Raw genomic sequence first — 70,556 nt, 5'->3', positions numbered from 1 at the left:
TGCTCATGAAGCTCTCACATGCTGATCAGTCTCAGAATATTTCCAAGACAAGGATTTTGATTAAAATGAGGCAATTTCCTAAGACTTTCTCTTCAGATTCCTACTATTGGAGATTGCCAGGGAGGGGGGATAATTATTAAAGGACGATTATGAATTATTAGTTATGAATTTTGGCAAGTGGTGCCTGAGATCACCAAACTGTTCCTTCTAGTGACCAGCAGGCTCACAGGAGATCCCTAATGTGTCTTCAGCCACTCTGCCCATGGACAGCAGCAGCAGCAGCTTTGCTGGAGCCATCAGGCTCAGTCTGAGCTGTCCTTTCTGCAAGCTGCAAAGAGAAGCTGCCCCCAGGCAGTGCCCTGCAAACAGGCAGGGTTCTGTCAGGCCAAGGAGAGTGCACAGAGCTTTGGGCTCTGTGAGTGCTGGCACAGAGAGATCAGGCACAGGGAAACCCCTGCAGGAGGAAAATCTCCAGGAAGCAGAGAGAAGATCAGGGAAGGAGAGAAAACAGAACCCAGCAATGCTGTGGCAGGGAGAGTTGAGAGATGTGCACAGGATCCCCTGCAGTGCAGCCCCTGCCTCTGAAGAAGCCCCCTCCCTCCTGTGCCCCAGCCAAGCCTCTGCCCTCAGGCCCGGGGCTCCAAGGTGTGCAGCCCCTCCTGTGCAGGCAGAGCTGCAGCAGAGCCGTGGGGCAGCTCTGCAGCCCCGGGCCCAGTTCCCTCTGCAGAGCACAGGGCTGGGAGCAGCTGCCCGGCCCTGGGGGCTCTGGAGGGGCACAGCTGGCTCAGGGTGACGCTGTCCCCAGGGCCCGGCTCTGGGCAATGCTGTCAGGGCAGCCAGGGAAGGAGCTGCATCTCCCTTCAGCCAATGCCAGCAGAAGGACACTTGCAAGTCCCTCTGACATTTCAGTCCAGGCTGGGAGCTTCACCCCAGCATGCAAACCTGTCCTGGAGCATCTCTGAGTGATAAGATCCATGGGCAAAGGCAGAGGTGTTGTGACACTGAAAATGCTGCTGGGTTGGTGGGATGAGCAACGTGTGTCCTTGGCTACAGAAGTGGAGCTGGGCTCTGCTGGATCCATCTGCTCTCACAGTACCTGGGCGTTTGTAAGACAAACATGGGAGTGTGAACATCCTCCAGCTGAGAAAAGTGAAAGCCCAGAGGAACTGCAAACAGAATGAAGTGACAGATCATCTGCCCCCAGTCTGCACTCATTATCTTGCCTCAGGAAAATCACTCTGTTCTACCAGAGGGCAGCAGAAATGCTCAGGGTTTCTGATATCCAGGAATACCAGGAAGTCCATGGAAGGAGCTTAAAAAGAAAACATCAGAACTCTGAAACACAAGAGCATGTCTGTGTGTGTTACAAAGGAGGGTGTGTGGGAAATGGCTTTGATTTTGGTTACAGGTATCTCCTCTAACCCTTCACTGTCCTTTTCTCCATTAACAGGTGCCCATGTGCAGCCACAGCAAATGTCCAACAGCAGCTGCATCAGCCACTTCCGCCTGCTGGCATTGGCAGAGCCGGGGCAGCTGCAGCTCCTGCACTTCTGCCTCTTGCTGGGCATCTCCCTGGCTGCCCTCCTGGGCAACGGCCTCATCATCAGCGCCGTAGCCTGCGGCCACCACCTGCACACGCCCATGTTCTTCTTCCTGCTCAGCCTGGCCCTCCCTGACCTGGGCTCCATCTGCACCACTGTGCCCAGAGCCATGCACAATTCCCTCTGGGACACCAGCACCATCTCCTACACTGGATGTGCTGCACAGGTCTTTTTCTTTTTGTTCTTTATCACAGCAGAGCTTTCATTCCTGACCCTCACGTGCTCCGACTGCTACGTGTCCATCTGCAAAGCCCTGCACCACGGGACCCTGCTGGGCAGCAGAGCTTGTGCCCACATGGCAGCAGCTGCCTGGGCCAGGGGCTTTCTCACTGCTCTGCTGTACATGGCCAATACATTTTCCCTGCCCCTGTGCCATGGCAATGCCCTGGGCCAGTTCTTCTGTGAAATCCCCCAGATCCTCAAACTTCCAACCCCAGGGACCTTGGGCTTCTTGCTGTTTGTGCCTGTTTATTATTTGGCTGTTCTGTGTTCCTTGTTTTCTCCTATGTGCAGACCTTCAGGCCATGCTGAGGATCCCCTCAGAGCAGGGACAGCACAAAGCCTTTTCCACCTGCCTCCCTCCCCTGGCTGTACCTCTGTTTATCAGTACTGCAGTGTTTGCCTGTTGTTGCAGGCTCCCAGCCAGGTCATAATTAGCATTGTCTCCATGATTGCAGAAGGCTGATCCATGGCTTTATTCTACTATATTATATCATATCCTACTGTACTTATTAAGGAACTCCTCCCCTTACAGACAGTGCGATACAGCTTTGCCCTAATTGCTCAATCCCTGCAAACACCATGCAGTGGCCAGGCAGAGCTGTCAGCAAAGGAAGGGCCCAGCCAGGGGGGGCAGCCGGGGGATGCCGACAGCCTGCAGGGACAGAGGCCAGGGCAGGGACACCGTGGGACAGCCTGGGCTGCACAGGGCACAGGGATGGGCAGCAGCTGCAAGACAGCCCTGCCAGAGCCAGCTTGGGCAGCACTTTGGCCATGGCTGCTGGGCCTGGGGCCAGGAGGGGACAAGTGACCCTTGCAGGCCTGGGGCCTCATGGCCTCCTTGTCCCTGCTCAGCAGCCTGGCAGGGGCCGCCCCACGCTCCTGCCCCTGGCATTGCACATCCCCACATTCCAGTGCCCATCCTGGGAAGAGCCCTGAGCAAGGAGGGAGGGACAGGATCTGCCTGGCCAGGCCCTGGGGCTCAGGCCTTGGCCCTTTGCATTCCTGAAACACATCCAGGTGTGCTCAGCATCAGAGACTCCTTTGCCTTGTTTGTGCCCACCTGGCATCACCGCCTGCAGTGTTCTGCTCTAGCTGGAACCTGGGGACACTTTCTCAGTTGTGTCCCTGACAGGGATCTCTTCAAAGTACAAGAAACTTCAGTGTTTATATAGAACTGAGTTCTTGAGTGTTTTGTGACATCACTGAGGGGATGGTGATATCACAGAACGGGCTGTGACATCACAGAGCTGGCTATGACATCACAGAGCAGGATATGAGGCCATAGAGCAGAGTCTGCCATCACAGAGGATGGCTCAATGGCATCAGAGAGTGGGTTGTGACATCACCTGGTGGCTAGTTGACATCATAGAGCAGGCTGTGACATCACAGAACAGACTGTGACATCACAGGGTGACTTTGTGACATCAGTCTTCTGTGACATCACAGCATAGCTGTATGACATCACAAGGTGACAGAGTTGGCTGTGTGACATCACGGGGGCAGTGTGACATCAGAGGGTTTGTATGACATCACAGGTGCTGTGTGAGGTCTCTGGGGAGGTCACTCTGCCCCGGCCCCCTCACAGTTCTCCCCAGAGCAGTCCAACCCTGCTCCTGCACAGCGGGGTCCCCTGTCCCCCGGGTCCCCCCGCCCCCGGCCCCACAGCCTCCCCCAGAGGATGTTCCACGAGATCGACCCCAGAGCCTGACACGGGGACGGGGGGCCAGGGCCCTGGGGGTGGCACAGGGGGACAGGGACCCCCCGGCAGCCTCCCCGTGTCCTCCAGGGCCAGAGCCTGGGCCAGGGCTCCTTCACCCTGCTACCAGCGAGGCCTTGAGAGCACTGAAAAAATCCCCAGCAAGGGAGCAGCAAAAACCAGATTTAATCTTAAGGGACAGCACCACAGAGTTCCTTGGCAAGAGTCACTCTGCTCCTTACTGGACACTTCAGGCACACCAGGGAAACAAAGCAACCAGAAAACCAAACAGAATCCAGGCAATCAAACCAGAAATTAACCGAGAACTGTCCCTGTGTGTGTGTGTGTGACACAAGGACAGTGAGGACAAGGATAAAAGGAATACGGCGTAAAAGCTTAACAGAGCTCAAACTTAACAGGACTTAACTTTAACTGATACTTTCAACCTCACAATTTAGCAAAAGAGCAGAGCGTAACAGCATTTAACCTAATTTAAATCTATGACTTTGCAATTTAACAGAGGAATAACGCTTTACAATATTTAACTTAGCTTATAATTATATTAAAGGTAACAACTTAGCAACTAAGAACAACTCTTAGCAGCAGGTAACTTCACTTAGACCTTGTGATTTAAGCTTCCCTACAGGCCTGACTGACTCAGCTATCCAAGGCACTCCAAGCCCTCAGAGAGCAGCATTTCTGCCACATTTCCCCAGCACAGGCACTCCTGTGTGCACACAGCCACAAAGAGTCAGTGCAAGGCACCTGGGAGCAATTCCCCAGAGGGCAGGGAATGCTCACTGCTGATGCTTTGGCATCTCCCCAGCAGGCAAAGGGTTGAGCCTGGAGGAGTGGGGGGATCGGCCCAGGCTCTGTGCTTGTTCAGGATCCCCGAGTGCAGCAAACGGGAGAGTTCCCGGCTGGGAGAGGCCCCGCTCAGAGGGAGTCGCTGGCCCAGGAGAGCTCCAAGGGCTCCTTTTGGAGCGCTGTTTGCAGGGCCCCAAGAGAGGGGCTTCAGTCCCAGCAATGGCTCATCCTGGCCGCACTGGGCACCAACAGCTTTCTTTGGCAGGGTGAGAACAGGGATCTTGTGCCACTGAGGGAACAAAACCAGTTCCCAGGGCTGCTGCTAAAGGAACCAGGAGCTGGTTGGGCAGCAGCAGTGCCTGGAGCAGACAGTGTTTGTGATGAGCTGCAGAGGAGCTGAGCCCAGGGGCTGTTGGCCAAGGCCGAGGCCCAAGGAGCATTTCTCAGCTGGCAGGGCGGCCTGAGAAGGGCAGGGGGGAATGCACCAGCACAGGGCCATGGAACCAAGGGACCATTGTGACACTGTGGGGCCCTGTGACACCAAGGCACCATTGTGACACTGTGGAGCCCTGTGACACCAATGGACCATTGTGACACTGTGGGGCCTCAAGGAACCAAGGGACCATTGTGACACGGGTGGGCCTAATGGAACCAAGGGGACGGTACTGACATTGTGTGGCTCCATGGAATGTAGGGATCATTGTGACACTGAGAGGCCTCATCGAACCAAGGGTCCATTGTGACATTGCAAGGCCTCATGGCACCATGGAGACCATTATGACACTTTGGGGTGTCATGGAACCAAGGGGCCATTGTGACACTGCAAGACTCCATGGAAGCAAAGGTTCATTGGGACATTGCAAGGCCTCATGGAACCATGAAAAGACAATTAAGACACTTTACAGCCTCATGGAACCAAGGGGCCATAGTGACACTGAGAGGCACCATGGAATCATGGAGACCATTGTGCCCCTGGGGGTCCCCACAGAACCAAGAGGACCATTGTGATATTGTGGGGCCTCGTGAAACCAAGAGGCCTTTGTGACACTGCAGGGCTGCATGGAACCAAAGGTCCATTGTGACACTGCAGGGCCTCATTTCATCAGTGGTCCATTGTGACACTGGGCAACCAAAGGAGACCATTGTGACACTGCAGGGCTGCATGGAACCAAAGCTCCAGGATGACACAGAGTGGCCTCCTGTCATCAATGGTCCATTGTGACACTGTGGAGCCAGAGGAGACCATTGTGACACAGCAAAGCCCCTGGGTCCAAAGGTCCATTGTGACATTGCAGGGCTCATGGAACAGAGGAGTCACGCGACATTGTGGGGCCTGGGGAACCACGGAGACCATTGTGACACTGCAAGGCCTCATGGAATCCTTGGGACCATTGTGACACTGCAGGGCCTTATGACACCTGGGGGCCACTGTGACATTGTGGGACCCCATCGAACCTGGGGGCCAGTGTGACACTGCAGGTCTTCTTGTAATCAAGGGGCCACTGTGACACTGCTGGAACCCATGGAATCAAGTCACCATTATGACACTGCGGGGCCCCATGGGTCCAAGGCACCATTGTGACACTCTGGAGCCCCATAAAACCAAGGGAACACAGAACAGCTCTGGCTGGTTTGGCCTCCCATGGGCTGCCTGACTGCTCCAAGGGACCTTTGCATGTTGAGGGTCACTTCTCATCTGCTGCTGAAACACTGGGGGTCTGTCCTTTCCTTCCCAATAGATATGAACTGTCCTTCTGCTCCAGGCAGCCATGGCCAGAATTGGGATTTCACCTCCAAATTTCCTTCAGCCCAGGGATTGTTCCCATAGGAATATTGCCAGGACAAGTCTGTCTAGCAGTGGTTTCACAATGGTCACCTCTCATCTGTCTCCAAAACACTGGGGGAGGCTCCATGCTGTTCTTCCCATGGGAAAGAACTGTCCTGTTTCTCCAGGTGCCCATGGCCGAGATTGGGTTTCCACCTCCAAAATTCCCTAAATCCAAAATCTGCTATTACTGACAAGTCTGGCTGGCCTTGGCCTACTGAGGCTCTCACCTGCCTTCCAAACCGTGGAGCTCTGTGCTTTCCTTCCTATGGAAAAGAACTGTCCTTCTCAGCCAGGTGCCCATGGCCCCAATTGGGATTTCACCTCCAACACTGCCTGTTGTGACAGACTGGAGGAGATTGTTGGCTCCAAACATTTTGTGTGGGGGGGAGGAAGGGGCAGGTCCGGCCTTGCTCTGCCCTGTAAGCCCAGCCCTGCCCTGCCCTGTGACCCCAATGCCCCCAGGGGCCTCCAGTGGGTTTACGGTTTCTACCTGAACCGCGGCACACTGAACCCCCAGCACCGCCGTCCGAGCCTGGGCACTGGGGCCCTCTTGGCTCTACTCAGTGCTGCTGCTGTACTCGGGGCATCCCAAACCCTGGTAGGGACCCGTGTCCCCCCACTCCAGGGATTGTGTGCGACTCACACTGCCCCGATCCTCCCCGCAGCCGGAGCTCCGTTTGGGGTTTGCGTGCCAACTCACCAATTCGTCTGGCACCCTCAGCACGCCCTGAGGGCGCCTACCAAGCCTGAAGGGGGAAGGCCGACCCCTTGCGTGCCACTCACATTTCTATTCCTCCCACGCCCGGAGGGGGGCCCACCTTATCCCCCTGGGAGGCGTCTCACTCACTCAGGCTTCTCCTGCTTCCCTCCGTTTCTGGCCGGTCCCCTCGCAGGAGTCCGGAACCGCGGTACTCGGAGGCCCACAGCTGCTTCGGGGCTCCGAGCTGCCGGGCCCCGTCTCACACACACTTCTTTCGCTTGCCTCATACTCCTGACACCGCCTTTACTTACCCATGCTCCTCCACACTCTTTGCTCCTAGGCTGCTGCCGACCGCCCCAGATAGGGCCAGATATCCCGCAGGCCCTCAGTCCTCTTCGGGTGTGGCCTGTCCCGGACCAGTCCCCAAGACTGTTATGAATGGCCCGTGAGCAGCTCTTTAGTGATTTCAGCTTTACTGGAAACAGTCTAGGCAGGGGACCCATGGGGTGTGCGCACACCACCGCTCCTCCCCAGACGGCGTGGAGGAGGAGGAGGTCAGCTCCGTCCTCCAGCAGAGTTGGGTCTGCTTTCCTCACAAGAGTCTCTGAGTAGACACCTGTTGGTTTCAGGTTCATAATCTTTACACTGCTCGTGTCTCGCTCTGGTTAGGTTGATGAAAGCAAAAAGTTGTGACCAGGGTCTTTGATATTGTCTTATGTTCTCTTTGTTTAGAGGTGGTATTTTGATTCTGTATTTGCATGGTGGTTGGTTGTTCTAGGGGTTTTTGTTATGTAATCCTTTTCTTCTAAGTCTTATTTTCATATTTGAGAGTTTCATATTTGCTTATTAGCTGACATAATCATCTTCTTTATGGTCTCGGGTGGTTTGCTATTTTAGATGAGAGTGGGAGCACTGGGGGTAACACCCAACAGTAAGGGGATTTACATGATTATAAAAACCTTAAAAAAAAAATTAAATCTAACACCGGCACTTTACATAACTAGAAATCATTAAACAAACAATCTATACCTATCATTGGAACTTTCTATTAACTCCTTTAACAATGTATTCTCTACAACACTCTGGGAGGTTGTGGAACCAAGGGGATCATTGTGGCACTGTTGGGGCCCATGGAACCAAGGGGCCAGTGTGCAAACAAGAGGCCATTGTGAGCCTGTGGGGTGTAACAGCCCAGAACACTGAAATGCTGCAGGTAACCAACTCCTTTACTCGAGTTTGGTGCACAGGAGGAACACCAGCCAGATATTCTCAAGAGGTCAAAATGACACAAAATTCTACTGGCAAAGTGCAAAAACACAAGAAACTTTGGAAGAAGATTTAATGCAACATCCAATTACACAGAAAACACTTATCATAGCAGTGACTTCATTAACTTAGCTCATTTAACCGAGAAATTATTGAACACGTAAGCTGCTGAGGTACCCAAAAAATGTTGCATATAAAGAGCATTAGAAGGAGAAGAGAGAGAGACAGAAAGACAGAAGCTCTATAGAAAGACACACATATGACTATCAGTTCCTAGGGTTCCAGTGTGGGTGAGACACAAACCCCAGGAGAAGGCAGAGTCCATACCAGGGGCTGACCTTGTGCTCCATGTTTTTAAGCCCCCGGGCCTTTGTGGGCCTCCCCCCAGGTGGGATTTCTGATGGCTCAGGCAATCAGGGCTGGGTTAGCACTGTCCCCACTGTGTGACTGATTGACAGCTCATCCCACGGTGTCTCAGGACATTGATCTCATCCAGCCTCTGACAGTGACCATGGTGACACCGCGGAACCTCATGGAACCATGGGTCGGTTGTGACCAGGTGGGTCCAAGGACACCACGGTGACACTGGGGAACCTCATGGGAACAAGTGGCCATTGTGACGCTGTGGGTCCCCATGGAACCAAGGGAACATGGAACAGGCTGATGCCTTCAGTTTTAGCTGTCATATCTCCAGATTCTGTACTGCATTAGTCTGTAACTCTGGACTTCATACAAAGTGTTAGCAAGTTCTCTTCACAGTGTAGTCAGACAAAACAATCCTTTTCCAGCCCCAGAACCAGATGCTGTTGCAGCTTCAGGCCCAAAAAGGGCACACAATAGCAAATTGAGGAGAGCAAACTGGGAGGATGGGACTGCATCACCTGAGGCTGGAATTGGACATTTAACCCCAATATTTAAATGGACCAAACCTTATAAAAGTGGGAAAACTCCTGACCAGTCATCCATTTTGAGTGCAGCCTTGGCTGGGCTCTTGTCCTGCTCAAGGGGAATCCTTAGAAGGCCTTTTAATAAATCCCTACTTTATTCCTTTAACTCTGCTCAGCCTCTGTTCCAGGGAGCCTCTCCAGGCATCAAGCTGATCAGTGCCCAGAGAGCAAAGGATTGCTCAGGAAGTCTCCCTCACCCTCGCACAGTCCCATCTGACCAGGGCAAAAATCCAGTGGGGAGGAGAACATTATCCTGGGCCCTGGAAGGTGTGTTCTGCCTTTGCTTTGCACTTCCTTTCCTTGGACATTTGTGACATCTCCTTTGAGGAACTGAGGCTCATGGAGTTGCCACCAAATCTCCCATGGGGCTCCTCAGAGTGCACAAAGCCCAAAGGAGCTGCACCTCGACCAGAATTAGCTTCAAGAATTAGTTTTGTCAGGAGTGGAATTAATGAAAAAGATTTCAATGAGCAATTACCTCAAATTATTTTTTTCCCCCATTTTCAAGATTTTCTCTCCTTAATTTTCTTTTCATAAGAAGCAATATAACATTATTTTCTAATTGATATTGAAGCAGGGTGTTCCCTAAGGAAGTCTTGATTGGAAGGAAAGGTCTTCCTTGAGGTCAGGCACTGCCTCTATGGATAAAACTTTGCTTCTCACATTTTCAATATTGCCATTTCTCTCCTGGGCCTCCGGGCACCTGCATCCCTTTTCACTTTCTAGAAGGCAATGAGCTGCGTCTCAGCTGCTTTTATTTTTTGGGACAGGAATGATGTTTTCTGTGGTGGTGAAACAGCAGCCAAAGCCTGACAAACTGAATCCTGACCTGAGCCGACAGAAGCCATGAGAAAGCTGACAACTCTTTGTGAGAACAGAGTTGTGCAGCAGTGAAAAACAACTTGTTTTTCCTGAGAAAGAGCTCTAGGACTGTGCAAAACAACCGACTTTCCCTGAAAAAGAGCTCTAGGACTGTGATAAACGCTAGCCACCCGCATAAACTGTTTTTTCACTCTTAGATAGAAAAATGCAAACTATCTCTCACAAACAACTTTTCCTGCACTTACACACCAGGGGTTTGAGTGACCAATCAATCACCTGTGGGTAAACAATCTCCAAACACATTCTGCACATCAGCACAAGACAGGAGAAGCAAATGAGATAAGCATTGCTTTCCTTTTCCTCTGAGGCTTCTCAGCTTCCCAGGAGAAAAATCGTGGGCGGAGGGATTTTTTCAGAGAATGTGAATGCCCCAGTGTTAGAGATGAGTAATGAGATGGTTGGCTCTCCCAATTAAAGGGTGAACATGATCAGTATGTTAAGAGAAGTTGTACAGATGTAGAGTTCTGTTACTGCAATGTGTCCCCCCCCGCCCAGCATTGTTATCCCGGTATGATCTTGGTAGTGCGGGCATTTGGGGAGGGGCAGATTGTTCCTAAGAGGCACGGCTTAGCAACAGCTGAGCTCCAATCCAGTTCCAGGAAAGCAGTCTGCACCAATGGACAGCGACCAAGAGTCAAGAGACAGCCTTTGGGAGGAGCTAGGGCTGCCTGTTGCAACAGCAAGGATATAAAAGGGAGAGCAGCCCTTGTGTGGATGAGCCAGCCACGTGGTTACCAGCCACAAAGTGGGGGAGGCTCCCAGCACTGTCACTTTTTCCTTATTTAGTCCCTTTGTTGTAAGTTTTGTTAAGTTTTTAATAGACCTTTCAAAATTTTGAGACGTGAACAGTCATTTCTCACAGGGAGAAAAGGTTTTAAAAGAAAGGGGTTTTTTTTAATTATTTTTTTTCTTTAAAACCCAGGCCATGCCGACTTCTCTCACAGTGAACCACAGCCTTTCTCACCACCTGCACAGCCACCCCCTACTCAACCCATTCCCCCTGGACTCTGCACAACTCCCAACACACCATTTGTCTGGGGGAAGCACAGACTGTGTCAAGGCAGCAGAGCCCAGACCTGGCCTGACTTCCCCGGGTCACTGGAAAGGAGGAAATCCAGACCCACGGACACACACACAGACACAGAGCAAAGCTTTGCTCAAAGGGTTTATTGACTATTGATTGATTATTCTTCAGAGGAAATGGCCCAGGGCTCAAAGGGTTCAGGGGGTTCCTGCAGGGATGATCATCTCCTCATGCCACTGGAGAGGAAAAAGGACACTGGTCCTTGCAAGCCTAAAAGACAAAGCCCAGAAGGTGACCCCTGGAGCCCACTGGGCCATGGCTGGGCTTTGTCCCCAGCCCTGTCCCTGCAGGCACGGCTCACCTAGGCATCCAGAGAGGCAGCCAGGCGCTTCTGCCGCAGGAGAGCCCGCAGCTCTTCAGCCACAGGGGGCTGGGGACAAAGGCAGCGTTAGAGACACACTGGGGGCACTGGGCTGCACTGGGAGGCAGGGGAGAGCAGGGGCGCCTTGGGGAAGGGGCTGTGGGGGCAATGGGGTGCAGGAGCTGCTGTGCTGCTGCCCAGAAGCACTGGGCTCCTGGCCAAGAGGCACAGCTGGGGCAGGGGCTGCGTCCTGGCTCATCCAGGGGCTCCTGGGCTGACAGGGATGGGAATGCAGCAGGGCCCTGGGCAAAGGCTTCCCTGGGGAGCAGCCCTGGGGCAGGGCATTGTCTGGGCTGTCAGGAGGGGTGCACTGGGCTCTGCTGGGACAGACTGGGATGGCCTGGGCTGTGCTGGCCAGGCAAGGGGAGGCTCTGACAGCGGCAGAACTCGTGGTACCCACCAGAGGCGTCTCCAGGACCGCAACATTGTCTAAATCCAACTGCAGAGAGACCAGGAGACCTCGCTGGTCACTGGGATGTCCCCGGTGCCAGCAAGGAATGGGGGGACACCACTGCCCCCCAATGCCCTGAGGGGATGCCCTCCCATGCCAGCAGCCCACTCACCTCCCGCAGATCATCTTGGGTTCCCTCCAGGAGTGCCTGGAAAGGAGAACAAAGGCTGGGTCTGGACCGGACCTTGTGGGGCTGGGGGGGACACGGGTGCAGGGAGCAGGGCGCAGGCAGAGGGATGGGAATTCAGGGCCTCCAAGGAGATCTGTTTGAAGTGAGGGGAGGCCTAAAGACACTGATCTGGGGTCACTTGAGGGCCCAGGGGACAGGGCTGGGGCTGTGGAAGGAACAGGGTGTGAGGTACAGGGGGGGAGAAAGGAATTGAGGTGTAGGGACATGGGAGTGCAAGGGAGGGGCTTGGTGGGGACAGAAGAATGAGGACAGGTGGGGACAAAACCAACGGGACTGGGAGATCATTGGAGTATGGGGAGTGAGTCAGGGAATTCTATAGGAGGACCCTGCTGCAGTGGCCAGGAAGAAAGGCAAAGGATTTAGGGGGGACATGGAAGCAAAGGGCTCAGGAATGGTCAGTGGGAGGGCGTTTGGGGACTGTGAATGGGACACAGAGTAGGGACCAAAAGGGTGGGAAGGGAGGCCAGAAAGGAGGGCAGGATGTGGGGACAGCGTTTGGCTGGTGCCTCACCTTGGCCTGTGCCGGGGGGCACAGCAGGATGGAGAAGAGCAGGGCCACGCTGAGCACAGCCACCTTCATCTTCCTCTGGCTCTGGGCAGCGCTGCCTGAGGCTGCAGCAGGTGAGGAGCACCTTTATCCCTGCCGGGACTCCTCCCTGCACCCTCCCTGCCAGCCCCCAGGCCAAAGCCCGGCTTGGCACAGCCCCCAGCCCTGGCCACAAGCCCAGCCCTGGCACAGAGTCCACCCCACCCCACCTGTGGCACGGATCCAGCCCCCTTGCCCGGCATCCCTCCAGCTTCCTGCACGGGGCAGCTGCCCCTGGAAGGGCCCAGGCACCTGGGGGGCCAAGGGGGGCAGGCAGGGAGCCAAAGGCACCTGGGGACCCTGTGGGGACAGCCCCCAGTCCAACACAATCCATCCTCCAACAGCCCCCAGTGCCAGATCCCCCATCTCCTGCTGCCCCTCCCCTCCCAGAGTTTCCCTGGGGGACACCCCAGAGCTGAGCCCGGCCCCAAACCCAACATGTGGGAGAACAAGGGGAACAAGGGACATGGGATCAGGTGGCTGATTGGCATCTCAGTCACTGCAGACACTGGGGAGCACTGGGCAATGCTGAGCACCTGCAGACAAGGCTGAGGCCTGGGGAATGCCTCAGGAGTGACAATTCCCACATCCACACAACCCGATAGCCCTTTCCCTGCAGATGCCAAACCCCACCAAGCTCCATGCCCACAGCCCTGTCCGAGGGGAATATGCCCTGCCCTGCCCCTCATCCTGTCACACCTGCAGCCACCGAGCCCTCCCAGAGCACCTGGGTCATGGCCCTGGCTCTGGGCCCAGGCCAGCACTGGCCCTGAGCAGGATGTGCCCATCCCAGGCACATGGGGAAGTGGGCACCTGTCCCCAGGCAGCCACTCGGAGCTAATTGGGGTAACAGAGGTGCCCTGTGAGGAGGAGGAGGGGTGTTGGTGCCCTGCCAGCCTCTCTGACAAGCCCTGTTTACCCAGGCCCTGAGGCACCAGGAGCACATTCAGACATCTTGGGCTTCCAGGAAGGAAAATCCACACTGAAGTGGTTCCTGAGAGCTGTCCATGGCTGTGATTCCTGTTTGACATTCCAGGGCATTAGTGAAGGGTTCTGCACATCTCTTTCCCCAGGGACAATGTGCATCCATCAGAGAAGTGTTATGGCCCAGCTGGGAAAACATTTCAGGCCACTGCCTTGATTGTTTGCTCTGGAACTCACCCAAGGAGGCGCAGGGCCCATGGGGGAAAATTTTCCTCAGGGGTTTTGCTGCTTTGTGCCCTTGGAGGAGAGACCAGAGTGTCCTCGTGGGGGATTCTTGACCAGATGGACAAGAGCTGTGATGTCATTGGTTTTCTGAGGTCACCTTGGAGACAAATGGAGGAAGTGTCTGCAGGACCCTCAACAGTGAATGAATGGATGAAGGAGATTCTCACTGTCCTGACCCACTATCCAGCAAAACCACAGCCAAGGGAAGCGGCCTGGTGGAATCAGGGGGGAAGGAGACCTTGTTGAGCCTGGTGCACACTGGGCACTGTGGGGTGATCCCCTGCTGGTGTCCCAGCTGTCAGTGCAATACCACTGCTCTGATAAGACTGGGTCCTTAAGAAACAAAAGAAGTGATCAAGCTCAGGGGAGGAGGGGATCTGGTCGCACTTCTCTTCTCTGGCAGTTTCTCTCCCAGGGGGGACATTACATGAGAATTGGGATGCGGTAAAGGACAGGGCTGAGGGCAGCTGCTCCCTCTCTCTCTGGGCTTCGCAGGAGGACGCTGGGAGCTGCTGCCTGGGAAAAGGAATTGGTTGCTGCGGGTGGCCAGAGCAGCTTCCCCAGGCAGGCGCTGTCAGGCGCCTGCAGCACCGAAAGCGTCTCCACTTGGGGCTGCCTTGACAACTGCCCCAGCCCAGCAGACGCCTGAGCCCGGATGGTGCAATCAAAGCCTCACCAGAGGGACGAGAGGACTCCTCGCAGAGCAGATCCAGCCGGGTTTATCAAGGGAAAATCCAAGGGCCCAGCTGAAGTGAGGGGGAAGAGGGAAACAGGAGCAAGCAGGAACACAACCTCTGCTGAAGGGAACCAGAGGCAAAGAGCCAGGAGCAGGGCTGGGGCCAGGGTATATAACTGGAGGAAGGCAGGAGGGCTCAGGGTACAAATTATCCAATGGGGAAGGGAGTCAGGGCTGGAGTTAAGGTGGGGTGACACGGGACGCACCAATGGGGGAGCAGAGTGGGAGGGGTCTCTCAGGGAAAGCCAATGGAGGAACGGGGAGTACAGAACATTCTGGAACTGGGGGACGAGCAGCAGTCAATTCATAAAAGCACATTCACATTAACAAGCAAAGAACCATGGGGAATTGCACCAGTCTCTCACCTTAACTTAAACAGTGGTGTTCTCCAATGACATCCCAGGTTCGTCTTCTCCATGCCAATGTCTCACATCTCCCCCTTTTTTATTTATTAAATAAACATTTCCCAGTCTTTTGTGAATTCTTTTCTTAAAACACATCAGTGCTGCTCAAACGATAACAACTATGAGAAGGACGCACAATAAACTTTTAAGAATGGGGGCACCCACACAGGGAGGCTCCAATGCATGAGCGTTTTGTCCATCATGTCCACAACTTTATTTTCAGTAAGAAGAGTCTTCATTTGCTCTTGCATTTCTTTGATGGTGGCCTGGATCGATGTGCTTTTCCATGACAGGTTAAAACAACAAAGTCCTTTGAAATCTTCACAACCATGGCCATGGGAGAGCAGCAGGAAGTCGATGGCCGCTCTGTTCTGAAGGGTGGCATGTCTGGTGGTTTCCTCGTCCGCTAGAAGGTCTGATAAGGCAGCGGATGTAGCCTTGGTCTGCTTACTAAGCCAGCACTCCAGGTGAGAAAGCTCACCGAGGGCCTTCGAGCTGCAACCCATGCTACAAAGATGGAAACAGTGACCCTCTTCATCTTGCCCGAATTATAAAGTTGGCCATCACAATTTTGATTGAATTGGGAGTACGATCTTTTCTGGGGCGCCAATTGAGTTTCTTGTTTCCAATTTTTAATTTGGGTAGTGTTTGGGCTGAGGGTAGTAAGCTGGCCAAGACTGCAGGGGCCCCCTTTGATCTTCGAGGGGATCCCTGCCCACTCCCTGTCACCACAGATGAGAAACACTCCCTTGGGAAGCACTCTGGGAAACGGAGAGGACTTAGATAATGTTTTGGCAGTATAATTGCACCAGTCAACATCATTGTATCTCTTATCATTTGGTGATATATCTTTTCTCACTATCATCTGTGGTTTAGATTTCTCATGCCAATTTTGTTGGGGTGGCTTGTCGAAAAAGTTGACACAAGAAGTCGCTTTGAGGAGCCTGGTAGGTCTAGTTCTTGGAGGTCCTGTGGTGCATGGGGTAAGATCTTCATCCACTCGTCCCAGGTGTCTACCAGGGTGGGCTTCTTACCTGCACAGGCATATTCATTTGGTGACAGGGGGATTCCCACCAGACATGTAGACAGCGGGTCTTTTGCAGCTCCCATGGCCGTGCAAAAGTTATCCTGCTTGAGAGATTTCCCCAGTGTGACCCATAGGTTTTCTGTTGGTTGTGGCACGACCCATCCAACCGCTGTTTGGATGCACAGGAGCACAGTGACGGTGGCAGCAGCTGTTAAGGTATTTCGGGGTGTCCTGGGATTGGCCATCTGGTCCTCCAGTGAGTCAGGTATCGACTGTTTGAGCACTGATAGAAACATGAATGGTCAAGTTAGTTGTCACTGTAACTTTCTTCGTTTTGTCCCTATGGAAGGGAGGGCGAGGGATTGGCAATTGGGGCAGGTGGAGACAATTGCCTTGGCTTGGTCTCTGGAAATCTTAAATTGACCTACTAAAGCAGGAGCATTCTGAGGGAAGAATGCATGGCTTAGACGAGCCTGTTGAAAGACATGTGGTGCAGCGGGGGAAACGTGGGTGGCACTTGCTGCCATTGCTAACAAGTCTGCTCTCCGCTTGCCCTCAGTGATGTATCTTGGCAGCTCTGTGTGCGACCGGACGTGCAGGATGTGATAAGGTTGCTCTCTGTGGGAGATGAACCAAATTAATTCAGAGAGCAAGCTGTAGAATTTTTTATTTTGGACTTCCTTGATCAGGGCATGCTCTGCCCGCTCTGCTATCCCGGTGACATATGCAGAACCTGTGACTGAATTGAAGGGTTGTTGGAATGTTTGAAATGCCCTCACAGCTGCAGCAAGTTCTGCAGTCTGGGGGGAACCTTCAACAACCTGGATATCAGACTCCTACTTCTGAGTGTCCGGGTCCCTCCAGGTGAACACTGACTGGTGAGATTTGCCTGGACCATCAGTGAACTCTGTCATAGCGTTTTTGAGTGGAGTTTTACTTTTATCTGATTTTGGGGCTAAATGCAGTGAATCTTTAAAAAGTCTGTGTTTAGGATAATGAATTGAAGTTTTTCCAGGATAGCTGTCTAATGGAATTTGCAGATGTTCATCTGTTTGTAATAGAGAATCCAGTTGTTCCAAAGTATAAGGGAGGTAAATGCACACCGGATCACAAGCTGTGAGGGTCTGGAGGTGATGTCGGCCTTTAATAATAAGTTTGGCTACAAGTTCTGGTGGGGTGGTAACTGTTTGATGTGGTTGGTGTGGCAGAAAAAGCCACTCGGTGATGATGAGTGGGGTTTTTGAAGTATCATCCCACTGAAAGAGCAGCACATGGAAGTTTGGGCACTTACCAAAAATACCGAGGCTGAGGGGAAGGGACCGGTCTGTCCGATGTGCCTGGCGGTGTTTGATGGCGCTGGCGACTCTCTGCAAAGCCTCCCAGGCTTCTGGCGTTAGCGAGCGTGGGGAAGCCAGGTCGCCGTCTCCTCGTAGAAGGTCGAAGAGCGGTGCCAGTTCTTCTGTGGTGAGGCCCAGGAGAGGTCGGATCCACGTGATGACGCCGCACAGCTGTTGCGTGTCTCTTAATGTCTGGGGGTGCTCGTTGATGGACAGAGTTTGAGGCACGATGGTCCTTCCTGTGATTAAAAACCCGAGGTACTTCCATGGGCTCCATAGCTGGATTTTTTCCTGAGCTATCTGAAACCCCGCGCTTTCGACAGCTGTGACAGTCTTGGAAAGTTCTGCGTCTGAGTAAGACTTGGTGGAAGCACAGATTAGTACGTCGTCCATGTAATGTAGGTGTGAGACTCTGTCCAAAGTTTCTCTCATCTGCCTCACAATCGTCATTGGGGACCACTGAAGAAAAGCCCCTTGTCTGAAGTTTCTGGCCCTGGTGGAGAAAGTTACATGCCAAGGGCCCCGAGACCTGAGCACAGCTGCTGGCATTGCTAAGCTATTGTTCACAGGTGTGTTTGCTGTATGCTACACTGAACCCAATGAAAGGAAGAAGGGGCCCCTTGCCTTTTTGCAACAATAGCCTTGGAAGTTGTCCCACCTCTCAGCCTGGCTGGACTTCTCCTGAGTTTTGGGTGGTCCCCCACAGAAGACCCCTCACTTGTCTTACAACGGCCGTGACAGACAGACTGAGATGTACAAGGCCTCTCCATCCATGACCGAGACATGAAATCCCTATGTGAAAAGGCCCCCCCACACTCTTTCCAAGGACTGGGACTGAGACCCCTAACCTGGGGGAGGTGTGTGGGGGAGGCAAGCTAACCAAAGCAAGATGGATGTTGCAGGTGCGAGCAGTGGACCAAGAAGACAATGGCTCTCACCCACTGCAGAGAACATGGACTGTGTGTACCCTTCTCTAAATACCATTTTTTCCCCCAAAAATACAATAGACTACCTTTGATTCGGTTTCAAGTTTTACCCCTTCCCCCATCAACAAAAAGAGGACAATAAGAGTTCAGATGAACTGCAACCCTGAGATCTCCCCAGACGTGACCTGGTGAACTCCATTGGCTGGACATCAAAGGACTGCGCCTTTTCTATGTTTGGTAGCTCTATACCTTCCTTCCTCTTCCTCCCTCTTTTTCCCTTTTCCCCAATTCCTCCCCAATGCATTTTCTTGTGGTTATTCAATAAAGGTACATTTGTTTTGATTATCACTGCAACCCCCTGTACTGTGTCGGTGTTTTTTGCACTCTGAGATCAACCCATGAACCATCACGAAACCCGTTCGTAAGGATGGATTGTGACACTTGCATACATACTATAGAAACCTTCTATCAAACCTTAAAAATTCTCTACAAATTCATTTCCAACATTACTGGGTCTGGCACCGCCCAGATCTGGTGTTTGCTGCCACCTCCAGTGCCCAGATCTGGAAATTCCCTTGTTCTGGCAGAGCCAAGACCCGCAATTTTCTGGTAAAGAAAGCCAAAATCTGGCAATTACCCACTGATGGCACCGGCAATTCCAAGATCTGGTGTTTGCTGCCAGCGCCCGTACCCCAGTCTGGACATACTCGGTTCCAACACAGCCCAAGTGCAGCAGTTTTTTGGAAAAAGAAGACAAAACGCAGCAATTTCCTGGTGCCAAGACTGTCACCACTCAGACCTGGTGTTTGATGGCACTGCCCATGCCCAGATCTGAACATTTCCCTGTGCCACCACAGCCCAAGTCCAGCAATTTGCTGGCAAAGAAAGCCAAAACCAGGCAAATACCTGGTGCCTACACTACTCCGATCTCGTGTGTGCTGACACCGCCAGTGCCCCGATCCGGAATGTTTCAGATGCCAGCACAGCACAATTCCAGCAGTTTGCTGGCACAGAAAGGTCACATTTGGCAATTTTCCAGTGCCAGCACATTCCCCACCAAGATCTGGTGTGCGCTGGCACTGCCAGTGCCCACATCTGGCAATTTCCCAGTGCTGGCACAACCCAAATGCAGCCATTTTCTGGCAAAGAAAGCCCAAACCCGGCAGCTTCCCGGTGCTGCCACCAGCACCACTGTCTCTGTCTCTCTGGGAGCCTCTCAGGAACCCTGGGCCAGTCCCGAGTCGGCAGACACCGGGGGCAGCCCCGACACGGCCGACAGCGGGGAGACACTCTCTGTGCCCCGAGGGTACTGAGGGCACCTGGGCTGGCCGCCTTTGCAGCACAAGAGACACCAGAGACAGCGGTAGAAGAGAAAGGGCCCACTCTTAGCAGGGGTTAATCCAAGGTTTTATTCCAGGTGTCCCAAAGGAGCCCCTACACCTCAGGGGCCTCCTGCCCAGAGCCCGGGAGATGTGCCAAGGGTACATTTAAAGGGAGGTGGAAACCCAAAGTAGAGAACATTTGACTAACCAAGAAGTGACCCTAAGGGATGGGTACTGGGGGATGGACATTTAGGACAGCGTATGGGGCAAGGCTTGGGGGGCTGACCCCTGGCCTCTGGCTCATCACTCGACATCCTGGACCGAAGCTTCTAGAGGGAGGGGATGGGATGCTGAGTGATTGACAGAGAGCCAGGGTGGGGATTTGGGGATGATCTCAGCAAGGGCAAAGGATTACACAGGGAAAGGGAGGGGGGTACCATCTGGGATGAACCATTTGGGAAAAATACGGGGATACAAAACCAAAACTATCACAAAGTATATAAAAACACACTACAACACACCACCCAGATCTGGTGCTTGCTGCACAAGTGCCCAGATCCGGAAATTTCCCAGTGCTGGCACAGCCCAAGTCCAGCAATTTGCTGGCACAGAAATCCAAAATCCGGCAATTTCCTGATGCCAATACAGGCGCCCAGACCTGGTGTTTGCTGCCACTGCCAGTGCTCACATCTGGATATTTCCCCGTTCTGGCAGAGCCAAGTCCAGCAATTTTCTGGCAAAGAAAGCCAAACTCTGGCAATTCCCTGCTACCGTCATTGGCAAAGCCAAGATCCGGTGTTTGCTGGAACCACCAGTGCCCAGATGCGGGAATTTCCCGGTGCCGGCACAGCCCGAGTCGAGGAATTTTCTGGTAAAGAAAGCCAAAACCTTGCAAATACCTGGTGCTGGCCCCACCCAGATCTGGTGTTTGCTGGCACTGCCAGTGCTCAGATCCAGCAGTTTCCCAGTGGCAGCACAGCCCAAGTCCAGCAGTTTGCTGGCACAGAAAGACAAAACCCGGCAATTTTCTGGTGTCAGCACCGGCACCACCCAGATCTGCGGGGAGCTTGCACCACCAGTGCCCAGATCTGGCAATTTCCCTGTGCCAGCACAGCCCAAATGCAGCAATTGTCTGGCAAAGAAAGCCAAAACCCGGCACCACCCAGATCTGGTGTGTTGGGGATGGTTTAAAAGAAGAAGGAGACCTCAGCTTAAGGCTGTGGGAAAACCCTCTTTAGCTGGGGTCAGCAGGAGCTCCCGCCCATAATCCTCTTGTTCAGTTATGCAGATTGTTACTAGAAAGTTCTGAGTTCTCTTTGCTACCGTTTATTACATTTTACTGCAAAAATTGTAATATTCATAATCCTTCCTTCCTCTTGGATCCTTCCCTCAGATCCCACCTTAACCCCTCTCCATATATAAATGGATAAATATCCCTGCTGGACCCTGGGCCCAGGCTTTTTTCTGCTTTGCTCTGTGTACTGTGCACGCCGTCCTGTTTGTTGTGTCTGCCTGCATTAAAGTTCTGTTTCCAGACAAGCAGATGAAAGCAGTCTCTGTCTGTAAAGTGTCCAGAGCTGGTTCTCAGGGAAACCACTGGCCAATGGTCCGGACGAGGACCAGAAGGTTTCACTGGTGTTTGCTGGCACCGCCAGTGCCCAGATCTGGAAATTTCCCTATTCTGACACAGCCCAAGGGCAGCAATTTGCTGGCACAGAATTCCAAAACCCGGAAACTTTCTGCTACTGGCTCTGGCACCGCCCACATCTTGTGTTTGCTGCGCCCGTACCCAGATTTGGAAATTTCCCGGTGCCAGCAGAGCCCAAATCCGGCAGATTTCTGTCGCTGCCAACGACACCACCCAGATCTGGTGTTTGCTGGCAGCGCCAGTGCCCAGATCTGAAAACTTCCTGGTGCCAGCACAGCCCAAGTCCAGTGATTTGCTGGCACAGAAAGCCAAAAGTTGGACATTTACCAGGTTCTGGCTCCAGCACCATCCAGATCTGGTGTTTGCTGGGACCACCAGTGCCCAGATTTGGAAATTTCCCGGTACCTTCACAGCCCAGGTCCAGCAATTTGGTTTTAGCTAGCTTAGGCAGAGAAGTTCCTGGGACTGGGACTTTCCTTTTTCTTGGAACTGTTGAAACCTGCTCTGGACTGAAAACCCAGAAAAACACCTGCAGCTCACACCTGTAGCCCACTGAGGTCTGGGACGCTGCACTCCAGCACCAGAGGGACTTAGAAGAGACCGAGTGAGCCAACTACAACCCACAAAAAAGATTTTCTGAATTTGCCATCTCTTCAGCACTGTCAGAGGTTTGATTTAATATTATTCATTTTTCATGCTTGGGAATACTTTACTTGTTAAATAAACTGGTTTTCTCCACTTTTCTCCAGGGAAGTTTTTTCCAGAACTAGTAGGGGGAGGAGGTGCTTGAAGTTGCTTTCTAGAGGGACCCCTTTTGGAGGTTTCTTCCCAAAATTTGCCCTAAAGCAGCACAAACAGTCACAATGGAAACTTCACCAGTGGCATAATTTCTTGGGAGCAAATCCTGTGACAGAAGCTTGACCTTGTTCTCCAGGAGAGATTCTTGGCAAGAGCAGACAGGAGAAGATTCCTGGAAAACTGAAACAGCTTTCCAGAAGGGAAATGAAAATGAAAGAAAGAATCCAAGATGTTTTCCTCTATTTATTTCTATGCTCCCCTTTTCCATGTTGCACTACTTCTCCATCCCAGTAATTCCAGATGCACTGCACCTCTAAGATCAGTGGCTTAGTGATTTTTAGACACTCTAAAATACCATGAGCCACACACAGATTTCCTTCCCCTGTTTTTACTGGAAGGCAACACTGGAGATGTAAGTGCAGTGCTGGCTCAGGTAGGAATCCTAGCCCAAGGGAAGGTGTCCCGCCAGTGTTTGCCCCTCAGCCAGGCCAATGCAGAGCAGCAAGCGAGGGGATTGCTGTGCCAGTGTGCAGGAGTCAGGGCTCTGCACCTGGGCTCAAGGCTGCAAAGTTGCCGTGTTTGGACAGACTCAGGGGCTGTGCCCGGGGCGCGCGGGGCTCGAACGTGGGGCTCGTGGGGCGAGCGGGGAACGGACACGGGGACGAACGGCCCCGGTGCTTCAGTTGCAGCAGCGGCAGCGGCGGCAGCAGCAGCGGCAGAAGCAGCAGCGGCAACAGCGGCAAAAGCAGAAAACCAGATAATCTATAACGATCTTTCTCTTTCTCTCTTTCTTTCTCGTTCTCTCTTTCTTGGTCTTTCTCTCTTTCTGTCTCTGTGTCTCCCTTTCCCGCTGTCGGGCACCCTTCTCCCGGGGTCCCTTGCCCGGCGTCCCTCTCCTCTCCCCGCCTCCCTCTCGTGTCCCCGCCTCCCTCTCCCCCTGCCGGGCCGGGCCATGCCCCCGGCCCGCCCCCGGCCCCGGGCGGGGCTGCCCCGTGCCCGGCCCCGCCCGTCCCGCCGCGGTCTCGCCTCCGCCCGGCTCTGGCCCTACTGGCGGTGGCGCTGCTGGGCGGGCATCAGTGCCGTGTGCGGGGGCGGCATCGCCGCCCTTTGCCTCCGCCTGGCCCGAGCCCGGCCCCGGCCCCGAGGCAGGCTCCAGCCCCGAGCCCGGCCCCGGCCCCAGCTCCTGCCGGGGCCCGCGGAGGACACAGGCGGCGCGGCCGCTGCCGCCGCCTCCGCTGCGGCTTCCCCGGCCCGAGCTCCGCCGCTCGGCAGCGCGGCCGCCGGCCCCGAGCCTCCCGTGCCGCGTTGCGAGGAGCGAAGGCCTGGGCATGGCCGGCCCGGGGCGGCTGAGGGGCGCTCGGGGGCCGTTGCTGGCCCCGGGCCGAGCGCTGACAGCCGCGTCCCGCCCGCAGGGACGGCGCACGAGGCCCTGCAGGAGCGCTACCGCCTGGGTTCGCTGCTGGGGCGCGGAGGATTCGGCAGCGTCTTCGCGGCCACGCGGCTCTCGGACGGCGCCCCGGTGAGCGGCGGGGCCGGCGGCGGGCGCAGGAGGAGGGGGCGGAGGAGGAGGAGGAGGAGGATGGGGCTGGGCAGGGCGGGCGGCGAGCTGAGCCCGCTGCTGTCCTTGGCTTGCAGGTGGCCATCAAGAGGGTGCCACGGAACCGCGTCCGGCACTGGGGCGAGCTGGTGAGTGAGCGGGGCCAGTGGCAGCAGCCGGGGCTGCCGGGCGGGGATGAGCCGAGGCCCGGCACGGTGGAAGCCGCCAGGACGCCTCGAGGGGGAGCGGGCGTGGGCGCAGCGCAGGGCGCAGAGCGTCCCGGGCTGGCTCAGGGCTTCCCCAGGCCTGGCACGGCATCGGCCCCACTGAGGGCATCGTGCTCCTCCCGCAGCCCGACGGCAGCAGGGCCCCGCTGGAGATCGTGCTGCTAGCCAAGGTGTCCACTGGCTTCCCCGGCGTGGTGCAGCTCCTGGAGTGGTTCGAGCTGCCCAACCACATCGTGATGGTGATGGAGCGGCCAGAGCGGTGTCAGGACCTGCATCGTGTCATTCGGGCATGCCGGTTCGTGCCCGAGGAGGTGGCGCGGGAGCTGTTCCGCCAGGTGCTGGAGGCCGTGCGGCACTGCACCAGCTGCGGGGTCCTGCACCGCGACATCAAGCCAGAGAACATCGTGCTTGACCTGGCCACCGGGCAGGCCAAACTGATTGACTTTGGCTGTGGCACCTACCTGCAAGAGACAGCCTACACCCACTTTGCAGGTGAGCCCACGTAAGGGTGTACTCCTGGTCCCGGGATCTCATGGCTCAACATCTCCCAGCCCAAGCTGGCTGTGGCAGCGGGGATTCTCCCTTTTGCTGCCAGTCAGAGGACTGAGTCTTCAGCTGAGTTGCTTTAGAGCGGGGCTGGGTGGGGAGCCATCTTCCAGCCCTGCTGGCAGCCTTTGCCAGCCACTCTGCCCAGGACTGGGGCTGGGCTGGGGCAGCCAGCCCGCCCAAAACCCCTGTGAGTAGGGGTAGCAGAGAGGGGGGTGGGACCTGTGCCCCCGCCAGTTTGGTGTGCAGGCGAGAGGAAGGGCTTGCACTGCTCAACTCGCCCTGTTTGCCTTGGCTTCCTAATATTTTTGGGGCAATGCAGACAGGGAGGATAAGGGCATGTTTTCCCCAGCACAGAGAGGGTTTTTCCTTTGCTTGTCATGGTCAGGCTTAGCCAGGGCTTCCTCTGCCCTCTTCTGACACCAGTGGCTTCTTTTCCAAGCCTAAGTTTGTGCACAAGTCCCAGGTGCTGGCGAGAGGGCAGTGGTCACCCTGTGTGCCACTGATGCAGCCCCCGCAGGCCCAGGGATGCTGGGGCCAGGCTCTGGGAGCAGCAGCATCCCCCTGCTGAACTCCATCTGTATTCCATAGGAACACCGTCCTACAGCCCCCCGGAATGGACCCACTTTGGCTGGTACCATGGCGAGGCAGCAACGATCTGGTCCCTGGGCATCCTGCTGCACCAGATGGTCTGCGGGGAGCACCCTTTCAGGAGGGGCCGGAACCTCAGCTGGGGCCAGCTCCCGCTGCCACAAGGGCTCTCTCAAGGTGGATCCTCTTCTCTGGGCACGGGGGGAATCCCAGGGCTGGGAGCCAGCAGTGGGCTCGTGAGCATCCCGCTCTGGCAGCTGCTGAGGAGGTGGCACATGTCCTGCTCTCCTCCAAAACAGGGAATTGATGGGAAAGTTTAGGCCCAGCCCTGAGCGCATCCAGCAAGGCCTGGGCATGGCAATAGTGGGGCAAAGCAGACAGGAGCCTTCTCTGGCTGACTGGCACTTTCTGCTTTCTCTGCCCAGAGTGCAAAGATCTGATCAGGTGGTGTTTATCCGTGAACTCCTTGGAAAGACCCACATTAGAAGACCTGTTCTGTGATCCTTGGGTGCAGGATATTCCTCGGCCATAGAAGAAGGGAGAGAGCCACAGGCACACTTTGATGCAGGGCCCTGGTAAGTTGCAGCTCCACACATGCCTTGGCAATCAGAAGCAAAGGAACCCAGACCTTTTTGTGCTGCCTGTGTCACTGCACGGGGGTCATGGGATGGGCACACGCAGCCCTTGTGCTGCAGTTGAGCTGCTCTGCCCAGCACTGGTGGCTGCCATCCAAGCTGGTTTTGCTTGTGCTGGTTCCCTGACAGCTGGGGCCCTGGGCAGAGCCCTGAGAGCCTGGTCTGCCCCCAGGGAAGGAGCAGGAGCCCCTGGAGAAGCTGTACCGGGTGGGGATGCTGCTGCTGCTGCTGCTGCTGCTGCTGCTGCTGCTGCTGCTGCTGCTGGAGACAGCCAGGATGGCACCAAGGATGAGAAGCTCTTCGTCAGCCTGGCCACTGGAGGCTGAAGGTGATGGACTTTGATTCTGGCATCTTCTTCAAAGCTAAACTCCACAGGGAATTTGCAGGTGAGTCCCCACGCGGGGAAATGCTGCCAGATTTGGGCATGGCCCAGCCTGGCTGGGAAGCAAAGGTTCCCCCTGTGCTGGGGCAGATGCAACTCATTCTTCAGTCGCTGCCCAGCTTTTTTTGGCAGGGCTGGGGCATGGGCTGGGCTGGGTACAAATGGGAGTGGGCTCCTGGCCCTGCCAACAGCCCCCAGCAGCCACCTGGGCCTGGGCTGGGGCTGGGGCAGCCAGCCCGACACAAGCAAAGCCCCATGGTGGGAGCAGAGGTGGGACTCCAGAAGCTGTGCAGGGGCTGCTTTGCTCTGCAGGCAAGGAAGGGCTGGGCTGCTGCACTGCCCTTGTTTGCTTTGGGATCACTGTGATTTTGGGGGGCAGTGCAGGGTGGAAGTGAGAAAGTGTGGGCTTCCCTCACCCATGGCTGGGTTTTTCCCTACCATGTAGGAGTTGGGCCTTCCTCAAGGCCCTGACAGAGATAAGATTTTTTCCTGTTTTTCTTGTTTTCCCTTTTTGTCTCTAATCTCTTTTCAAGAATGTGTTGTTTGTTTTTCCAGAGGAAGCGTTCCAGGTGGTCCAGTGCAGATTGGGAAGTGCTTGGGAGCAGCTGTGGCGTGGATGGGCGGTGGCCTTGGAGAAGGCTGAGGACGTGGTTTGGGAGCAGCTTTTCTTGCAGCTGTGGCTGGCGTGAGGTGGGTCCCTGTGTGCTTGGCAGGGTGGGATCAGAGCTTTTGGGAGATGGCAGCGAGCACAGGAGCATCCTGCTCTGGGCAGCTGCTGAGGGCTGGATGTGCCGTGGCTGGCTGCAGGCTGGGCACATGTCCTGCCCTCCTGCTCTGCTGCCAAAGGCAGCAGGGATGGGCAGCTCTGGGCACAGCTCTGGGCACAGCCAGCATGGCCTGGGCACCGCAGGCCTTGGCACAAGGGCACAGGAGCCCTCAGCTGATGGGCACTTTCTGCTTTCTCTCCTTGCAGCCGGGCTCTGCGGCTGCTGAGGCTGCTCTGGGCTCTGCCAGGGCTCTGCTGGGCTCAGCCCTAGGCCCAGCTGGGCTGGCTCTGCCCTCCCATTGCTCTGACAGCTTTGCATCAGACGAGCCCCTTGCGAGCACAGCGCCTGAGCTTTCTGCTTTGGCAGCTGAGTGAGACTCTGCTGCAGGCCCAGAGATTGCAGCTGGGGACACACATCCAATTGGCAAGAACCCAAACTCTCCACAGTCCCAGCTGAACGCCTGGATCTGCACAGGGTGTTTGTCTGTCCCATTCTTCCTTCTTGATTGCCTGGAATTGTGCAATTGCACTTTCTTCCTCCTCTAGAAGTGCCTGAGTGGGCCAAAGCTGGCGAGTGGGCCGTGTTCCTGAGGCAGTGCAGTCTGGAGCTGATGGATGGAGAATTGCCCTTGTGCACTGCCAAACCAGAGCAAAAAGCCCTAAGTGGCACTTTGTGTCTCTAAGAAATCCCTGACAGTTTCAAAGGGAATGTGCAGCTCCTTGCCAGGCTGAGAAGGAAGGGCATCTTCTAAAGGATTTGGGCTTTGACAGAGTTTCCATTCCCAGTCCTGCTTGGAGCGGGAAGGGCACAAAGCAATTTCCTCTTGCTTTGAGCACAATTTCAAATGGCAATGTTGGAAACAAAGCCCAAAATCTTTTAAAAGGCTGCTGGGATAAGTAAGATGGATCCATGCCATCAGCACATTTACAATGTAAATAACTGAGTTCCCCTTTTAAAAAGATCATTTACCTCTTAATGCAAAGTTTCAGAAGTTTTTCACTAACACTTGGGTTTTGTTTTCATCTTTCACATTTTATATAGTTTTTTTTCTTTTTCCTTTTTTTCCTTTAAATAGAAAACATGTCCTAGAGAAGGAATGTCCTTTGCTCCTGGTTCCTGTGTGGAGCAGCTCCCTTGCTGCTGGCTGAGCTGCTCAGGCAGAGCCCGGCAGCTCCTGGCCCTGCAGGGCTGAGGCTTTTCCCCGTTGCTGGGCACAGACTGATGGAGCAGCACTGCTGAACACGGGCACACACAGAGGGCCCAGCAGCAGCTGCCTTTGGCCACCTGAGGCTCCAAGGCCCAACCTCTGAGCAGCCAGGGCTGGAAGAGACTGGCAGCATCTGATCCCTGACTCTGGGCCAGGGCTGCACAAATGACCCCACAGCAGCAGCAGCAGCAGCAGCAGCAGCAGCAGATGGAGCTGACTTTCAGCACAGCCCCTGGCCCTGTTCCCTCCCGTGTGCGGCGGTGTCAGAGCAGCCTGAGGCACCTGGGAGCCCCCAGTGCCAGCAGGGACTTGAGATGGCAGCCCTGGGCTCCTGGAGGCTGTGCAAGGAACGGAGCTGGGCACTCCCTGTCCATGGGGAGCTTGCAGATGGAAAAGGCTGCTGTGCCCAGGCAGCTCCAAGGGCACAGAAAGGAGGCTCTGGAGCACTGGATCTGTGCCAGTGCCACAGTCCTGGGCAGCAGCCAGGCAGCCCTGGGGGAACAGAGGGCACAGCAAGAGGGACAGAAGCAGGCAAGGGCAGAGACTGGGAAGAGCCCGGCCCGCAAGCAGGAACAGCTGCTCCATTGCACTCTTGGAGAAAGCTCTTGGCTGCTTCAAAGCGCTGAAAGGCGTGAAGGGCAGAGAGGAGGCCACAGCAAACAATGCTCCTGTTTGCACAGCCTCCCCTCTGCGTGTCCCAGAAGGAATTGCATGGACTGGATTCGTCTCTCCGAGTGCTCTCGTTCAGCATGAGCAGCTCAGCACCAGGAGCTGAAGGAGCTGAAGCCTCAGGCCACAGGAGCTGGGCAAGAGGGAACTTCTGGAGCAAAGTAATGCTGCTAAAATAGCCCCAGCTGAATGCAGCAGATATCATCATGGAATCACAGAATCCTTTCTGTTGGAAAAGCCCTCTGAGCTCACCCAGTGCAGCCGCTCAGCCAGCAGTGCCAAGCCCAGCACTAAAGCACGTCCCTGAAGTGCCAAGGCCTGGACAGCAGCCCTGAGTGAGGCCTGGACAGCAGGCCCTGAGCCCAAGGTGGCCTCTGGAGGAACCTTCCAAGCAAAGGTTATCTTTGTATCTGCTCCCTGCTGAGATATGCATGGTCATTAGCACTGTGATAGATGTAGCCACTCCTTAGTGAAACATGGATGGACCTTTGTGTATTTAGAAGCCAGAGAAGGCCATGAAATCTGACATCTGGCCTTGTGTGGGGCTGAAGGATCAAAGTCAGCTGCCTTGGCTCCTCCTTGAGGCCTGGCCAGGCTTTGGGAGGGAGCCAAGAGGAGGATGAAAGCAGATGTTGGCACACTAGCAGTGCTGTCAGTTTGTTCATGCAGCACTGCCAGAGCTGGGCCCTCTCCCAGCGGGCTTGGAGCCTCAGCTGGGGCTGGAGGCACCTGCAGGAATTGCCAGTGCCCAGGAGTGGCTCTGCAGCCCTTGGCTGTGACAGCTTCCCCAGCTGCTGTGTGCATCTGGGGGATGGGAAAGGCTGAGGGGAAATGCTGCTGCATCTTTCCTAATCACTGCAGGCAATCTTTGGTGGGGATGATTGGGTGCATTGCTGAGCTGCTCCTTTTGTGATTCTTTGCTGCTCTGAACTGCAGGAAATGACACTGATTCCTTCAGCTGGAGTCTGTGTCTTTGGTGCTGACTTTGGCCACTGGTCAAACCAAACTGGCACAGTCTGGCCAGATCCCAACCAAATGTCACTTGTTCAATGTCAATGTGAGGCATCAGTGCCATCAGAAATTCCCAGATGGGAAGCCCTTCCCTGGAGTTCCCTGGCTCTGGAGTGGGCTGAGGTGGGAGCCCCGTGGGAGCAGTGGGGCAGTCGGGTAAAAGAAGCTGCAGCCCTGGATGTCTTCAAATGCATCCAAAAACTGCACATGGAAAAGGAAAAGGACTTGTGGGTTTGGGCAGACAAAGATGAATTTGTTAAGAGTCCATTGGAAACAGCACCTTCAGAAGGAACAATTATTGTTGGAATGCTCCCACATGGAGCAAGAGCAGAAGGTTTTAATCTTGAGCTCAGCTGCATTTGTACCAGTGAAATATCAATATAATAACTAACTATATGTATTTTTTGTATATTAAGACCTTAATATATATATATATATATATATCTGTATATTTATATATATCTATATTATATATATATGTCTGTATCTATCTGTCTATATGTATATCAATATGTATATCTATGTATGAAATAATAATAATGTGAAATAGTGCTGACAATACTAATTTGGTAGCTTTGGCTGCTCAGGGATGTAACTCTAAATACCCTACAGAACAGGATTGGCCAGGACCCTCATGTCAGTGGTCAACTTTGTGAGATTGTAGACAATGTAAAAAGGAGGAAGGGAGGAAATTGGCTATTTCCCCAGGGTTTGCTGATACTGTGATGCAGAGGGCTTTGTCTGTTGCTGTGAAAAATACAGGGATGAAGCCTGCAGGGTTTTTCATGTCCCAGACTATGCACAAGCTGCAGGATTGGTTGAACGGGTGAAGGGGTTGTTAAAAGAGCAGTTGAAAAAATGAGGAGATGGGAACCTTTGCCCCTGGAGAACCCATCTCCCAGATGTGCTCCATGCCCTGAACAATGGCCCACGGGGGAAATGGAAACCCCCTGGCTGTGCACGGCTGCCCCCAATTTGCAAATCCAACCATGGGCAGTGAGACTTGGACTGCCTGGGAAATTGTTGTGGCTGTGATGGCCCCTGGCAGGGCCAGCCCAGAGGCTGCAGGGCTGGGCCTTCATGCATTGGAATTCATGAGGATGAATTCAAAGCAAATGAGAGCTATCAATACTGAAACAGGAATTCAGATTCCTCCAGGACACTTTGCTTTGGTAACTGCTCCCTTGGAGCTTGGCCTTGCCAAGTGTTCATGTCACGGCAGGAGGAATTGATGGAGAATATCCAGGAGAAATTAGAGTAATTCTGTGAAACAATAGTGACCAGGATTGGATTATTCAACCCCATGGCAGGGTAGCACAATTATTGATATTGCAATTTTAGGAACGATTGTGAAAAAAGGAGCTCCAGCTCCAATCACCACCGTTTGTGGAGATAAAGGGTTTGGATGCAGCAGTCCTAATAATGGAGCCAGAGTGTGGGTCCGGAGGCCAAATGGCCCTCCCAAGGCAGCTGAAGGAACAGCTCCTGGGAAAGCCAACTCTGAGTCCTGAAAGCTGGGCAGGAACAATGGGAATGTGTCCCTGCAGCCAAGGACTGTGTGTGAGAACAAGTAGATCTGACAGGATATTGTTTTACACATGCTGCCAGACCAAATCTCCCTGTTTGCCCCAAGGGCCCCTTTGGCAAATGCTCTGATCCACGGGGCTCCATGGGAAGGCTGCTGTGACACTGAGGGACTTGCACAGGAATTGCATCCAGGAGCCTGGGAGCCCCTCAGGGACTGGGACCCGGCCCCTTCCAGCCAGAGGGGAAAGGGCCCCCCAAGCCTTGTTAGCCCCAGACAACATGGTAAAGCTGAACAGCAAAGGGCCTGGGGGCATTATTCTGGAATTAAAAAGGTGCCAGCTCCATGGACAACAGAATTCTTGTTCCTAACTCCAAGGAGATTGAGAAAAAAGAATGAAGAATGGTGTCACTGAAGTACTACTGATGTCTGTAAGGTGTACCTTGATAGTCAGCCAGAATCTTTGTCTGCCACAAACACCTCTAGTGTTTGACCAAGGGGTTAGTCATCAAAATGTAATGATGAGTTCTGATGGATTGCTGAGCTTATCCTTTTGTAATTCTTTGCTAATGATGATGTGCTTTGCTGAGCTTATCCTTTTGTAATGCTTTGCAGCTGTGCATGATATAAATGCCACAATTCCTTCAGTTGGTGTCTGTGTCTTTGGTAGTGACCCTGCCCACTGGTGAAACAGGGCCCCCTCTTGCCTAAGTGTTAGCTGGGAAGGCAAAAAGCCTCCCTCCAAAATTCCCCTCTTGCTCCTTGTTCCCCCCCTTCATAGCCTGAGCATGATGTGCTCTGGTCTGGGCTGTGCCCGGGGTCAGTTGGGGTCACCTGTCCTGGCTGTGTCCCCTGCCAAGCTCCCCCGCAGCCCCAGCCCCTCCCCAGCGTGGCTGGACGAGGGGCAGGACAGGCCTTGGCTGTGCTGCAGCTCAGCAAGAACAAAACCATCTCTGCGTGCTCAGCGCTGTGCTCAGCACCCGGCCCAGCAGTGTCTCAGTGCCAGGGGCTGTGCCCTCAGTGCCTGCCAGGGCTTTCCATGGCAACTGCCAGGCCAGGTGCCCCAGGTGTCCCCCCCAGTGCCGGTTGCCATGGAAACAGTGCCCAGCCCTGCCCCTTTCTGTCTGGCTGACCTGGCCTTTGGCCCTGGCAGTGCCCTTGGCTGCTGGTTCCTGGTGCCTGAGCGGCCAGCGCGGCACAGGGCAGGTGGCCATGGCACAGCCCCCAGCAAGGGATCCCCTCTGGCTCTGGGCACTGACACCAGCCCTGAGCAAGGGGCCCAGGGCAGCTTTCCATGCCCACCAACCATCACAACGGCTCCGGGCATTGCTTGCCATGGCACCAAACCAAGGAACGGGTCCCCGTGGCCGTTGCCATGGCACCTGCTGGCACCAACCAGTGTCACTGCAATTGTGCCTGGAACAGCCCTGCCACCGCTTTGTCCTCAGGGTTGCCATGGCAGCCCAGGGCAGCAGCAGCTCTGCAGGCAAGGGGCCATGGAAGCTGGCTGCAGAAATGGCTCCTGGGGCTGCTTTCCAAGGAAACCTGAACTGATGGCGGTTGCCATGGCACCCAAACCCAGCACTGGGGTCCCTGCAGTGTCCATGGCAACAGCCCCTTGCAATGGCCCGCTGCCTGTTGGGATGATGATCCACCCTCACAGCTGGCCCAGGGCAGGGCTGGAGTGCTCTTGGTGCCACCTTGGGCTTGGCACACACTTGAGGAGGATGTCTGTTTGCAATGGGGAAACTCAGGAGTTTTAGATGGCTTCAAAACTCAAAGAAGGAAAATCCCTCTTTGCCTGAGTGCAGCCACTTCTCCAAGCAAAGCAGCTCCCAGGTGAGGGAGGAGAGACACCATGGGCTTGGGGAATGTGGAGCAAGGTTGTCCACACTGGCTCAGAGCTCAAGGCACAGCTTCTCTGAGCAGGCCAGACCTCCTTAGGACAGTCCCTGCATCAATAGCAGCCACTGAATGCTGCAGTCACCTCTTGTGTAATGGGAACAGCAATAAAAGACACCCTTTCAAATAGGAATACATATTTCCTAGAAGCTCTTTGAGCTATTTCTCTATAACTGTCAAAGGAAACCCTCCTAATGAACTGCACAGGAGCAGAGGGAAATCAAGGCAGAGCCATGGTTTGTCAGGACTTGCTTGATCCTCATGAGCCTCACTGGGCATTTGGAGCTGAGCCCTTGAACCTCAGGGCCTGGGAGGAGATTGCACAAACCTTGCCTGGAGTCAGAGTCAGAGGAAACACCCAAAGTGTCTCCAGGCATTCATGGCTCCCACTCAGGTCCCTGTCCAACACAGGCTCCTCAGGGACTCCTTGGAGGAGAGAATTGGTGGCCAGGATGGCACAAAAACCTCTCAGACACTCAGTGTGGAAAGGAAAATCCAAAGTACCTTCAAAACCTTGAGTGTCTCAGAGCATGAATGAGCCCCACTGAGTGTCAGTACAAAGCTCTCCAGGGACTCATTAACGCAGATAATTGGGGCCATGATTGCACAAAGCTCTCCCAGAGTCTGGATCCAAAGGGAAACACCAAGTACCTTAAAAGAACTGAAGTACCTTGAAGCATTCATGAGCCCCACTGAGTGGTGTTACTGACAGAGCCTCTGCAGGGACTAATTACAGCAGGTAATTGGAGGCCATGATTGCACAAAGCTCTCAGAGACTGCAAGGCCAAAGCCAAACCCCAAGTCCTTTGAAAAAGCTGCAGCCCCTGCAGGGAGCATTCAGGAGCCGCCAGGGCCATTGCTGAGCAAGGCTCCCCAGGGACTCCTTGCAGCAGATCCTTGAGGCCCCTGGGATGTGGGCTAGGGGGGGATGCAGAGGGCAGGACAAGGGGCTGGCAGTGCCCAGCCTGGCTGGGGCTGGGCCAGGAGGCCCCAGGGCCTCAGCACAAGGTGTTTCCTCCCAGCCCTTGCTGGCACAGACCCTGCTGTGCCCCAGGGCACCAAGCCTTGGCTTCTCTTTGTCCCCAGCTGCCATCAGTGCCTCCAGTTCTCTGCTCTGCCTGGGGCCTGGGGACACTTTCTCTGTCGTGTCCCTCAGTGGGAGCCACTACAAGTCCAAGAAACTTTGGAGTTGGATTGTGACTTGGAGTTCTGCAGAGGCTTCTTCAGCTCCCTCTCAGGGCCTGATGTTCAGGGCCTGAGCACAAAGGCCCAGAGGCTCCTAAAGTCCTTGTGCTGTGTCTGTGCTGCTGAGCTGGGCCGGGCTCCTGGCCCAGAGGCAGCTCCTGGCAAGGGCAGCAGAGCTGCAGAGAGACAGCTCTGGGCAGGAGCAGCTCCTGTGCACAGCCCAGCAGGGCTGGGGCACTGCCTGCAGCCAGCCCGGGCACAGCACAGAGGCACAGAGAGCTTCAAGCAGGCAGGGCTGGGAAGGGGCTGGGAAGGGCCTGGGGCACAATCACTGCCAGCCCTTGGCACAGCAACCTCTGGCTGCAGGACAATGCAGCTGCAGCTCCTGCACTGATCTCCTAAAGCTGCAACATCCCAATGCCTGCAGACTCTGCGAGTGCATCTCTGAGGATTTCTGCTGCAGGGGAGCTGAAATGCTCATGAAGCTCTCACATGCTGATCAGTCTCAGAATATTTCCAAGACAAGGATTTTGATTGAAATTAGGCAATTTCCTAAGACTTTCTCTTCAGATTCCTACTACTGGAGAGTGGCAGGGAGGGGGGATAATTATTAAAGGATGATTATGAATTATTAGTTCTGAATTTTGGCAAGTGGTGCCTGAGACCACCAAACTGTTCCTTCTAGTGACCAGCAGGTTCACAGGAGATCCCTAATGTGCCTTCAGCCACTGTGCCCATGGACAGCAGCAGCAGCAGCTTTGCTGGAGCCATCAGGCTCAGTCTGAGCTGTCCTTTCTGCAAGCTGCAAAGAGAAGCTGCCCCCAGGCAGTGCCCTGCAAACAGGCAGGGTTCTGTCAGGCCAAGGAGAGTGCACAGAGCTTTGGGCTCTGTGAGTGCTGGCACAGAGAGATCAGGCACAGGGAAACCCCTGCAGGAGGAAAAGCTCCAGGAAGCAGAGAGAGGATCAGGGAAGGAGAGAAAACAGAACCCAGCAATGCTGTGGCAGGGAGAGTTGAGAGATGTGCACAGGATCCCCTGCAGTGCAGCCCCTGCCTCTGAAGAAGCCCCCTCCCTCCTGTGCCCCAGCCAAGCCTCTGCCCTCAGGCCCGGGGCTCCAAGGTGTGCAGCCCCTCCTGTGCAGGCAGAGCTGCAGCAGAGCCGTGGGGCAGCTCTGCAGCCCCGGGCCCAGTTCCCTCTGCAGAGCACAGGGCTGGGAGCAGCTGCCCGGCCCTGGGGGCTCTGGAGGGGCACAGCTGGCTCAGGGTGACGCTGTCCCCAGGGCCCGGCTCTGGGCAATGCTGTCAGGGCAGCCAGGGAAGGAGCTGCATCTCCCTTCAGCCAATGCCAGCAGAAGGACACTTGCAAGTCCCTCTGACATTTCAGTCCAGGCTGGGAGCTTCACCCCAGCATGCAAACCTGTCCTGGAGCATCTCTGAGTGATAAGATCCATGGGCAAAGGCAGAGGTGTTGTGACACTGAAAATGCTGCTGGGTTGGTGGGATGAGCAACGTGAGTCCTTGGCTACAGAAGTGGAGCTGGGCTCTGCTGGATCCATCTGCTCTCACAGTACCTGGGGTTTGTAAGAGGAACATGGGAGTGTGAACATCCTCCAGCTGAGAAAAGTGAAAGCCCAGAGGAACTGCAAACAGAATGAAGTGACAGATCATCTGCCCCCAGCCTCCACTCATTATCTTGCCTCAGGGAAATCACTCTGTTCTACCAGAGGGCAGCAGAAATGCTCAGGGTTTCTGATATCCAAGAGTACCAGGAAGTCCATGGAAGGAGCTTAAAAAGAAAACATCAGAACTCTGAAACACAAGAGCATGTCCGTGTGTGTTACAAAGGAGGGTGTGTGGGAAATGGCTTTGATTTTGGTTACAGGTATCTCCTCTAACCCTTCACTGTCCTTTTCTCCATGAACAGGTGCCCACGTGCAGCCACAGCAAATGTCCAACAGCAGCTGCATCAGCCACTTCCTCCTGCTGGCATTGGCAGAGCCGGGGCAGCTGCAGCTCCTGCACTTCTGCCTCTTGCTGGGCATCTCCCTGGCTGCCCTCCTGGGCAACAGCCTCATCATCAGCGCCGTAGCCTGCGGCCACCACCTGCACACGCCCATGTTCTTCTTGCTGCTCAGCCTGGCCCTCACTGACCTGGGCTCCATCTGCACCACTGTGCCCAGAGCCATGCACAATTCCCTCTGGGACACCAGCACCATCTCCTACACTGGATGTGCTGCACAGGTCTTTTTCTTTTTGTTCTTTATCACAGCAGAGCTTTCATTCCTGACCCTCACGTGCTCCGACTGCTACGTGTCCATCTGCAAAGCCCTGCACCACGGGACCCTCCTGGGCAGCAGAGCTTGTGCCCACATGGCAGCAGCTGCCTGGGCCAGGGGCTTTCTCACTGCTCTGCTGCACATGGCCAATACATTTTGCCTGCCCCTGTGCCATGGCAATGCCCTGGGTCAGTTCTTCTGTGAAATCCCCCAGATCCTCAAACTTCCAACCCCAGGGAACCTGGGCTTCTTGCTGTTTGTGCCTGTTTATCATTTGGCTGTTCTGTGTTCATTGTTGTTTTCTCCTATATGCAGACCTTCAGGCCATGCTGAGCATCCCCTCAGAGCAGGGACTGCACAAAGCCTTTTCCACCTGCCTCCCTCCCCTGGCTGCACCTCTGTTTATCAGTACTGCAGTGTTTGCCTGTTGTTGCAGGCTCCCAGCCAGGTAATAATTAGCATTGTCTCCATGATTGCAGAAGGCTGATCCATGGCTTTATTCTACTATATTATATCATATCTTACTGTACTTATTAAGGAACTCCTCCCCTTACAGACAGTGCGATACAGCTTTGCCCTAATTGCTCAATCCCTGCAAACACCGTGCAGTGGCCAGGCAGAGCTGTCAGCAAAGGAAGGGCCCAGCCAGGTGGGGCAGCCGGGGGATGCCGACAGCCTGCAGGGACAGAGTTGCAGGGCAGGGACACCGTGGGACAGCCTGGGCTGCACAGGGCACAGGGATGGGCAGCAGCTGCAAGACAGCCCTGCCAGAGCCAGCTTGGGCAGCACTTTGGCCATGGCTGCTGGGCCTGGGGCCAGGAGGGGACAAGTGACCCTTGCAGGCCTGGGGCCTCATGGCCTCCTTGTCCCTGCTCAGCAGCCTGGCAGCGGCCGCCCCACGCTCCTGGCCCTGGCATTGCACATCCCCACATGCCAGTGCCCATCCCGGGAAGAGCCCTGAGCCAGGAGGGAGGGACAGGATCTGCCTGGCCAGGCCCTGGGGTCAGGCCTTGGCCCTTTGCATTCCTCAAACACATCCAGGTGTGCTCAGCACCAGAGACACCTTTGCCTTGCTTGTGCCCACCTGGCATCACTGCCTGCAGTGTTCTGCTCTAGCTGGAACCTGGGGACACTTTCTCAGTCGTGTCCCTGACAGGGATCTCTTCAAAGTACAAGAAACTTCAGTGTTTTATTAGAACTGAGTTCTTGAGGGTTTTGTGACATCACAGAGCTGGCTGTGACATCACATAACTGGCTGTGACATCACAGAGCATATTATGAGGCCATAGAGAAGAGTCTGCCATCACAGAGGGTGGCTCTGTGTCATGAGAGAGTGGGTTGTGACATCACCTGGTGGCTGTGTGACATCATAGAGCAGGCTGTGACATCACAAAACAGATTGTGACATGACAGGATGACTTTGGGATATCAGTCTTCTGTGATTTCACAGCACTGCTGTATGACATCACAAGGTGACATAGAGTTGGCTCTGTGACATCACAGGGGCAGTGTGACATCACAGGCGCAATAATAGTGACAATAGCAAAAAGAAGAATTAATAATGGTAATAAAAACCCTACCATGCTTATACTTGGTTTGCATGGCCAGGTTTTGGTAAGGGGAGCTCGAGGAGCACCTTCTGTGAGAGGCTGATGGAAGCAGCTGCTCCTCTGTGTCCCACAGAGTCAATTCCAGCCAGCTCCAGGATGCACCGGCCGCTGGCCAAGGCTGGGCCAGTTGGAAATGGTGGTAACACCTTTGGGGCAAGAGATTTAGGAAAATGGGTGATGGTGTAGGTGTAACTGTGAGCAGGGAAGAGCAGGGTGAGAACACGTGAGAGGAACAACTCTGCACACCCCAGGGCAGGGCAGGAGGAGGGGCAGGAGCTGCTCCAGGGGCTGGAGCTGATTGCCCTGAGATTCCCTGGGCAGCCCCTGGGGAGGCAGCTGGGCCCCTGCAGCCCATGGAGGGCCCGGAGAGCAGAGATGCACCTGCAGCGCCTGGAGGAGCCCGTGCTGGAGCAGGGGGTGCCTGAGCAGGGGCTGGGACCCCATGAGAAACCTGTGCTGGAGCAGGGACCCAGCAGGGACCTGCAAAGCTGTGGAGAGAGGAGCCCACGCTGGAGCAGGGTCCTGGCAGGACTTGTGAGCCCCTGGGAGAGTGAGGCAGCTGCAGCAGTTTGTGAAGAGCTGCTGTCCGTGAGATGAACTCACCCTGCAGAAGTTCATGGAGAAGTGTCTCAGGAGGGACCCCTGGCACAGCAGGGGAACGACTCCTCTCCCCGAGCAGCAGAGAAACAACGGGTGATGAACGGAGCAGAGCCCCCAGTGCCTGTCTGCCTGCACCACTGGGGGAGGAGCAGAGCTGGGAAGGAGGGAGGAACAGGCAGAAGGTGTTTGTGAAGCTTTATTTTACTTCTCACTATCCTGCCCTGATCTGGATAGAAAGAAATTCAATTAATACCTGTAATTTCAAAAATGTTTTGCCTATGATGGCATTTGCTGAATGATCTGTCCCAGTCCTGAACTCAAGCCATGAAGCCTTCATTCTGTTTTTTCTCCTGTCCATCTCTGGAGGGGAGTGAGAGAGCAGCTTTGGTGGGTGCCTGGCATCCAGGCAGGGCCAAATGGCTACAAGTTTCTCTTTTCTTTTTACTTTTTTTCCTTTCCTTTCCTTTCCTTTCCTTTCCTTTCCTTTCCTTTCCTTTCCTTTCCTTTCCTTTCCTTTCCTTTCCTTTCCTTTCCTTTCCTTTCCTTTCCTTTCCTTTCCTTTCCTTTCCTTTCCTTTCCTTTTCTCTCTCATTCTTTCTTTCCTGTTCTTTTGTTCTTTCCAGAGGTCACAGTGCAGAGGTTGAGTGGGGCTTTGATGGAGGGAGTGGAGGTAGAGGAGGCTAGATAGAGGAGCGGGGAGTAGCGGGGACAGGAGGCACAGGGCTGTGGCACAGGCACCCGAGGGGCCCGGGCAGCTGGCAGGGGGCAAGGCCTGTCCCCCTGGGCCAGCAGCAGCCCCGTGCCCTGCCCAAGGCGCTGCCAGCAGGGGCTGGGCCCCAGAGGCAGGGGCAGAGCCCAGCCCCGGGGGCGGCGTTTGTGCCCCGAGCCCCGTCCAGCCCAGCCTGCCCCAAGTGCGCAGCGAGCGCTGGCACGGCTGCCCTGGACAGCGTGGCCTGCTGGGGACACTGAGAGCTGCCCCGCTGTGACCCTGCCCAGGGCACTGCACAGGCACCAACCCAACCCCAGCCAGCAGCACCCCTGGGCACGGCCCAGGCACTGGAGAGCATCACAGCCAGCCCTGCTGCTGCTGGGGATGTCCCAGGCACCAGAGCCCATCCCAGCCCTGCTGCTGCTGGGGATGTCCCAGGCACCAGAGCCCATCCCAGCCCCGCTGCTGCTGGGGATGTCCCAGGCACCAGAGCCCATCCCAGCCCTGCTGCTGCTGCTGGGCATGTCCCAGGCACCAGAGCCCATCCCAGCCCCGCTGCTGCTGGGCATGTCCCAGGCACCAGCGCCCATCCCAGCCCCGCTGCTGCTGGGGATGTCCCAGGCACCAGAGCCCATCCCAGCCCTGTTCCTGGGATGTCACAGCCCCTACAAGTGTACCAGGTGTGGGAAGAGCTTCTCCCAGAGGTCAGCCTTGACCCAACACCAACGCAGCCAGCACTGAGGGAAGCCCTGCCAGTGCCCCCAGTGTGGGAAGAGCTCCGTGCGCTGCTCCAGCTCCATCCCCACGGGAGGATCCGCGCTGGATGATCCCCAGTGACCCCGGTGGGCAGAGCCCCGGTGATCCGTGGTGCCGGTGATCCCTGGTGGGAAGACACCTGGCTGGGGGCTCCACATCCTCCTGGCTCCTCATGGCCTGGGTCTTCTTTTCACGTTTCTTCATTCTTTCCAAACACTCAAAACCTGGGTAAAAATAAAGATGTTGAACTAAGATGGGGCTAGAGAAGTGGGGGGCTGTTCCAGAGGTGTGGGGGATGCTGGGTCCAAGGGAGCTGAGAGTTCCTGGGAAGGACTTGGGGGTTGCTCAGGGCTTTGGGGACACGAGGCCGAGCGGCTCCGGGTGCTTTGGAAGATGCTGGTGGAGATTCTGGGGCTGCTGATCAAGGACCTCCCGGCCTGGAACTGTCCCTGTGTCCCCTTGTCCTGCTTCCTGGTGTCCCCTGTAGCGGATACCCCCCTCCCTGCTGTCACTCCCCTTTCCTCCGCCCATTCCCGTGTCACCCCACTCCCAGTCCCGTCCTGCTCCATTCCCAGTATGGACCCCATTCCCTGTCCCCACTCCCCATTCCCTATCCCCATCCCCCATTCCCATTCCTCATTCCCATTCCCTGTCCCTGTCCCCATTCCAATTCCCCATTCCCATTCCCTATCCCCATTCCCCATTCTCTGTCCCCATCCCCCATTCCCGGTCCCCATTCCCCATCTCCCATCCCCATTTCCATTCCCTGTCCCCATTCCCTGTCCCCATTCCCCATTCCCTGTCCCCATTCCCGGTTCCCTCTCCCCGGACGCCGCCGCCATCGCCCCGGCCCCCCTCGGCCCTCACGTGACCGTGACAATCCCGCCCTGCTCCCGCCCACCAATCCCAGCGCGCGATCCCTCCCTGATTTGCATAACCACGCCCTCAGCTTCGGCCCCGCCCCCGCCGGCTGCAGCCGCGTCCGGGCGCTGTTTGCTCCCAGTTCCCTCCCAGTGCTCCCAGTAAGAGCGGGACCGGCAGGGAGAGCGCTCCCAGTTCCCGCCCGCTGCTCTCACCATCGTTCCCAGTGCTCCCAGTAAGAGCGGGACCGGCAGGGAGAGCGCTCCCAGGTCCCGCCCGCTGCTCTCACCATCGTTCCCAGTGCTCCCAGTATCGCTCCCAGTGCCGGGCGTGGCGGGGCCGCTTTGGAACCCCCCAGGGCAGAGCGCGGCTGCTTTTGGGTGCCGGCACTGCCCGGGCCGGGCTGGGAGCGGAGGAGGAGCGGGAGGGAGAGCAGGGACAGAGGAGGAGGAAAAGGAAAGGGAAAGAGAGAGAGAGGAGCGGGAAGAAGAGGAAGAGGAGGGCCAGAGGAGGAGGAAGAGGAGCAGCGGGAGGAGGAGCCGCAGCACCAACCCCACGCGGTTCCCCCGCTCGGGCCGCGGCTGCCCCGGTTCCGCCCCCTCCGGAAGCCGCAGGTGAGCGGGGAGGGGGAGTCGCCCCAAATCCATGGCGGAGAGGGGCGATCCCGGTGCAGAGGGACCCCCGGCAGCCTGGAGGGGTGGGGGAGGCTGGGGATGAGCGGGGTCCGGGCCCCCCGAGGCTGAAAGGGGCGCTGACTTCTCCAGCTGCACTTGGGCACCGGGACCATCAAACCCGACACGCTCAGCCCTTGTTTTGCCCCCCAAACCAGGATTTCCCATTCCCAAACCTTGGCCAGGTGGAGGAGGAGGCTGCGAGGAGGAAGAAGATGCCCCAGGACACCCAGGCAGGTGAGGAGGAAGTCAGTGCCCCTTTCCCCCTCTCTCCTGCTCCATCTCCCAGCCCAGCACGGCCCCCGGCTGCAGGACAGCCCCACTGCTGATGCTGTCCAGCCAGGGATGCACTGGGGGGATCTCCTTCCCCTTCCCTGTGGCACGGAGGCAAATCCCATCCTCTCCTTGTCCTTCCTCCCCCAGGGAAGGAGCTGAGCATGGAGAGCAGGGAGGACAAATCCCCACAGCAGAACCTGGTGGCTGAGGCCGTTTGGAGTGGCTCCAGGGCACAGGAATCCAACGGGGAGGAAAAGTCCCAGAGATCCCACACAAGGAGGGGCTGCAAACGCAGATCACGGGGATCCGAGGAGGAAAGACCCACCTTGGGCCGGGAAGGTGACCACAGGTCGGAGTTGGGGGTCCCTGAGCAGCTTCAGGATGGGGAGAAGCCCCACGAGTGCTTGGAATGTGGGAACAGCTTCAGGTGGAGATCGTCCCTGATCAACCATTGGAGAATCCACACAGAGGAATGGCCCTATGAGTGTGGGCAGTGTGGGAAGAGCTTCAGGTGGAGCTCCTGCCTGAACTCCCACATGGGAATCCACACCAGGGAGAGGCCCTATGAGTGTGGGCAGTGTGGGAAGAGCTTCAGCCACAACTCCAACCTGATCTGCCACCAGCGCGTCCACACCGGGAGAGGCCCTACGGATGTCCTGAGTGTGGGAAGAGCTTCAGAGCCAGATCCAGCCTGATTTTCCACCAGAGGAGCCACACGGGGAACGGCCCTACGAGTGTGATGAATGCAGCAAGAGGTTTCAGATCAGCTCCAATCTCCTCCATCACCAGCGCACTCACACAGAGGAGAGGCCCTTCCGCTGCCCCGACTGCGGGAAGGGCTTCAGGGACAAGTGCAGCCTCCTCAGGCACCAGCTCATCCACTCCAGGGAGAGGCCCTACGAGTGTCCCAGGTGTGGGAAGAGCTTCAAGACCAGCTATGAAGTGACTGCCCACCAGAGGAGCCACACAGGGGAACGGCCCTACGAGTGTGGGGGGTGTGGGAAGAGCTTCAGGACGAGCGCCCACCTGAGTGCCCACCAGCGCATCCACAGCGGGGAGAGGCCCTATGAGTGTGCCTGGTGTGGGAAGAGCTTCTCCCAGAGGTCAGCCTTGACCCAACACCAATGCATCCAGCTGTTGTGTTGTCTGTATAAGTTGGACTGTTCTGTTCCCCCTATCATGCAGTGGTTCTGCCCTGGTTCTCCCTTTCCTTCTTTTATGCTGCCAGTTATCCCAACTCCTCCCCAGTTGCCTTGGAGATTAATGTACCCTTCCTCAAATCCCTCCCCGGTGCCCTGTCCGTCACTCGGCGCTCCCACCCTTCTCTCTAGAACTCTCTAGAAACTTTCAGCTAGAGCATCGAGTGATTGGCTCAGGGGCCGGGGCCCCACCCTCAAGTTATCCCCATTGGGGTTTTCCCTAAGTCAATCTTTTGTATCCCACTCCCCTCTGAAACCCTATTCGTCCAAGGACTGACTCCTCCCCTGTGTCCCTCCCTCCTTATAAGCTGTTGCAACTTCCCCCTCGCTCTCTTCGGTTGTCTGTTTTCCCTGGGACCCAATAAACCTGGATTCACCACAGCTGGAGAGCGCTCTCTCATTTCTGCTGACTGTAGCCATAAGCCAAGCCACGTCCTGCCACAAGGTAACACTGCTGTCACGGCACAGAGCGTTTGCCTTAGGTGCTGTCCCGAACCACGGAGATCGGGATAGTGCCCCCCTACTGCTAGCGGTGCTGGACAGCCGGCCGGGACGTCCGAGAAGGACAATCAATCAATCTTTCTCCAGCTGGACCGCTTCATCCAGCACTGAGGGAAGCTGTGGGAGTGCTCCCAGGGCGGGAAGAGCTTTGTGTGCTGCTCCAGCTCCACAGCTCCATCCCTCATTGGAGGATCAGCACTGGATGATCCCCGGTGACCCCGTTGGGCAGAGCCCTGGTGATCCGTGGTGCTGCTGATTTGTGTTAGGAAGACACCTGGCTGGCTCCTGGCTCCCCGTGAGCACCTGGACACATCCACAGACCAACATCAGAAATCCATTGTGGAGAGCTGTCGCCCTGACTTTTGAAGATTTTTCTAGGCCTTCTGATGTTTACATTCTTGTAGCAAACTTTCTCACATACTTCCTGTAAATAACTTATTGTTTTGCATTCTTTTATGGAGGAGAAGAAATCTGATGGACTGTTGGTTTGTCCAGTGTCATTGGAGAGGTGGCACTGTCACCCTCCAATCCACTGTCACTTTTGGAAAACTATAAATGTTGGAGTCAGGAAATAAACTTCCCTTTTCTCACCTTGAGAACAGTGGTGTGTGCGCTCGTGTTGTTTCATGTCCTATAGCGATATGGAGCAGATTTGTCGACTTCTGACCCCAGAAAAATCTCACTTCTTGCATCTTCCTGGTGGCATCAAGCAACACTGGGTGGCCTTGGAGGTCTTCTCCAATACAAATCCATCATTTTAATTCTCTCTGCCCCACAGGCATCTTCTACAACCAAATCGGGTCAGACTGAGGCAAAACCCTATGATTTTGGAGACAGTGGGGTGGAAACCCCTCCAAAAAAGGTTCTTCTCACCCACCCAAGCACATGGATGCTCTTCTGGCAGGGACACATAAATCCTTTTGGTTTTGCCTTCAAACACAAAGGTTTCTGTTCATACCTTTGAAAGCCCTGAAATTGGGGTAAAAATCAAGACATTGAACTAAGGCTTGGATAGGAACACGTGGGGACACAGCCCTGGGTGGGGACCTGAGTTGGAAGTGGCCATGGACAGGAACATGGGGGGACACAGCCATGGATGGTGACATGGGAGGACATGATCATGGATGGGGACATGAACTGGGACAGCATCAAGGTCACCACCTGTGCCACCACAGTGCCACCAGCACCTTCACCTCAGCCATAGCGCTGCCTGATGCAGTTCCTGCCACCACGTCCCCCCTGCCACCATTGTGGTGTCCCAGCCAAATGTCACCACCCACCAGGGCAGGATGGGAACTTGTTCAGCTGGTGACAAGTGGCCCAGGAGTGAGTGACAGCCACCAGGGTGTCCCAGGGCCACTGTGCTCAGGGGACCCCAACCGCCCCTGGGGACAGGGCAAGGGTCAGTGTCACCCACAGGGGCCATGTGGGCCCATGCTGGGTGTCACTGGAGGCGTCCTGGTGGCAGCGTCCCCACAGGTGTGGTGACATTGTCCCCTGGTGTGTGTCCTGGTGGCATCGTGTCCCTTACATGTTGATGACTCAAGTTACATCATCCTTGTTCTCCTCCCCAGTTCTAGAATGTTCCCCACTCCTGCTTTCCTATTGGTTCCCGTTCCCTGCAGCTCCTCCCCTGAATCCCAGTTGGTTGCTGCCCTTTTGTCCCACCTTTGCACCACCCTTGTTCCCTCTGCCCATTGGCCCTCAGGCCCAAAGTGCGCTGGTGTTTGCAGGGGTCCCAGGACGAGGGAAGAGACGAGAATCTTGACTCCATGTTTCAGAAGGCTGATTTATTAGTGATGATATATATTATCTTAAAAGAAAATGATATATTAAAACTATACTAAAAGAATTGAAGAGAGGATTTCATCAGAAGGCAAGCAGGGAATAGAAAAGAATGATAACAAAAGCTCATGCCTCTCAGAGAGTCTGGGCCAGCTGACTGTGATTGGCCATTAATTAGAAACAACCAACATGGACCAATCAAAGATGCACCTGTTGCATTCCACAGCAGCAGATAATTCTTGTTTTTCTTTTCCTGTGAGGCTTCTCAGCTTCTCAGTTTCAGAAAATATCATGGCAACACCAAAGCTCCCCCTCCCTTGTCCCATATAAAAGCCTGGACCCTGCTTTGTTCTTGGTTCTTGGTGCCTGGACCCCTCGGGTGTGTTGGCCCATAAAGCACCCCTGGAACTCCAAGCAGGGATCCCCTCCCGCCTGTTTTCCCCCCGAGCTGCAATCGCCATCGGCCTGGTGCTCGCTGAGCCATCCCTTTCCTAGAGGAGACGCCCTGGGGAAGGCAGTGCCTGGTGCTGGGGATGGGCACTGGGGACTGCTTTGGGCTGGGGAGACTGAACTTCCTTCCAGGGGCTTCTCTGGGGCAGGGCTTGGATTTGGCCTGGAAACAGAGGGAAGGTTCCAGGAGGGTTTTGTTCCTGCCCAGAGCCGAGGCCTTTCCTGTTCCTCATCCTGCCCTGGCAGCGAGGGCTTGGGGAGCACCAGAAAGGGGCAGAGACGCAGCTGGGACAGTGACCTGACTTGACCCCAGGGCATTCCCAGACCATGTGGAAGAAGAATCAGTCTGGAAAGAGGGGGAAGAAGCAGAAAGGGGGGGATGCTGGCAGTGATGGCATTTGTGTCCCCAGGTCACCATTGCCTGGGCTGGAGCCCTGCTCACCTGGGCACGGATGAACACCCACCTGCCCGTGGGAAGCAGGGAATGAATTCCTGGTTTTGCTTCCTTGCACAGCTTTTCCTTCCCCCATGGACCTGTCTGAGTCTGAGCCCAGGAGTTTGGGCTCTTTGTCTCTTTCACTGCCTGGATTCTCCCCCATGGGGTGCTCCCAGGAACTGGGCCTGAGGCCAGAGAAGGAGACAGGAGAGATGGAGCTGTGCACTGTGGCCATGGCAGCAAGCAGGGCACCCTCAGTCCATAAATAAAATCAGGCACAGAAACGGGCAGATGGGATTTTACACCCTTCCCTGCTGTTTGCATTTCCTGCAAGCTTTCTGCAGTGTTGCTGGCAATATTTTTGTACTTTTTCAGGTGATTTACACAACACCTCACAGGACACACTCACAGGATCAGAATTCTGTGATATCCCATGGATTCATGTCCCTAGGAAATACCAAGGCTCTAGTTGATTAGTTACTGTTTGAGTCCAGAAGTGGGCAGTACAAACTTCCATTTTTCACTTTCAAGTGCTCATGGGGAAAGCACAGCAGATTCTTCCAGATCTCTGCACAATATTTGTTAGCTACATACAATAACAAATCTCATTTACATCGCTGCTCAACAGCTCAACATAAGGAACCCAAACTACTGGCCTATCCCTAAGACTACACAAAAAGAAGAAAACAAATCTATTTTGCTTCCCACTTCACCTGCATTTGGCATTTTTGATTTTGCATTATATTTTAACATGTACTTGTAGTTTTCTTGTTATGTCTAGGCTGTGAAGTAGGGTTTGTCGCTGTTGTGAAACCAAGATTAATCAAGGATTAATACAGAAATAGATGTTCTAATCTATCCCTGGACTTCTGCTGGTCCCTAGGAAGGCTGGTGGGTGATTTCTGTCTGTGTTCAAATATTTAAAGCAATAACAAATAGTCCCATACTTGATATTTCAGATAAACAATTTAATGGCATCTTAACGTTGTTTTCACAATCTTATACCGTGCATCTTTTACTCCTTATGAAGCTGAAATCTTTTTAAATACAAGCAATTCTACTGCAATTTTAGAAGTTTCAAAACCATTTCAACATACTGAAAACAAAACAGTCTAAAAAGGCAGGTCTAACAGCCATTAAAATGCAGGAAAAAGCAAGAGGACTTCAGGTAAAAGAACATACATTGAACAGCAACATTTCTTCCACTATGATTTATGTGTTAAGAAAAATGGAGTAAATTTAAAAGAACAGAAGTTCTTTAAAACCAGACTTTCTAATGCCAGAAACAGCTTTGAAACAACTTTCTATGCAGTTCTATTTATTTCAAAATTTAAAATTGGCCAATTTTTGTCCCAACATTTTGAAGCACAAGGGAGGAAAGGTGGAAAAGGCTCTGCAGGGGTTGCAGTTATAGATCTATAAAGTTCATATGTGTGAAGGAATGAACACAGTATTGAACACACTGAGTATGACAGAAAAATGCAACAAAGCACTAACTCTGAGAGAAAAACAACCCTGCAAGCAATGCCAGGGCACTGGGTATTTCTGCATTTTAAGCAAAGAACTTTACAACATCTTTAATTTTCCTTTTCCTGTCCATTTTGGAGAGCACAGCCCAGCCCGCCTCGCGCATTCTCCTCATGGTTTTGAGTTTCAGAGCAGAGCCTGGAGATTTCACACTGGATGGAGCTGGGGTCCAGGAAGGAAAATAAAGCCATCCTTTAGTTTCTGTAAACAATCTGATTAACTGCTTGCTTTAATCTTAGGAAAGGCTAACATACCTTTTTTGGTGCTGTGGAATGTAATTGTGAAGCTTGTGGATAATCTTTGTACAAATTTTTAAACATTTCTTCTTCCGAGACTATGCTCTAATAAATGAAAAAGTTACTTACTCACGCTATATTAAAAACTACTTTTTCTTTCCCCCTAAGGATATTAAACTATGAAAAATAAAAAAAATTAAGATGTCATTATGAGGCAAAACAGTTCAATAAAAAGCATGTTAATTATGTACATACAATTCCAGAAAGAACCAATCAATTAAAAATATACACATAAATATTGGCTTGAATGTGGAAGCCCAAACTGTTTGTTTTCATTCTCAGAGCCAGCAGTGAGCACAAAGAAGTGCTCAGCACATGATTTGCTCTCTGACTCTTACCAGGAGGTCAGTGTGCTCAGAGCTGTCTGACTGAGTGTCCAGCTGCACAAGCACTTTCTGCTTTTTCCTGCTGCTCTGCTCTGAAGGCAGGTTTGTGCTTCTTCCACTGTGCATTTTATCCATTGGAGGAGTCTTTATAGCATATGTCTGGGAAAGAAAACGTTTCTATTTTTAGATTTTATTTTATGGGGCAAGAATGGAATCTAAAGCCAAACTCAGGAGCCAGTTTACAGTCTGAGTGTCCAAGAATTCACCTGAGAGAAATGGTGGAACTCTTCTCTTTCCATCCAAACACGAAGCAATGACCCAAACAAAGTGGGGTGGGGTGGAAATAGCATTTTTTATATTATTTTTGTTGCCAAATGAGGAGAATGAAGGGGAAGCTATGGAAGAGCTGAGTTTCATGGCACATTGTATTTCAGTTCTTCATGCTTATCTGCAGAAATTCAGGTTATTCTGAACTGTAGCCACTACATGTGGACCATATCAAACATCAAAGAAAATGGGAACAAACAAAACTGCAGGAAAAGGCTTTCAGAGAAAGATTGATAGCTATATCAAGATTGGTGTTACTTAAAATAGTCTTTTCACTAGAAGTTAAACTAAGAAGCCTTGAATGGTCCAGTGCAGTCCTTTTTCAGACAGATAACATCAAAGTGGTGCTGGATTCCATTGCTCCAATATGAAACCCACAAGTGAACTCCTGACAGGGAAGAAGGGTAAGTTCTGCAGTCAGGACTACTTTGACACTTTGACCATTTTTACAGCTAGATCAGCTTTGTTCTCTTCCATAGAGGAAAAGTGCCTTTACAAATGGACACTTTTAAGACTGAGTAAAACAATTCCAGAGACATAAAAAAATCAACAACGGAGCAAGAAAAATTACACAGTGGGAGCCCTTCCAGAAACTGCTGTCTAATATCTCCATGGAATGGTAGGACCCTTTAAAATCCCTTCTTATCCCAGGGAAAAAAAATCATCTACAGAGAAGTAAGAAATACAGGCAGAAAAATGCAACAAGAAAAATTCACTGTTAGGAGTTACAAAACTTCAGTGTTGGACTGCCCAAGGGGCTTCCTGCACTGAAGGAGATATTTTTTATTTTTATCTTTTTTATTTTAGGAATATAATTTGGAGACTTTCTATTTTTACATGAGTAGATTCACTGTATAGATTTAAACAAGGTTTAGGAGTCCCAGGAACATAAATTTTTATTTTCTATAATTTAAAAAGTTTGAAGTCCAAAGCATTCCAATGTCTTTTGTTGAATGCAAATAAATTATCATGGCACTTCAATTGATTCTACACATATAAACACTACCAAATTCTAAAAGCAATTAAAAAGTTGAAGTTACCTTGTGTTTCTTTTCACTTTCAGGAATCATACTGTGAGAGTGCTCTTTTACAAGATTCTCCTACAAAAGAGTTATGTGACAGCAAGGAAATATTTCTTTGAATTCAGTTGTTAAAAATCTTCTTGGTGTAATTACAGAGCACAGTCTATAATCACACACTGTTACAAAGCTCACACAAAAATAGGACCAGGTTTAGCACAGCCCCAGTATTCAAAAGTCACTGAAAAAACCCCTACAGTTTAGGGAACTTTTTTGCTTTAGCTAGTTAAAATTAACTAAAATAAAGGAGAGTTTTGTTTTGTTGTTAATTTATATATAATCTATAATCACAGACTGTTACAAAGTTCACACAAATATATGACCAGGTTTAGCACAACCCCAGCATTCAAAAGTCCCTGTTTTTCTGTTCAGTTTCATTTCTTATCCAACTCCTCCCACAGCACAAGCCCAGGCCACACCTCTCACCCCCACTGCTCAGTGAATAAAAAACTCCACCTTCTCTTCAATTTCTGCTTTCAGTTGTTCCTTAAGGGAGGCCAGTTCACTTTTCAAACATGACAGCTCATTTTCCTACAAACCATTAAATAAAGGACAGGGTTAACTATGCACAGCCCAGAAAAAAGAAAACAGTCCCAAGTGAGACAGTAATTAACAGGGACACTCATTAGATACACAAGAGAATTCTATTTGCTTTTCAGCCCTATACTTGAAGCTTTGCTTTAGCTTGTTTAAAAAGACTGAAGCACTATAAGAAACAGGAACTTGATCAGAAATGTTCAAGGTAAGACCTTAAAACACTTGGGAGAACAGGGCTGAGAGGGCACAATCGAAATATTTACAACAAAAGTTTCCTATTCCAAGTGGGAAGTCAGAGCATGACACACTATCTGCAAGAGCAGACACAAACACACTGCTACTCCAATTCATTTCTAGAAACATTTGGAGTTTTTAGTGCCCAGAATAAGATCTGCTGCAGCAGCTTGGGTGGGACTGCTACTGGTAAAAATTAAAACCACACTGGAAAAGTTCCCAGAGAACTGTCTCTGGTGGGAAAGACCCCAGAGCACAGCAGGAAATAGAAACTCTCTAAGCAAACTGAAAAAAGATTTTTAGAAGTCACAAACTGACTGAAGATCACATCTTTTGTCTCTCTGTGCTGTTGGTGGGCAAGAGGCAGGGATTGGGAAAAAAGGTGTTTTAAAGGTTTATTTTAATTCTCATTACCCATTTTTAATCCTATTAATAATAAAACTTTTGATGCTATTTAGGTTTGAATCTGCTTTACCCTCAAAGTGTTTTTCTCCTAATCCTTATCTCAACTTGAATTTTTCTTTCCCCTCCTCTGCTCAACTACAGCAGAGAAAAATGAGTGAATGTTTTTGTTGTGTGTGCCTGGCCCTTAGCCAGTATAAAACCACTCCACAAGGACATCAGCCCCTTCACTGAATTACTGAACATTGGAAAGTACTCCTTACCAGTGCTCTTGCTGATGAGAACTGCTTTTGCTGTTTCATTTTATAGACTTTTAACTCTGCATCTTTTTCTTCAACCATTTTATCATATTCATTCTGGGTTAAAAAAACCAAACCAACAACAAACTCAAAACATGTGACTAAATGTTACAATTAAAGAGTTATCCAGTCTTAAAACATCATTTTTTTCAAACCAGGCTCTTAAGATTCAGAAAGAAAAGATTCATTGATGCTTCTGCAGAAACTGTAAACCAGAAAATGCTCAATTCAAGTATTATTTTGTGGACTGGCAGAGAGTGCTTGATTTCTGTGCAGCAATATGTGCTCAGCACTAAGAGCCAGCTGTGCCATCTTTATTAATGTATCTGCTAAAGATATTGCAAAATAGAGGAACAGAAAGGAAAACTAAAATGTGTCAGGCTAAACTGCTGACAGTCACTAAGGCATCTCAGAGAAAGAGCCTAAACTGATACTGAAAAATATTGCACTCAGATGGTATCAAAGGAAGCCTGAACTGAAAAAAATCTAAAAATCCCAGAAGTTTGGATGAATGGAATTTATCTGCCCATAGGAATCTTTTGAAAATCTTCAAATGAATTTGATTTTAGATGATGCAAAGTCCAGCATGTGTTCAGCTTCCTTTTCCCAGATTCAGGCCTGTTTCTGCTTTGGAAAGGTCATGAACGTGGTATCACAAGTTATAAACATGCTGTTAACATGGTATCACACACTGCAAACCACAGCAAGCAGGAAAATCTCTTCCCTTGTGCTTTTCCATCAGTGCCATCATCTCAGTTATCTTGTGCTGACATCTGGCATCAGTTTCTCTCTGTATCATTGCTGTTTCATCACAAAGCAACCTCATCTTTTCTACCTGTCAGTAATAAATTGCATTTCATTCATCAACATAACCATATATTTCTTTTTAATCTCAATTTCTTCTTTCCCCTGTGGGTGCAAAGTTTGCAGTCCCACTTGGGCTTTATTTGCTTTTAAGATCCCTTTCAAATCCCTCATCTTTTCTGCAGATTGTTAAAATGGGCAGGATCAAAGGTACAGCCATGGCAGGCAAGTTCACTTCAAACCAAAAGGCCATTTCAAGCACCCTGCCCTAACATTTCTTAGCATTGCCATCAAAAAAAAAGTGTGGGCAGAAAAATACTAATATGGGAGAAGTTATAATCTAATTTAACTATGCTGACTTTATACCAAGGGTGGAATTTCTTTGAACTATATCTTGAAAGCAAGAAGTTTTAATGGAGTTCTTATTTTCAAAGACATTCTCAAATACGTCAGCCTAAGCACCTCATGTACTAAAGCTTTGCTCACAGGCATACACAAATTCCATTTATGTCTGAAATGGAAGAGCAAGGACTCTGGCCAATAAAGCTTCATAAAAACATTTTAAATTAAAAAAAATTAAATTGCAGTAAAAATTAACACCTCTCACCTCTTCACGAAGTTTATTTTCATTTCCTTTTCTTGTTTCTATGTCTTTTTGATAGATGTCAACTGCTTCCTTATGGTGCTTGTTCATATTTTCCATCTCTAACTGCAATTTATTCACCTTTTGAGAATGCAGAATTGCTGCTGTTATTTGTTTAGGAATTACTGTGTTAATGATTTTTTCTTACCTCTTGTTTTTGAGCACAAACACACTCTTACTGTTCAGGTATATGATTAAAGTGTTTCCTATTTAAAAGTTCAGCATTTTTTTTAATAAAGAGTTGAACTTTGGCCTGAAGTGAGTTGGAAAATACTCAAAGAAAGAATGGCAACAGCCCAGTGGGGAAGACTGCCCTAAGCAGTCACCCCAAATGCTGTGAATGCCTCAGAAAAAAACAAATACAGATGGAGATTTGATTCCCTCTCTTGTAAATCTGTATCAGATTTTCACAGCTTTTATGGTACATTTTTCTCCCAGCTGTGCATCTTGATTACAGTTTTTCCTTTTAAGGTTATCATATGAATATCCTCAAAGAAGTCCACTTTTCTTCAAGTGCAGTACCCAAAGCTGGACACAATATTCCCATCAGAGGGATTGCCACTGCAGAGCACATTTAAAGAACAGCCTTAAAAAAGTAATATATATATATATATACATATATGTATATGTCTTTTAAATGCTTTTCTGTTACAATGAGGTTGCTGAACCCTGTTCAGTCCACTATCAATAAAAGGAAAAAAAAAAAGGAACAGATTAGAAACATCATTAATTGCAACGTGAATCCATCTCTTAAATGTCCAGCAGTCAGTGCCCAATGATTAAAAATGGAAGCATCTTCTAAAAACTGTGAGCTCATTCCTGCAAAGTCTGTATCCCAGATCCCAAACCAGCTCAGAACGTGTTTAACAAGTATTATCATTACTTACAGTGGCACTTAAAAACACTCACCTCATCTTCTACATGATGTTATTTAAACCTACCTTCCCTTCATAAGTATTGCTTTTCTTGCTTTCTGCAGTAAGTTTCTTTTTCAGCACCTTATTCTGGTGAAATAAAACAAAACAAGCACTGTACCTTAACAAGTTAATAGAATTATGTAATGGTTTAACTGCATCAAGAAATTCCAGCTCTCATCAGGCAAATAACTCTCTGTTGTGCAGCTCAGGTTCCAGAACAATTCTTCAAACAAATGAATGTTCAACTCATTTCTGTGATAATTACTGTTTCTTCAGGACCTTAAGAAAGGCTCCTCCTGAGCAAGAGCAGGGAATAACAAATGAGGTGCAGAATGGGAATTAAAACTAAGGTGCTGCTGACAGAAGGTGTGAAGATGTCATGACAAAAAATACAAGTTCTTTATTTTTACAGTGAAGTTACTACAGTTTGTGCCAGTGCAGAATTATTTTCTACAAGTGGTAACTGAGATACTTATTACAAGTACAAAAATAACACCATGCACTAAATGAAAAAGAGTAGAAGTTCATTAAAGGTATTATTTTTGTAATTGCTCTTTTCAAATCAAGGCACATTTAACAAATCAAGTGATTCCTGAGATGACTCCCTAATTTGCTCAGGGTTAGGATAAGAAAGGAGAATTTTTAAATTACATACATGTATCTAAAGATATCACAGCAGACACAAACCTGCTGAAAAGGCAACCCAAAATATAATGTGTTTATGTATTTGTGAAATGAAAATCTCTACCCACCTCCTGCTGCAACTCTTCAATGCATTTGGTTTTATTTTCCACCTGCTTCTTTAAATTGTTCATCTGAAAGAGAGATTTCAGACATTCATTAGTAAGTTCTACAAATGACTCCCTGTGTGAGCAATTCCTGTAAATGTTCTCAAACCTGCACTTGCACCAGTCTGGTTTGTTCCAATGGGACTGCAACACCAGCTGACATGTTAGAATAATCAGAGTTTTAGCCATAAAGTACCACAAGATGTTAATCAATAGCAGTGAACCAGTTCCTTAGTTGTTAGAGACTTAAGAAAGAAGAAAAAAATCCCCAATATCTTCACAATTTAAAAATACACTTGTAGGAAGTTCCCTACATCCATGAAAAAATAAATTGTTCCAATTATTTTCTAGAATCTTCAATGGCTTTTCCTTTCTTGAAATTTCATTTTCAGTACTCTTTACCTGAAATGACAATTGTAAATCTTTGACTGTTACAATGAAATTTTGAAATTTTCTAAAAACCCCAGCTGGCTTTGAACCAATAGAAAGAAAAGTAGAAATGTTTGGATCTATTTAAGCTAAAACTCACACTACATATAAAAAGCTAATCCAGAGCCCATCCATCACTGTGTGGGTATATGAAAAATCAGAAAAGCAGGTTCTCTGTTTGCCTGAAAAGAACCAAATCTTTAATATGAAACTTGCAGCAAAGAGTGAACATCCCAGTGACTGTGCTTGTCTTTTGAAATACCAGGGCTCAGCATGGGCACACACAATGGCACAGCTGGCAGCAGCTGAGAGAGAAGAAACCTCTGGCAGAGATCACATCCCCCAGGCAGAGCTTTGCAGAAAAATCCCAACACAGATTTTACATTTAATGCTCTCCTACAGGTTCTGTAAGATATTTTCATGACACAGGACATACATTTTCTTCTCTTTCATCCAGGGTATTTCTCATCTCTTCACCTGTCTTTGCCATTTTCTCCTTCCAAGACTCCAGTTCATTTCTAAGTGCCAAATTAACAAGCATTAGTAAATATTTCCTTCTTGCCTTTCACTTATTTTCAGTACTTCTAAGAAACCCTTCTTTTATTTTCTAAAAAGAGCTGCTAATGTTGATGGGAACTTCATAAGCTGCACAATGAAAATGTTCTTAAAATGCAGCAACATGCCCAGTAAGTCAATATGTGAACTGTCCATTCTTTTTTGAAGTAGGAAAAGATGTTCCAGCTAAGCCAAGGAAAATACATCCTCACCTGGACTATTGCAATGCAGCTGTGAAACATGGGAGCTGCCTGTCTATTGAACTGGTGATACAGAGAGTAACTCTTACCCAGTTTTGCCTTGTCACATTTAATCCATAACCTTCACCTTCCATTTTCATTGCCTTCTCACCTGAGGTGTCTAATGCACAACAAGACAGCTCCTACTATGTAATACAAAATGATGGCAAACACTGTTCCTGCAGGAATTGGTATTTCTCATCTGAGAAAATTTCTACTTGGCCAACAGCAATTCTGAATAGTTTCTGTTTAGCTATATAATCCAGAAAAAACATTAATCAAAAAAATCCCAGAAAGCAGCATTTGAACACAACTAACTATTTGAGTCTACTTCCTTTCACAATATCAGTTATTAATATTTGTTTTTACTTGCCTTAGCTGGCTATTTGCCTCTTCTAGATTTTCAACTAACTGCTTTGTATTTTCTTCTTTTTTCTTACTATCCTAAGTAAAGACCCATGTGTCAGCAAAGAAATAAAATTCAAAGTGACTTCTTAAAAAAATTCAAAGACATCCAAAGCACACTGAGCTGCCTTGCTCACAAGTGTAAATACACTTCCTTTCCAACTCAAACACAAAAACCAGCTCAGGTACTCTACAGACCCAAGTCATGTTGCAGCTCATCATCTAATTTGTAAAACTGAGTAATTTGTCAAATTGAGTATTGTCCTTTCATGAAACCTGGAAGTTTACAACTTGCCTCTTGTTGTTCTTGCAGTTTCTTGACTTCTGCAGCCACAGCATTTTTCTCTTGTGCTGTTTGTTCTTTCTCTAGTGAAAGCTTACTGAGATACACTGTTAGTTGTTCATTCCTTAACCTAATTTCAAACAAATGGCCAAGAGGAATAAGAAGATGTATTTTGAAATCTCCTTTTAAATTAAACATACCCATTATCAAGTCTTATTCCATGCTGAAAGAAGTCCAGGCCTTTATCTACAAATATAAGCTTTGCAGCAGAGTCAGAGAGATGTCAAAAGGTGACAGAAGAAGGAAAGAAAATCAGAGTCAACTTTTATATAAATCTAATGGTTAATGAAGATGATGTAGTTCAAAGCAAGATTAACCATGAATTCAGAAACTTTCTCTTCTTGTTAAATAAGTCAAAGAGATATGGAACAACTACATATGCCATAGAATACATACAAATAGAGAAAGTGGAATTTAGAAATGTAAGTCTAGAATTAATGGCATATATGTGGTTCAAAACTTTCATTAGAAAACAATCCTAGTTCATTTCACTGTGGATTAAAGCAGCTCCACCAAAACGAATTAAATATTATATTTTCAAAATGGTCATACACCTCTTGTTCAAGATCTGTTTTCAGAGTCACAAGCTGCTTTAAATAATCTTGTTCCTTCTCAGCTGTACTTGTCAGCTGTGCTTTCAAATCCTGGAATTCTTTCTGCAAAATGAAAAGGAAGAGTTTTGAGTATCCATGTGCAAACTCCAACTGCTGGAGGTTATCAGACATGAACTAAGAGCACAAGGCTTTCAGAAGAACCCAACAACATCCATGGCATGGATTATCCAGGTTGGATCTTTCCAGTCTCTGCTGGGATCTGGAAGTGCTGTGAGACAGTGAACTGTGACACCAGTGCTGTTCATGTCTGTCCCCTGCTGTGAGTTTAATTACCTGGGCTGCAAAATTAGGGTGGGACACTGCTCTGGGTGCTGTTTCTTATGCATAAACTTGTGTCCAAGTCATGATGTGTAACTTCACTATTTCTAAAAACATGTTACTATTGCCCTACTTCAGACCTCTCTCATCTGGAGAGCATTTTCATTGCTCTCTCCACATTTTTCTCTCTCTGCATATTTTCTACAGTAGCCTCAAGACTCTTCTTCAGTCAAAGGCCTCCAATTTGCCCATTTTAGAAAATGAGTGAAACTCAGTTCAGAACACTCAATGCACAGATTAGAACAACAAGCAAACACAGTGAAATGCACATCTGATTTCCCACTATCTTAACTTGAGTTGATATGGATTCTTGTTAGGCTTGTAAATCTAAAATCATAATGAAAAGAAACCTCTGTTAAGAGTGTATTTCATATAGCTGAGACTTCTGTGACAGAAAATGGGCCTGTGTCACAGTACAGCAGGGTTCACAGAGGCCAGAGCTAATTACCTGCCTGTAAGGAAGAACAAATGGGAAAACTTTATATCCACAGGGAGTGGCATTTGAATGGGCATGAACAAAGAAGGAAATAACCAAAAACCTTGAGAAGGAAAACCAAAAACATGGGAGACAAGAAAAACCAAAAGCACAGGAGACAAGAAAAACAGTGGCAATAAAAAAGTTCTTCAAAGAAAACACTGAAATTGTGTGTGAGAAAGTTTAGTAGAAATGTCAAGGTAGACTAGATGGTGTTTATTTATGACATTTAAGATACTTACAAAGCAAGAGGAATTTCATATGAAGAGCAAATGCCATGAGATTAATAAAATGAATATTTACCAGAGTTTCTGACAGCTCTTCAAGGTGCACTTCTTTATCACATTTTACTTTAGTCATCGCTTCTACAGCACATGGAATGTAAAATTAATGGAACAGAAATGATTTTTCAGATTTAGCAGGCAGTATAAAACATTTACCCCTTTGCAATACCCACTTCTCAAAACTTGTTGGATTAAGTTAAGAAGCTGAAAAGCTAATTTATGACTTAATCTAAATGTAGACTTGAAAAATGAGTCAGACATTAGCAAATCTCTATCTGAAGAGAAACTAAATATTTATCTTAAATAAAATTTAGGGCCTTTCTATGTTGTCCACAATTATAACTTCAAATAACCATGGACTGTTAGACTAGAGTATTCTGCAAGTATTGATGCACCTGCATTGTTCCAGAAAAAAATCTGAACTGCTGAAGGTACCACATGGATATGCTGAGAAAGGAAACCAGTTATAACTGACTTCCAAATGGTTTCTCTGTGCACATTGACAGTGCTGGTATTTTTTGCAAGTTCTCAGCAGCAAGGCAGAGTTCTCACTCTGGGGACTAAGGAGCACATCCCTAGAAAGCACAGGATATCAAATTGATGATATTTAAAGACAACCCCTGCCAGCATCATTCCACTTCCAGCACGGGGAGGGTCCCAGAAACCTCAATGGGAGGGTTTCATCTCTGCTACAGAAGTCACTCCTGGCACCTGCAGTGCTGCTGCTCTTAGCTGGAAACCAAAATTACCTCCAGAAGAATTCATGCAGGAATGGTCTCACTATTGGAGCTCTGCACAGCACTGCCCTTTGGCTGCTGCCAGTACCAATGACCCCCAAAGAAAAGGGATCAGCTGAGTCAAAATAAATTCAGGCATTCCTGATAGGTACAGGTACTGTAAAATCATTTCTCCACCTACTAGAGACAGTCCATTTCCAGACAACAGCAGAAAGCATTTTTATTACTGCCTGGCTCATTTTCTGCCTTTCTACAAGCCTTACCCAGTTCAGCAGATTTCTTTTGGAGCTCCAAGGTAAGCAGCTTTGAATCATCTTCATATTTCTTTAATCTAAGAAAATGGTAAATTAAAAACCCCAAATGTAGGGTACAAAGCACTCACTGCATTTGAAACTTCAAGGACAATAAGACAAAGTCTTAGCACAAGCACTTTAAGAACATTTACCTTTCAACAGGCAGATGATCTATCTGCCTGCAGCACATATCAAATTACACTTTTACAACCTCAGAACAGTAGACATAAAAGTAAACAAATATATACCTACAGAAATCTCTATTTCTTAAAGACAGAGTTATGAAAGTTGGAGGGGGCAAAAATTTACTTTTTATAGACCAGTATCAACTATCACCAACAAAAAAATTTACATTCAATTCTCTGCATTTAGACCACTGTGTGGAAAAAACCTCCAAATTTCAGCTTCATTTCCAATTGTTCTTGATTTTGTCATAGACTGCAACCTGTAAGATCACTCTTGGAATTGAAACTCATTAATTTACCTATTTTGCTCTTCTTGCAGCAAGCTTTTCAAATTGGCAACAGAAGTCTCAAACTCCTCTGTCAGGGCTGCAAGCAAAGCCTTCATTTTTTTACATTCTTCCTCCTGCTCTTCCTTTTCTCCAGTAACCTGAATTAATGTTTTCACTCTAGTCTGGAGCTCAGTTTCCAAGTTCTTTTGAGTAACCTTCAAGACATGATATCATTTCTAAACATGTTTTGCACAAACAGCTATAGCTGTTTCATGTCTAAAGTATCCATAATTATTTATGCAAATACTCCTCTAGTCTATTTCTACTGTAAAACTATAAGCAAGGGGTACCTCTGCCTTTTGCAATGACATTTTAGCCTCTTCCAGCTCTGCCCTCAAATGTTCTTTACTGACCTGGGATTCCTTTAACATTTCTTCATGATGTACTAAACAAAAAAAGATGTTAATATTTTTAAAAATAGGATATTTACTAAAAAGTACTGCTAAAAATGGAAAATTACATACATTTAAAGAATTTAATAAAGAGCAATGGTACTAACATCATATAGTATAAAATAATAGATAAAATTTGAATATAGATGGCTTAAAAATATTGAAAATCAAGTTCTGAAAAGTAAGTTTCCTCAGTGACATCTGCCTGACTGTAAATTTGCAAAACTGAAGCAACATATTTTCCCCTTGCAATCTTCCAAAGCTCTCAGTGCTTGACTCACCCTAAAAACGGCCCTGCCAGTCCTGCTCCCACAGGAGCAGCTCCTGCTCCAAACAAAAATAAGGCCTTCAAGGCCCCAAAATTCTGCTGCCAACCAGCAACAGAATAAAACCATCATGACCCTGTTTCCTATGCTTCTATAAAGAATTACATATTATAAATAAACAATCATTAACAATTACATTTAAATTCTATAAACAATTACATTTAAACACAGCAGGCAGAACTCTTACAGTTTGCTTCCATTAAGTCAGCAATCTTATTTTGTGACGTCTGCAGCTGAGCCTTGATGTCTTTTATGACAACATCTTTTTCATCTCTCTCTATGGTGAGAGCTGAAATCTAGAAAAATGCAAGAAATATCATCATGAAGTCTGGAAAAGGGACAGATGCTAATTTTCATTTGTACCCCAGGTATGATAAGCAGACATTTTGCTGTCATTCAAGTTAGATTAGATAAGATAGATAGAGAGATAGATAGATAGATAGAAAATATTTGGCTAGATATAATCTTAGCCAAATATTGATCAAGTCACATTACTCTAAAGAAAAAAGTTCTCCAATTCAAAATCAAACCATAAATTCCAGTAGACTAAAGGTACTGAAAGATCACTAAACTTAGCAGAATTTGACTTTAATGCAGCTTCAGGTGTTATTTTGTCTTTTTTACTAATACCCAGAAACACTTCTTGGCTCTTGCATTGCCCCTTTAGTCACAAACAAAGCTCTACATATGAGATGGTAAAATGAGCAAACCTGCTTTTCCTTTTGACTGACTTCCAGTTTGCATTCTTTTTCAAACTTGTCCACTTTTTCTGCTTCTTCTTTTACTTTTGAGATACAGTAACATCCACAGTTAACATTCTAGCTGAAATATACTCCAAGTTCAATACAACTTCCACTTTAAGACTGCTTGGAATTGTACAGCTGTACCATTTGTTTCCCAAGAGTAATTGTTGAGGCAATGTTTGGTTTTATAATCAAAATACAAACAGAAAAGAGCATGTGAAAATGAAACAGGAACACACCAGGCTATACATACAGAGAGAGAGCATTTAGCTAAAGTTTCTGTAGCTATACACTAGTGCATTATCATTTAAATAAACCAACTATGTGAAATAAGCACTGATCTCTAGACTGTACTTCACAGACAAAACTTCAATGTTGAGTGACAGTTTGAAAAATAAAGTTCCAAATTTGGCCCAGTGGAACAGCAACAGAAGGGGCCAGGCAGTGAACAAAGGCTGCATGAATAAAAGAAGGGTCCCAGTGTCTCAGGGTGACCTGCTCACCATTCCAGCCCTTCACATCTGTCTGCCCTGGCCCTGCATGTGGAACACAAGCTATGAAATACAAAATTGAGCCAGCTGCATAAAAACAATAAACTGAATTCTCACATTTGAAACTCATTTCCGATCTGTCGTTCTCTGCTTGCACACGAAGCTCTTCAAATGCCGCTGTCATTCTCTAAAAACAAAATTTAATATCTGAAGTTCAATCCTGGAAACCCTGGAACTTCTCCAGGGGCTGCTGCCCACCTCAGCCATTCTGAGGAACCAGCAGGTGGGTGAAACAGAGCCCAGAAAGAAGCCAGAAGTTGTGGCAGTGACCCAGCACTAAGCACCCATCCCACAGATCACAGGGATCCACACCCCACACACTGCTGCACTTTCTCCATTGAATGTGTTTTATGGAACACAAAAATCATTCTTGAAAAGGGATTGAAAACCCAACTTCCTGCATCACACACGACATGATACCCACACATGATGGATACAAACAGTATCCCAACATAAACATGGAACTCAGCTCAGCTCACATAACTCACATTCCTTTCATCAAGCCTGGCCACTTACTTCTATGTTGCTATGAAGTTCCTCATACAATTGTATTGTTTCTGCCTTTTCCTGTTCATCTATCAAAGGAAGAACATATGAGAAAGTTTTTCTTTTGAACAAGAATGCCAGCTGTCCAAGTCATTATACTTAATCAGCAAAATGAATTAAGAAAGGAATTACCAGCTCCATTCTTATTAAATAAGTCCTTATGAAACATGGTGCCAAAAGTTACAGAATTTAGGGAAAATGTGTATTTCATTGAAACATTAAGCAAGCTCAGCTTTTAAATTTCCTTCCTAAGATATTTTTTTCTGTGAAAAGTGTAATTCTGGATCAGTTGATGTGACCATATTAATTATTATAGTATTAATGCTGTTGAATAATAATGTATCAACACTGTTAGTATTTCTAAACTGTAATCTAGGGTTTAGCACTGAATTTCTTCCTATCAGCAGATACCTATAACCACAGAGCTGTCATTAGAAAATTGCAACACTCCATGTCCATATTTTCCTTCTTCCACTTTTGTAATTGATACTATTTTTTCCTAAGAAAACAATTAAAAAGAGAACAGTAAAAGAAACAGCTATCAAAAAAGAACAGTACATCCATATACAAGTGTTTGTAGAATTAAGGCTAAAAAGAAATCAACACTTCTTAAGTATCCAGGATCAAGTTAGTAAAATTCTAATGATTAGAATAACAATTCTAAATTGCATATAAAGTAGAACTTCCAATCAAGAACATATTTTAAAACCTCAAGAATTTAAACTTCATTAAGTTATCCAACTGTCTTGGCTTCTTCAGTTTCATGAGAAGAATTCCAGTTACTCATTGTACCTTGGGGTTAAGACCTTTTCTCCCCATAAATGTGTGATGGCTGAAAACAGGAAATGTCAGCTCTGGAAATTTGTTAGAGAGTGCTGGGAATTTAGAGTAGATTCTACTGCCTAAAAACAGGCATGAAGGGTCACTTCTTATGTCTTAATATATTCCCAGTGTGTGGATGGCCCTGCAAACCTTCAATGGGCTGAGCAGCCTTGAGGAGCCCTGCCCTGCTCTGGAGCGGCTGCCAGGGCCAGTCAGGGCTGTGGGCACTGCCTCAACCCTGGGTCACTGTTTGGGCACCCAAAGAGCTCCCAGGCTGGCACCTTTCAGCAAACAATTTCACTGGCTTCAAAAGCCCTCTGCATTCAGCATTACAAACCAAAAGTCTGTTAGACCTGGGGCTTCACTTCCAATTTTGTGAGCCACTTAAAATTCACTTTTCACTCTGAGAGCCACATCCAGTCGATCCCAACTGGAGAACTTCTCTGAACAGCACGAGAAATTTCTTCTTCTTTCTTCTGTTTGTGAATTTAGAGCAAGCTAGAAGTACATTTACTCTGATCAATAAAAGCTAAAAAAGCATTTACGTTTGCTGGTCTTCTCTGTGAAGCGAGTGCAGGTTTCCTTGAGCACATTACACAGATGCCTCGAAGCAGCAGCTCTAAAGGAGGGAAAAAATATCCTGTTTGCACAGGAGTGCACAGTACTTTGTGTGCCTAAGGAGTAACAATGGAAATGACCTTCAAAATTTAACAGCTACATAAAACTGCCCACATGGAAACTGATTCTTTCCACCACAAGAATATATACTTGGTTCTATTACTTAGTCTTTCAAGAGATCTTTATTTTCACATATCTCATCTTCCAGTTTCAAATGGAGTTTTTCATTTTCAAACTAATTTCATAGGGAACAAATGCAAAAAGACACTGTTATTGAAAAATAGATTAGAAATGCACTTTGACTTCTCAAATCCCTCATGAAAAAGTAATTTGGGGCATCAGTAGACAGAAGTCTGTTTTAGCTGGTATTACATGCTGAGTCATCTTTTGCATGAAAGATGCAATCATTAATGAACAATAATTTAGCAGCAAATGAGACACTTACAGGTATATTCTTCAGACAAACACTCACACGGGACAGGTGCCTGCAACTTCTCAAAATAATCATTTTCTCAAGGCACAAACCAAACTGCAACAGTCTTTACGATTTAATTGTATCAATAATAGTGTCATACTGAATCAGGAAGCACTTAACTTTGTTTATTTAATGTACACTATACAATACTGGCCTGCAGTTCTTGAATGGCTTTATTCTGTGCTTCAATAGTCTTTTTATTTTCCTGGAGCTTTCTTTCTTTCTGGTTTAATTCAGTTTCCACAGTCAGTTTCCACTGCTTGATCTTCTCAGCCTCTTTGTAGAGTTTTGAGAACAATTCATTCATTGTTTCTGTATTCTATTGAAACAGGTTCCACAATTTGATCTCAAATACTATCTAATTAATAGTACATAATATCTAATTCCTACTGTTGGAGATAATGTATTTATCTCTTAGAAACATCACAAGAGTAATATTTTTCTACAGATGGTGATATAAGTTGATATATGATCAGGAGCCCAAGTTTATGCACAGGATGCACAAATCTTTGTGCATCCTCTATGTATGTATCAAAAGGCTTTACAGAGCACACAGGAGAAACAAATACAATGAAATATCCCAAACCCCCTTCAGACATCACCAAATAGATGGGCTTAAAGACATGGATAACTGCAGTCCACCAAAATCAATAAATTTTTGTCAGAATTATCAGTGAAGCCAAAATTCCTTCTAGCAGGTTCTTCACACCATTTCTGTCCTCTCCTTCTGACAGACACTGCTGAGTTAAGTAAAAGCAGCTTCAGAGACTTTGCCCAAGAGTACCTGTGATCTTGCCATGAACACACACAGAATCACAGAGTCACAGAATAATGAGGTTGGAAGAGACCTCTCAGATCATCGAGTCCAACCTCTGCCCCAACACCTGGGCTATAGCACCAAGTGCCATGTCCAGTCTTTTTATAAACACATCCAGAGATGGTGATTCTACCACCTCCCTGGGAAGAGCATTCCAGTGCTTCATTATTCTTTTGGTGAAAAATTTCCTCCAAATATCCAACCTATCCCTCCCCTGCTGTAGCCTGAGACTGTGTCCTCTGGTTCTGTCAGTGCTGCCCGGTGGAAGAGACCGACCCCACCTGGCTACAACCTCCCTGCAGGCAGTTGGAGAGAGCAATAAGGTCACCCCTAAGCCTCCTCTTCTCCAGGCTAAACAAGCCCAGCTCCTTCAAACGTTCCTCACAGGGCTTGTGCTCCAAACCCCTCAGCAGCCTTGTTGCCCTCCTCTGGATGTGCTCAAGCACCTCAACATCCTTCCTAAACTGAGGGCCCAGAACTGGACCCAGCACTCAAGGTGCAGCCTCACCAGTGCCCAGCACAGGGGCAGAATGACCTCCCTGCTCCTGCTGCCCACACCATTCCTGATGCAGGCCAGGAGCCATTGGCCTTCTTGGCCACCAGGGCACATTGCTGGCTCATATTCAACCGGCTGTCAGCAGCACCCCCAGGGCCCTTTCTGCCTCAACACTGTCCAGCCACACTGTCCCCAGCTTGGAACGTTGTGGGGGATTTCTGTGGCCAAAATGTGGAACTCAGCACTTGGACTTATTGAACTTCATGCTGCTGCACTCTGCCCATCCATCCAACTGATCTAAGTCTCTCTGCAGAGCCTTCCTTCCTTCCTTCCTTCCTTCCTTCCTTCCAATAGATCATCACAAGCTCCCAGCTTAGTGCCCTCTGCAAATTTACTAATGAAGGACTCGATGCCCTCATCCCTGTCATCTATAAAAACATTGAACAGAACTGGTCCCAGTACAGAGCCCTGAGGGACAGCACTGGTGCCTGGCTGCCAGCTGCATGCAGCACCATTCACCATCACTCTCTGGCCCGGCCATGCAGCCAGTTCTGAGCCCAGCACAGAGTGCTCCTGTCCAAGCCATGGGTGCAGCTTCTCCAGGAGTGTGCTGGGGGAGACAGTGCCAAAGGCCCTGCTGGAGTCCAGATACACAACATCCACAGCCTTTCCTGCATGCACCAGGCGGTCACCTGGTCACAGAAGGAGACCAGGTTGGTCAGACATGCCCCACCCTTCGTAGAGCCACGCTGGCTGGGTCTGATAGCCTGGCCATCCTGTGAGTGCTGTGGGATAGCACTCAGTATGAACTGCTCCATTATCTCACCTGCTGGCACTGAGGCCAGGCTAACTGGCCTGTGATTACCAGGATCCTCCTTCCTACCTTTTTTGTAAATGGGTGTCACACTGGCCAGTGTCCAATCATCTGGAACCTCAGCAGTGAGCCACAACTCTTGATAAATGATGGAGAGAGGCTTGGCAAGCTCATCTGCCAGCTCCCTCCTCACCCTGGCATGGATCCCATCTGGACCCAGGGATTTACAAATATCCAAGTGTCCCAGCAGTTCTCTGCTCACACACAGAGCAGGAAGGAAAACCACCCCCCTTGTGCCCTTAGAACACCTTGAAAGTGTCCTACAAGCAGTGCTGGGCCAGTGGTCGAGGCAGGGAGAGCAACACACGAGCCCAAAGGGCCCTTTGGTTCACTTACAACACCCCAAACACCATCCTTGTTTTGGCTGCATCACAGTTTTGTTCCAGTCCTGATGGTGCTTTAATAGCTTAGGATTAAAAAAGTCTAAAAAGTTGTCAGGGATATGAAAATCAGCAGGGAGAGTGCTAGAAATGTGTTTTATTTTGTGGTAGCAAAGAGTGTTTTGTAGCTGCAAAGTACAGAAGCTATTGCAAAAAAAAATGAGCTGGACTGAGTTGTGCTAAAGCAGAGATCTGCTGGTAAAGACACTGTCAAAAGAATCCAGTGCTTGAGGAAACCACTGAATTCATTGTTTTACAGATAAAACAAAGCCAGACAAGGCTGGAAACCACTGAATTCATTGTTTTACAGATAAAACAAAGCCAGACAAGGCAATGGGGATAATCTACTTCAGTTTTCCAAAGGATATTCTGACTTCAACCCTTCTGCCCCTCAACAGAATATTCAGAACCAGTTCCACAAGGATACTTAAGTGTTTAAATCTTACTCTAATTAAAGCTCATGGACTTCACAGGCACTTCAAACAAAGAAAGAACAACAGCAATATTGCAATCACCTTAATTTTTAAAGATTTGTTTCCAGGCATGTTCACTAAATCACAAATATCTCCTCTAAGTGATTCAGCTTTAAACAGGAGACAGAAAACATTATTCCCTTTTAACTACTTCCTTTAGCCCTGAAATATCTACTGAATGATGCTTTAGGCACTGTTTGGGAACAAATTCAAAAGACCCCAAGGAATTAGATGTGCAGAGTTGATACTTAGCTGACCTCTTCATCTACTTCAGAGCAAAGTTTCACTTGCTGTGAAATTGTATCTGAAACATGAAGAGATTTTGATCAATGTCTTTCTAAAAACTGTAACAGTGAAACTGTATTTAACAGTTACAGATATGAAACTGTGAGACTACTCATGAAAATTAAACCTTGACAAGATATAAAAATCTAAAGAAGGTGCATGGCAAATATTCCAATCGTACCTGAATCAGTGATTTCGCCACGGTTCAACACATCAAATGGCAGCTTAAAGTCATCATCTGAGGATCTGTTCAAACCTGCACAAATTTAAACATTAGTTCCTTATGGGTAGATTTGTAAAGAAGAATTATAAAATCCATAAAAAATCCCTACAGATGATGTGAAAATAGAATTGGTCATTAATAAAACAGCTGCCTACAAATTTCAAAGCCCAAGGTATTGGTAATGGCTTTGGAACTCACTTCTTCCTGCCCAGTGGTTGATCAAACTGTTGGTGTCCTGCAGTTTGATTTATAGACTGTGGCCAAAGGGGAGCTTTCAATGCAGGGAACTCAGCAGCTCCTGCCTGGCTGGGCCCTGGTGCATGGCAAAGGACTCAAGGAGACAAATTACTTTTTTGAAGACCAGTAGTTGATATTTCTTTCTTGCTTTGCTTCCAAGGGCACTTCTAAACTATATCTGATTATGTTTCAGCATGAAAATACCCTTTTACAAGGTTTTTAAGTCACAGAGGTTCATCCTGTAAACAGCTAACTCATCTGCTGTCAGAATGTCCCATTTGAATCTCAACATATTTCATAAGGAGCTTCAACATGAAAAAATAACTTGTTGAATTCCCATAACTCAGTGTGGGGACAGAACATTTTCCCTGCACACCTGATCTGGTGAGACCAAGACACCAACACCAGTGCGAGCATCTGAGTGGGGCCTGTGGGAATCCATCAAACCAGAGGGGTTTGGGAAAGCTGCAAAAGGCAGCCTCAGAGACAGCAGAACTGTGATTAGAGCCAAGCAGGAGCCATGAGATAGGTCAGCAGAAAAATTATTTAAAAAGTAGAAAAGTAAGGGCAAATAGAACAATGGTCTGTGTATTAACGCTTGTCTAGAATAACTCCCTAAGTTACAGAGAAGTTTATCTAGCGAGATATTAGGAAGTTCTAAGCTTAATAATGGAGCTCTGTGCATTGTGTTTTAAGGCTTACAAGCAGCAGGTATTGTATTCAAAAAAGGCAAGCATTGTTTGAACCAAAGGTACCTGTGCTTACAGTGGTACTATAAGAACTACTGTCAATATGCTTTTGCTTTGTGTGATTGGTCAAAAAACTTTGAAAGTAAGTTGTAACATTAAGTTCTTGGTCTGCTGCCTGGGATGTGAGCTGCTGACATCTTCCCATTGTCATCACCATGTAATGAGACTGATGCTGGAAAAGAAAACAGCTCAAGGCAGTTCCTCAGCAGTCCCGTCCCGTTTGTGATTTGTACACAGACCCCGGCCGGCGATAGAGCCCTGCTCGCTCTCTGGGCTGAATTACCCACATCAAGCGTGGACTTACAGCACAGAGCAGATGCTCGAGAAGATGATTCCCTTCAGTTTTGATGGAAAACAACAACAAAAGTCTTTGAAATTCAAACCGAAGATGTCTGTGCATATGCCAGAAACGAGTAGGCAGGAGCCGTCTCGGCCCATGCAGGGGCAGGTGTGTGTGTGCTCCAGGCCGGGGCTGTGCCGGGCACTCCCCGGGCCCAGCACTGTCCCCCCCGCGGCCGAGCGCTCACCTGGGATCTGCCCGCAGACACCTGCCCAGCGCTCAGGCGCGGCGGCATGAACAATTTAAAGCGGTTTTCCTTCTCCATGGCTCCGATAAAAGGGCGGGCGGAGCGGCCCCACCTCCCGGCGGCCGCTGAGGGCGGGCGCGAAGGGCGGGAAGCGGCAGCGGCCCCTCAGCGCGGGGGCGGGGGCGCCGCCTAGCGGAGCTCGCGGGGCACGGCCCGGGCACGGCCCGGCCGGACAGAGCGGCGGCCGCGGGGCCATCGGCGGGGCCATCGGCGGGGCCATCGGCGGGGCCATCGGCGGGGCCATCGGCGGGGCCATCGGCACCATCGGGGCCATCGGCGGGGCCATCGGCACCATCGGGGCCATCGGCGGGGATTGCTCGTCGCCCGTGGACGCCAGAGAGGTCTCGGGGCAGCCCGGGGCCCGGGCGGGTTGGCGATGTCGCCGTGGTCGCCGGCCGGGGGCAGCACAGCGGGACTTTGGCCGTCGCGGGGAAGGCGGGAGAGGTCTGAGGGGAAGGGGAGGTCCCGCCTGTACGGGGAATAACTGGGGGAGCTCAGTCCTCCTATGTGAAAAATGCGTATTTTATGATTGGCTTTTCGCAAATATTCAAATGAATATTATATGTGTTATGTCAGAAAGTTATGCTGTATTAATTTTCTTAAGTAGTGTGTTAAATCTAGTTTTGGGGTATTACGTAATGTCAAAATAGAAACTATGCTATGTGAGATACTTTTTTTTAAAAAGAAAGGACTTGCAGCGAGATAGCAGCCACAGGACACCTAAATCTTTCAGAGAAAGAGAATTTATTGCTTTCCTATCAGAGGAAACGAACTTCTTCCTGCCTGCTCAGCCCTGAAGACGCCGTCAGGATTCAGAGGAAGAAGTTGACACTGAACAGACTCCTCGGTTTGAATGGAATTTATGCATCATGTATGAGGTGTATGAATATGCAACAGGTTATTGTTTTTAAGGGTGAATCCTCTCTTAAAGTGTGTCTTTTTTCAGGCTTCTTTTGCCCAGAAAAAGGTACCCAGATGTCCGTAACTCTTTGTTTGTATTGTCTCATATTGTCCTAATCCAAAATATCGAAGTTATTATTACTCTAATTATATTGCTCATTTTCTAACCATTTTATTACTATGAAACTTTTAAAGATTTAAAAAACAAGTGATTGGCGTTTTTCACATCCTGTGACCCCCCGGTGTTGTAAATGGCTCCCCCAGAAACATCAGTACATGGGATATTGTGTGTTGGGCACTGTGTGAAAAACACCAATCACTTGTTTTTAAAAGTTT

General features: G+C 50.0%; 2 protein-coding genes and 1 long non-coding RNA gene across 3 annotated transcripts; 2 read left to right on the top strand and 1 right to left on the bottom strand.

Moving 5' to 3' along the window:
* Positions 1-22,962: 22,962 nt before the first annotated feature.
* On the top strand, positions 22,963-25,461 carry LOC143696414 (serine/threonine-protein kinase pim-1-like; the record flags this gene model as incomplete). Its single annotated transcript, XM_077192544.1, has 5 exons — positions 22,963-23,547; positions 23,664-23,714; positions 23,918-24,284; positions 24,930-25,106; positions 25,355-25,461. Coding segments are annotated over 5 exons (1,287 nt in total), but the record flags the coding sequence as incomplete, so codon positions are not given.
* A 16,013-nt stretch (positions 25,462-41,474) lies between these two features.
* LOC143696371 (uncharacterized) lies at positions 41,475-42,320 on the top strand. Its single transcript, XR_013185815.1, has 3 exons — positions 41,475-41,637; positions 41,853-41,931; positions 42,118-42,320. It is a non-coding gene; the product is annotated as an uncharacterized LOC143696371 (long non-coding RNA).
* Positions 42,321-47,482: 5,162 nt separating this feature from the next.
* Positions 47,483-69,346, bottom strand: LOC143696413 (synaptonemal complex protein 1-like). Its single transcript, XM_077192543.1, is given in 31 exon segments — positions 47,483-48,035; positions 48,121-48,209; positions 48,503-48,667; positions 49,858-49,917; positions 50,353-50,427; positions 51,333-51,427; positions 52,095-52,203; positions 52,780-52,896; positions 53,757-53,819; positions 54,485-54,549; positions 54,862-54,922; positions 55,386-55,467; positions 56,117-56,187; positions 56,444-56,561; positions 57,044-57,147; positions 57,504-57,536; positions 57,539-57,591; positions 58,183-58,263; positions 59,183-59,250; positions 59,697-59,881; positions 60,017-60,111; positions 60,632-60,740; positions 61,155-61,228; positions 61,796-61,865; positions 62,255-62,313; positions 63,652-63,723; positions 63,875-63,959; positions 64,354-64,518; positions 67,497-67,543; positions 67,706-67,792; positions 69,242-69,346. Coding segments are annotated over 31 exon segments (2,796 nt in total). The 5' UTR covers positions 69,339-69,346; the 3' UTR covers positions 47,483-47,893.
* Between the last annotated feature and the right edge of the window lie 1,210 nt (positions 69,347-70,556).

This window comes from Agelaius phoeniceus, chromosome 34 (assembly GCF_051311805.1).
Source record: "Agelaius phoeniceus isolate bAgePho1 chromosome 34, bAgePho1.hap1, whole genome shotgun sequence".
Lineage (NCBI taxonomy): Eukaryota > Metazoa > Chordata > Aves > Passeriformes > Icteridae > Agelaius > Agelaius phoeniceus.
This window is presented reverse-complemented; position numbering and strand designations above follow the sequence as displayed.